Source organism: Mauremys mutica, chromosome 11 (genome assembly GCF_020497125.1).
Source record: "Mauremys mutica isolate MM-2020 ecotype Southern chromosome 11, ASM2049712v1, whole genome shotgun sequence".
Taxonomy (NCBI): Eukaryota; Metazoa; Chordata; order Testudines; family Geoemydidae; genus Mauremys; species Mauremys mutica.
Window position 1 is genome coordinate 57,039,436 of NC_059082.1, and position 72,089 is coordinate 57,111,524.

The 72,089-nt window shown below is 42.7% G+C and overlaps 1 protein-coding gene across 1 annotated transcript; it reads right to left on the bottom strand.

Annotated features, from left to right (window-relative positions):
• Nucleotides 1-679: 679 nt before the first annotated feature.
• Nucleotides 680-51,436, bottom strand: LOC123344726 (ectonucleotide pyrophosphatase/phosphodiesterase family member 7-like). Its single transcript, XM_044981193.1, has 5 exons — nucleotides 51,181-51,436; nucleotides 29,867-30,012; nucleotides 16,051-16,677; nucleotides 9,801-10,138; nucleotides 680-762 (listed from the first exon to the last, which is right to left on the bottom strand). Exons 1-5 carry the CDS (start codon nucleotides 51,434-51,436, stop codon nucleotides 702-704), a joined length of 1,428 nt encoding a protein of 475 aa, XP_044837128.1. The 3' UTR covers nucleotides 680-701.
• Nucleotides 51,437-72,089: the final 20,653 nt, after the last annotated feature.

The following is a 72,089-nucleotide window of genomic DNA, read 5'->3' on the forward strand; positions in this document are numbered from 1 at the left end:
TTCAAAGATCTGTAACTCTCTTGTGCTTTCAAGAGTAAAAGTGACTAGTTAAGGAGTTCCTTTGCTAAGCCTGTATTCCTTATTTGCGTGCCATGTTGTCCATGAAAGGACAGTAGCCGAGATTTCCCACAGCACAGTGAAGCACTGAGGGAGTATAAATAAGGGGGCTTGAGAGGACTAAGGCACGAATTCTGGAGTTTAAGGTGTCTGCGGAGCCCCACGTCCTAAGGAAGGGTGGCAGACATGAGATCAGCACCTCGGAGTGTGCCTTAGAAACCCAGAGCTAGGAACAGTGACCTGACTCTGCCCAGAACTGGTTAGTTTAGGAGCATATGGGATCCAGCGTTTGGGGCCACTCCCAATGGACTGTCCAGAGTGGGGGACAAGCCTTGTAACAAAAGTAGCAACACACACACACGCTTTCATTGTACAGCTTTTTGTTGCATATGCCGATGCTCTCTTGTTTGTGAAATGATACTATGTTACTATCCTCGCTGTTTTGAGACCAAGGGTTTTTTTTAGGACCTGTATTGTAATGTATCTAGCCAAAAGTTTTAAAAAAACAAAACATGTAAAATGATCATTTAATCTAGCTTTCTGCCAGTTTCTGGTAGCAGACATGCAGCAAATAGAACCAGAAAGAACAAGATGGAGACTTGTTTTTTCAAATACTTTGTGTCTTCTCTCAAAATGAAAATGGTTCACAACATTGTTGATGATGAAGGTGGGTTCTTCATCGCTTTGCGATGATCCTTCTTTAGCCTGTAGGTGGGGTGAGAAAATACTTGTTAAATGGATTGGAAGCTTTTTTTCATTAAGTTACAGTAAATACTGCAAAAAACATTTGGGGCAAAATTCTCCTCTCTAAGCTGTACCACGGGTCTGTGTTGCATATGATATACTCCTACTTACAGATCTCCCACTGCTGTCACCTGGAACTAATATGTACGGTAATAGAGCAGAGGTGGGCAAACTACGGCCCGCAGGCCACATCTGGCCTGTGGGACCGTTCTGCCTGGCACTTGAGCTCCCGGCTTGGGAGGTTAGCCCCTGGCCCCTCCCCTGCTTTCCCCCTTCCCCTGCAGCCTCAGCTCACCATGCTGCCAGCACTCTGGGCAGCAGGGCTGCGAGCTCCTCCCAGGCAGCGTGGCTGTGAGAGCCGCTGGCCTGCCCCGGTGCTCTAGACTGTGCGGCGGCATGTCTGGCTCCGGCCGGGCGGCGCTACTGCCAGTCCTGGTGCTCTGAGTGGCATGGTAAGTGGGCGGGGAGTGGGGGGGTTGGATAAGGGGCAGGGTATCCTGAGGGGCAGTCAGGGGACAGGGATGAGGGGGCAGTTGGATGGGGTGGAGGTTCGGGGGTGGGGACAGGGAACCAGGGCGGGGGAGTTCCGGGGGGCAGTTAGGGGAAGGGGGTCCCAGGAGGGCACAGTCAGGGGACAAGGAGTGTGGGGGGTTGGGTGGGTCAGGAGTTCTGAGAGGGGCAGTCAGGGGGTGGGAAGTGGAAGGGGGTGTAGGGGGGCGGGGGCCTCACTGTTTGGGGAGGCACAGCCTTCCCTGTCTGGCCCTCCATACAGTTTCGGAACCCTGATGTGGCCCTCAAGTGAAAAAGTTTGCCCACCCCTGTAATAGAGGTATACACAGTGGTGTTAAGTTTTCATAGGCCATAAAATGCATACCTCCAGACTGAGACTTTCAAAGCAAACTAAGGAGATTTAGACATCCAACAATTCTCATTAATTTCAGTGGAAACCATTTAGGCTTTGCGCATCTCAGCCTCTGTCTATAATGACCTATTTTTACTTCTGTTCTCTCTTCAGTCTAAGGGTAGGTTTACACTTACCTTCCGGGTCAACGCGGTGAGTTCGACTTCTCGGAGTTTGAACTATCGCGTCTGATCTAGACACGATAGTTCGAACTCCGGAAGCGCTGTGGTCGACTCCGGTACTCCACCACTGCAAATGGCGGTGGCGGAGTCGACGGGGGAGCCGCGGAGTTCGACCCCGCCGCGTCTGGACGGGTGAGTAGGTCGAACTAGGGTACTTCAAATTCAGCTACGCTATTCATGTAGCTGAATTTGCGTACCCTAGTTCGACCCCCCTTCTTAGTGTAGACCAGGCCTAAGTCTCCATAAGAGAGCGCTGTGTGTGTGTGCATCTCATCCATTACAGTCTGCAGCAACTCTGAGGACAATATGTCAGCTGAAATATCCACACAGGGATTGTTCTTAGAAAGGTAAAGGTGTGGCATGCAGAAAATGAGATGCATAATTACACATCATACAAACAAATCTCAATAAGTGGCCCTTTACTAATCTGGGCACTTTTCCACTTGCACCAAAAAAGGGTCATATCTTTCCTATCCTCAGCAAATATGAATAACAGATGTTGTGATGTCAACTATTACTAATACCTAGAACCAGCTTATGTGGCTGTTCTTCCTGTCATCCTGGGTCGCTTCCATGAATGTCAAAAACTTACCCTTTACTTCTAACCTAGTTAAAGCGCTGCTCTCACCATGACTACAGCTATCACAGGTGACTAAATTATGCTCATTTTGGAGGTTTAGAATCTCACAGTAGGTAAAATGTTTCTGAGGAGTCTGGTGGTTTCACATTTCACACTCGACAAAACCAGAGGAAAACATATGCTCAGACTAAAAAAGAAGCCTTGGCAACTGCATTTTGAGTGAGCGCATTTCACCAGTGTTCTTACAGATCATTGCTGCTTATAACAGATTGCTCAAGCCATTTCTAGAGTCTTGTACCCAGAAACAGATGATATAGCTAACAAAACATCTGGTACGTTACTGTTAATTAGAAACTGAAAATGCTTTCTGTGTGTGTAGGGGGAACCTATTTATTTCAAGTTATAGATGACATATATACAAAAGATATATATCTTGCATTACACGTAACTGAGAATGGGTTTCCTTCATCCAAACATTTTGAGCTCAATACCTTAAGCACAGAAAAAACGAATTGAGATGTTTCCTATACGTGCACAGTCCAACTTTCAAGTGCAGGAAAGTAGGAATAGGCCTATTGGCTCAAACAGACACCCTATCTAGCTCAGTGGTTTTCTTTGAGAATGGCCAGTAGAAGATGCTTCAGAGAAAGATGCAAGGCCCCCTTTAAGGAACAAGTATGGAATAATCTGTCCATAGGGAAATTTCTCCCTAACTCTAGGTGGTTATTCCCTGAAGATGTCTTATTAGACATTTGTGTGAATAATATTCTTTTGACTCCTGCAAAGTATGTAACTTTAATGGTATCTCACAGCAGTGAGTTCCACAGGTTATTTTATGCATAGGTAAAAATGGTATTTCTTTTAATCTGTTTTAAATCTGATGCTGTTCTAAATTTCATAAGCCATTCCCTTGTTCTAATATTATAGGAAAAGGTCAACAGGATCTCCCAATCTCTCTTTTCTATACTGCTCATTATTTTAGATTTCTCTATCTTGTTACTTTTTGTAGGCATCAGTGTTACTGCAATACACATTGCTATGTCAGGTTCAACTTTTACAACAGACTTATTCTGAGGTGAATTGTTACCTGAACTTGATGTTTAAAAAAAAATTCTGCATGTCACTGAACTGGTTAAGAGTAAACTTCAGTTTACATTTCACAAAAGCCTGGGTGTGTAGAGGACAGAAGGCAGTTCAGAAGCAGTGTTTCCTGCATATGTGCATTAACAGGAGTATATATTACGAGTTATATTCTCATATATTGCAAGCACTTTTTTTTGGTTGTGTTTTATCTTGAGCTGAGATCTTTCTAAACCAGTGGTCCCCAACGTGGTGCGCCTGCGTCCTGGACCCTGGGAGAGCACTCGCCGAAATGCCGCCGAATTTCAGCGGCATTTCGTTGGGGACGCCTCTCGATGATGCCGCTTGCCATCGACAAGTGGTGTCATCAAGAGGCGTCGCTCCCGAATTTCGGCGGGGACGCCTCTCGATGACGCTGCTTGCCGTCGATAAGCAACGTCATCGAGAGGCGTCACCGCCAAAATGCCGCCGAAATTCGGCGGCATTGAGGCGGGTGCTCCACCGCCGCAGTGGTCCTTCGTCTGGTGCCCGCCAGACGAAAAGGTTGGGGACCACTTTTCTAAACAATGGAGATGTTAAACCTTCCCTGCTCCCATCCTTCCCCCATGGGGGGAAGGGTGGAGGGAAGGAGGATTTTCACAGTGTAACTTTATTTAACATTTATTTAAAGTTCCAGCTCTAATTTTTCACATAACTTTATGGGTACACCGATGGCACTACTGTGGTGCTGTTGCTGATTGTTTAAGAGTAAAAGATGAGACAGGTTGCCCTTGTAGCCAAAATATTTGGCATGGTCCTTTTTGTTTGGATTGTGAGGACCAGGGACATGGCCCCCTGGGAGGCAATGGGACTCTTTCTGTTGACTGCAGTGGGTGCTGGATCAGGAACATAATGCTGACATGTAGTGCTGTCTAGTTTAGCATTCCATATGTGTGGAACTGATTAACATGGCTGAAGAGGATGCTGGAAATGTGGAGAAGGAGATGATTGCTGGTAGCATAGGAAAGGAACCAGATGTCGCTGTTCTCTTTCCTGTCTAAATCTATTTTATATGTGTTTCCTGCAATTTTTTTCCATGAAATTGTTATTGTGCTAAGTGCTATCTCATTCTGATGAAGGGGTTGGGTGTGATCCACAACTGCTAAGCTAATTGACCCACAACACCATCGGCATGGCTTTTGAAATGGGCTCCTCTCATTGAGGTGCTTGCTTTGACAATCTGTCTTCCTGGTGATAGTGCGCTGTCCAGAAAAAACACTTAAGTATATCAGTTGTCCAGATTTCATCTCTCTATCTTTGACTCCAGTAGGTTTGGATTTGTGCTGCTGCACAAGAATAATACTTATAAAACCAAGACAATAAGAACTGCTGTACAGGGTCAGACCACCTGGTCCATCTAGCCCAGCATCCTGTATTCCCACAGCAGTCAGCGCCAAATACTTCAGAGGGAGTGACTAGATCAGGCAATCCATCTATCCCCTTTCATCCACTCCCGGCTTCTGGCAAACAGAGGCTAGAGCAGGGGTAGGCAACCTATGGCACATGTGCCAAAGGTGGCATGCAAGCTGATTTTCAGTGGCACTCACACTGCCCGGGTCCTGACCACCGGTCCGGGGGGCTCTGCATTTTAATTTAATTTTAAATGAAGCTTCTTAAACATTTTAAAAACCTTATTTACTTTACATACAACAATAGTTTAGTTATATATTATAGACTTATAGAAAGAGACCTTCTAGAAACGTTAATGTATTACTGGCACGTGAAACCTTAAATTAGAGTGAATAAATGAAGATTCGGCACAGCACTGCTGAAAGGTTGCCGATCCCTGGGCTAGAGACACCCAGAGCATGGGGTTGCATCCCTTGGCTAGTAGCCATTGATGGACCTATCCTCTGTGAACGTATTTAAAACCCCTTTATAGTTTTGAGCTTCACAACACCCCTGGCAACAAGTTCCACAGGTTGCTGTGCATTGTGTGAAGAAGTACTTCCTTTTGTTTTAAACCCGCTGCCTATTAATTTCATTGGGTGACTCGTGGCTCTTGTGTTATGAGAAGGAGTAAATACCACTTCCTTATTCACTTTTTCTACACCTGTCATGGTTTTATAGACCTTTATCATATCCCCCCTTAGTCATCTCTTTTCCAAGCTGAAAAGTCCCAGGCTTTTTAATTTCTTCTCCTACGGAATCTGTTCCATACCCCTAATCATTTTTGTTGCCCTTCTCTGTAGCTTTTTCAATTCTAATATCTTTTTTTGAGATGGCATGACCAGAAAGGCACACAGTATTCAAGGTGTGGGCATACCATGGACTTAAGACAGAAAATATTATAATGCATCTGTGTATCTATCCCTTTTCTAATGGTTCCTAACATTCTGTTCGCTTTTTTGACTGCTGCTGCACACTGAGCAGATGTTTTCAGAGAACTATCCACAATGACTCTTAGATCTTTTTCTTGAGTGGTAACAGCTAATTTAGACCCCATCATTTTGTGTGTATAGTTGGGATTATGTTTTCAATATGCATCACTTTGCATTTATCAACATTGAATTCCATCTGGTATTCTGTTGCCCACTCACCCAGTTTTGTGAGATCCCTTTGTAACTCTTTGCAGTCTGCTTTAGACTTACCTATCTTGAGTAACTTTGTATGGACTGTGAACTTAGCTCCCTGTTCACCCCTTTTTCCAGATCACTTATGAATGTATGGAACAGTGTTGTATGACAATTGCATGTTACCATCAAGATGTTGTGTCATCACCTTGTGATGCAGTATTATGTATGATCCAACATCAGTATGAAGACACAGGGTCTGGGAGGACACTCACTGACATCAATGGATCAGACTCACAATGACAATGCTGCCATGCAGAGGCTGAAATAAATTCAAGACCATACGGATACGTCTACATTGCAAAGAAAAACTCATGGCATTAAGTCTCAGACCCTGGCTTCATTGATGTGGGCTCAGGCTGCAGGGCTAAAAATAACAGTGTAGATGTTCCCACTCAGGCTTGAGCCTGGGCTCTGAGACCCTCCCCTCTGTGCTGGGCTTCAGGACCTGAGCCCTAAGCTGAGGCCAGTCATCTCTGCTGCTATTTTTAGCCCCATGAGCCCCAGTCAGTTGACCTGAACTCTGAGACTCAGTGCTGTGGGTTTTTGTTTGCAGTGTAGACTTGCCCTCAAGGGCCTGGTTTCCAGAGGTTATGAGCCTTTCCATTTCCCACCGACTTCGATTGGTGGTGTAAGAATTCAGCACACTGAAAATCCAGCCTGAATTGTCTTGCAATCCAAAGCTGGATGTGGAAAACACCTGTGAAATTTGAGGTTGTTACACCATTTGGAAGTGTGGGCAACTCTACCTCAGTGGGCCTGAGTGGACCCAGGTATTGTGACTTTCCAGCAGGCTCCAACATCATAAAGTTAAATGGGTACTTTTTGCTATTTACTTTCCCCGTATCAGACCCCTCCGTACTATGGTTAATGCTATTGCAGTCCCCTTTTAAATAACTAAAGAAATATAAAACAAAATTAAAACTTCTTGACATCTATATTGTCACAAGAAAAATGGTCCTCATAATTGCTGGCTGAGAGAATCCTAAATAATGAAGCATTCCATAGATGCATGCTATTTACTAGAATGTTTCCATTGAATGTAATAATGCTCACATATATATTTCATCCAGAATAATCAATGTGAGTGTGAAATATGGCTAAATTATGACTGGAAAATGATTGAACCAATGTTTTATTGAGATTTCAAAGAGTGGAAATGCAATTTTTGGTGTCTTGTATATTTTAAAGGCGTGAATAAAACATGATTTGCAATGAACAACTTGGTGCCTCCTAAAATAAATCTCATATTTGCTGATTTTCTTTCTTCAAGTGCAACAACATTGCATTCCATTCCTTCGCACAGATAAATATTAATTAATCAGTAATGAAAGCTTAGGGATTTATGGCATAGTCTCTTATCAAACTAGAACAAGATAGACTATTATTGCTGTCATAAAGTAGCTTTGAGGAAAAAGGTTATAATATGGAAACTTAAGAGGGAAAGGATACAGAAGTTTCCTTTTTGCATTAGGTAACTTTTAAATGGAGGATTTTTTTTTTCTGGGCCTCACTTAGCAGTGTCAGACGATGTTCTATGGAAAGCTCATTATGACAATGCATTTTGCTGTCACTCCTCCAGAACATGTGCAAAATAATCATCGGAACAGAAGATGAATATCCAGTTAGAAAGTTGCCTTTAATTACAGTTGCATTTGCTGCTGTAGAACTCATACCCGTAAAGAGTCAAGTTCTGGTCTTATACCTCTAACTCTGGCCTCAGTGGAGTTACTCCTGATTGCTGGGAGTGAGAGAGCGGAGAATCAGGCCCAAAGAGGCCAGACTGCTTTGTTTCATGGGGAGACAAATAGGGGCTTGTTTACACAGTCACATAATGTGCTTTACAAGGGTGTAATTTCTATAACTTATTACATGTTAATTGGTCCCTGTAGACCCCGCTGGTGCACACTAAAGGTTCCCTAGTGTGCCTTAACAAAGTGCTGTTTCAAACAGCACTGCATTACAGAGCACCAGCAGGGGCTACACAGATGAATTAGTGCACAAAATATTAGTGTGCTTTAGTTATGAACCCTGAGGGTGGGAGGTGACTTACCCTAATGTGCAGACAAGCCCCAAGACAGTAGAGCCTGATTCTCGACTGTCTTGCACTTTGTGTAGCCATTTCACCTGTGTGAAGTTGGTATAAAATGCTACTGAATCAGAACAGTAGCATTACGTTCCAGCTTCACATAAGTGTAAATGGGTCTACAAGGTGCAAGACACGGAGAGTCAGGTCTATTGCATGGCACCAGGGGTGGCTCCAGGCCCCAGCATGCCAAGCGCGTGCTTGGGGCGGCATGCTGTGGAGGGCGCTCTGCCGGTCGCCGGGAGGGCGGCAGGCGGCTTCGGTGGACCTCCCGCAAGCGTGCCTGAGGAGGGTCTGCTGGTCCCGCGGCTTCAGTGGAGCCGCGGGACCAGTGGACCCTCCGGAGGCACGCCTGTGGGAGGTCCACCGAAGCCGCGGGACCAGCTGACCCTCCGGAGGCACGCCTGCGGGAGTCCACCGAAGCCATGGGACCGGCGACCGGCAGAGCGCCCCCACGCGGCATGCCGCCATGCTTGGGGCGGCGAAATGTCTAGAGCCGCCCCTGCATGGCACCTGGCTCTGAGACTCAATGCTAAATGTTAAGGCCTGAGCTTCAGGCACAAGAGTACCTGGCTAATCTAGGTGTGTGAAGCACTGGTGTTGATAATGCTGCTCTGCCCTGAAGTAGCATCTTTCACACAGGCATCTTAAGAGTCATTGACGCCTAATAAATAAAGGTTCATGACATCCTCTTTATTACTGGTGCTGATGTGGGGGGAAGGCAGGGAAATCTGACTGGACTTTCAGAGCTCAGGGTAGGCTTGTAGGGCTTTCCCTATTTTTTGAGGACAAAGGATTGCCCAGTGGTCAGGGTGCTGACCTGAGACTTGGAGACCTGGATTCAATTCTTTGCTTCACCACCCACATCTTTCCTGTGTGACCTTGGGCAAGTCAGCTGGTTGCTGTGAGCCTCAGTTTGCCATTTGCAAAATGGGGATAATACTTTCCTAACTTACAGGGGTGAATACCCTAGAGCAGGGTTTCTAAAACGTCATTGCACTGCAACCCCCCCACCCCTGTTTGACAACAAAAATTACTACACAACCCCCACAAGGAGGAACCAAAGCTTGAGCCCACCTAAGCCCCACCACCCTGGGTGAGGGGTCCAAAGTCAATGCCCCACCCAGGGCCGAAGTCCTCAGGCTTTGGATTCATCCACAGGCGGTGGGGCTCAGGCTTCAGCTTCAGCCCCGTGCCCCAGAAAGTCTGTCAGTCCTGGTGACCCCATTAAAATGGGGAGTGACCCATAGTTTGAGAACCGCTGCACTAGAGTCTAAAGGTGCTCAGATATATGATGCCCATTACTATACTGAGTACCTTGTATGGTAACTATTGGTAACCATTTTTACTGATGGGAATGCTGAGTGAAAAGTTAAATGGCCTATTCAGGGTCCCAGACTCAGTGTCAGCCCCAAGATTTATTTCTCCTTTTGTCTGTGTATGTACACGGGCCCAAGCACTGTAATATCTGAGCCCAAGACCTCCTAATTCCCATCTCCCTCCTTCCAGTGCTTTCCCCTGGTGTAACTATCCAAGCCCTAAAGAAAACTTTACTTACCCCTTCTTTCGTTGGATGGCAGTATAAGTCACCGATGAGAGGAATATTAGCACAAGCACTGCTGCTATGGCACTTAAAATTATTGCAGTAAGCAGGATGTTTGGCTCTGGCTGTGAAGTATCAATGAGCATTTTCTGTGTAAATTCTAGAGATCCATTATTGGGCTGTGGATTGATGCCCAGGAGTTTACACATCAGTGGATAAATGTGGATACTGTCAAAGGGCTCAGCTAAGTAATTCTCTTTGAAATCAGGACCAAAAGCTCTGAATATTGTCTTCATGTCCATATCCTCATTGTCAAATCCATGATCTCCTTTGTTAACGTATAATATAAACCTCTGGGGAAAAAACAACCAACAATCAGTTTTAGCTTTATCTAGGCCTTTCATCCCAAAGGCACTCTCAAATTTAACATTCCATACAGCTGTCACTTAGTCACGAGTCCTATCTGAAGATGCTTCTGCTTCTGGGGTGAAATCCAACTGCTATATAATAGCACACAGCAATACAAACAAACTTAAATGAGGCAGTGAAGGAAAATACAGTATCCAGCTGAAACTGCAAGGGACTTGAGGGAGGTAGAAGGAAATTTCAGTAAGAAATGTGTGAAGAAAAGCATTAGGTTCAAGAATGTGCTTTTGTGTTCGCTAATTGATGCATTAGGTTGGCGTAACACTGAGCGTTGACAATTCCAGCTCATGTGTCTCTTTAGATTTTCCAGATAACACCCCAAAAGTACATCCACTTTCTTTGTTTGTTTTATTAAAATATGGAGCCAAAATGTTGTTGTAACTCTGACAATGGTCAATGCACCTGATTCCCCTCTGGATGCTAAGGCCAGATCGTGCCTTGATTTATGCAGCAGGGCAAGGAAGCAAGGAGCACCTTATGCTTCCTTGCGCTGGTTATCCAGGTCATGGGAAGGACAGCTGTCTCAATGGTGCTGCTACATTGGCTTCCACCCAGCTGTGGGAGTGGGAAGAGCCTTTGCTCCTGCCCCCACAATGCACTGGCTTGCATAGCTATGCTGGCACAATGGGGGGAAAATATGCTGTAGCAGGTATAGGCCTTCTCCAGGGGAAGTATCTGCACAGCTGGGGACCTGGGAGGCAGATTGTGACTCTGAAAGTCACAATCTGCTTCCTGAAGTGCTCCTGGAGCAACACAACAATGCTCTGCCTTCTGCTGGAGGCTCATGGGAAAGCCACAGACGAGCTAACTTGTTTTAATATTAGGGGACTGTGATAATGCAGGACATGTAATTGCCAAAAATAACAGTGGTGTGAGTATCATTCCACCAAAGCTTTGCACTCTGTGACTGGATTTATGGCTTTAGCCTGATTCCGTTTATCTTGATATTCAGAAAGGGTGACTTTCTAGAAAAATCTTAGGAAAAGGTGGTTTGCATTCTTAAAATACTTGCAGTGATCCATTGTAGAAAATAGGTATTGCTCCAAAAATGTTATAGTGCAATTTAACAGAACCATAATACACAAAGATAACAACAAATGTTAAATAGTCTAATCCAAATCTCCCGTCTGATTTAAATTCTAACCATGAGCAGTCAACAAACCTTAGGAACTGCCTCACTGGCCACCGAACACCCCTGTTGCTTCATAAAGTAGCTGTAGGCTCATTATTTTGGCTCAGATTAAGCTGACCAAAACTTCTGAGGACAAAATTGGAAGTTATAGGGTAGACTATTGAGTGTTTGTCCACTTAGAGGACAAGCTCTATAGCTTTTTATCTCCCCCAAATCTGTCATGTAACTATCAGTCCAACAGAAGGGAAAAATACTCGTTATATCAATATGGGCAAATGGATACGCATAGAGGTATCCATGTGGGGAAGAGAATGATGATGTTTTTGCACAGCGACTGAAGGAATCTCTATTTTAGCAACAGAGAAGAGCTGATCCCTTAGTATGTCTTTTTAGAGTCAGGGAGGGGATAGTACTTTCTAGAATTCTGAGGATGATTTTTCAAAGTCCAATGGAAACAAACTACTCACAATTATACAAAGTGGTAATCTGAGGCTCAGAGCCATTAAGTGGGTCTCCCAAGGTCTTTCACACAGCAAGCCAGTGGGGAAAAAAGAGAACAGAACGCGAGTTACCTGACTTCCACTGCCTTTGCTCTCCTCACTAGACTGCCCCATCACACCTACTGTATAAACTGATCTAGTTTTCTAAATAAAAAACGCACCCCCCCAAACTAATTAACAAACAGGCGGTGGTTTGTCTGCTGTAATTGAAGTTAAGTTCCAATTTCCTTTTCAGTTGCCCATAACTTTCTCAAACACACTTCCATGTGTGTCCACAGTGAAAAGGAGAGCGAGTGAATCCCCAAACACATCATCATTAAAGTTCTACAGCGTCCCCTGCCTCTGAAAAGAGCAACTGCTGGGCTGAAGCTTAAAAAAAGTGGCTGAGCGTAAAAGGACAAGTGGGCTGGCAACCCCACAAGAATACACCAAGTCAGTAAGGCTTGAAGGGATAAGTGAACAGCAGCAGAAGATAGTTGGAAGGAGGAGCAGGGAGGAATAAATACACGAGGGGGAAAAGTCCATGGAAGAAAATGGCCTCACTTAAGGTACAGAGACCTAGTGCCAGCAGACAGATAGGTTACCACTTGCTGCCATCATCCATGGGTGGAGGTAAGCAAGAGGGAATAAAGGTTTGAGTCTCTGTCAGGCACTCAGAGGAGTGACTGGAAACTCCGTAGAAGTTACTCCGTAAGAGACGGAAATGGTTCTGAGGAGGCAGGGCTCTATGCCCAATTGACAAAGAAGTGGGTTGTAGCTTGAGCTTAGCCTGTTCTGTATGACACTGATGCCTCTGAGACCTCAAAAGTGAAACCTTGTGGGTGGGAATAAAAATTGCTGGTGCTAGCACAGAGGGCCCATTCCACAAGCATGCAGGTCCATTGCTAAGCAAACCATGAATGAAATTAACAGTGGTTTAAAATAGTTCGTAAGCCTTTTAAAAATGTCTGCCACAAGAACAATGAAGACAAAGTTTGGATAGCTGTCACGTGGTGATGGATAGTTTATAAAAGAGATAAGGAGCGGTGTAGGGATTACATGGGACATCTGAGCATAAAGAAATCCGGTGTGTTCCTACTTAATATCTTTCGAGCTACAAGAGCAGAGTATTACTGAAATGTTCAGATAGTACTAAAGCTGGGGGAGGCATGGTGAGAGGAGATAAATAATGCAAAAGGGATCTGAATAGACTAGACATGTGGGCAGAGTAAATAACAGTGAGATTCAAGTTAGAAAAATGCAAATAAATACACTGAGGGGAAAATAACCCCAAACACACATGCTGCGTGAGAAGGAGAAACTTGGAAATCAATACAGCCCTTGGCATGATCGTGGGCGGTAGGTGAGATAAGAGTTTGCTGTATAACATGGCAGTAAAATACAGCCATGGTTGTCACATTCAAGGGCTCCATATGGCATGCAGGGGGGGTGCTAGTTTCGCTCTCTGTACAGTTCTTGAGACAACATCTAAAATGCTACTTTTGGTTGTGGGCACCCTATGATCAGATGCTGAGAAGCTGGAGGGGGGCTCAGGGAAGGGCTCTGAAAGTGAGCATGGTGCTGGAGGGATTGATCACAATGAAAGGAATAAAAGAATTAAATGTTGGCTAAAGTAGGCTGGGTAAGCGACAGCTAGGATTCTTGGTGGGGACATAGTTGACTAAAAATACTTGGCACGTGACAATACAAGGAAGGAGAATTTGTTTAGGATGGACCATATAAGTCTCATTAGGAGTAATGGGATGAAATTGCCATTGAACTTCCAGACAGTGAGGTCTGTTAGGTTGTGGAATAGTCTCCCAAGGGAAGTGGTCCTGTCACTTGGACAATTTCAAACCAATCTGGATTAGATTGATAGGGTTTTTCTCTCATTAACTTCTAAAATTCCAAGTTTGATTTAAGGTCTGCTCAGGTCAGTGAAGCTCTTTCAGTTTGCATCACAGAGGCTGTGGCCCAGGAAGCTCAGCTTCATGGGCATATTCTCCCACTCCATTCAGCCCAGGAGCTTAGCTGTCAGCCTTGGGAAATGGATGAGTCTTAGCCAAGCTGTGCATATGTAGCATTTTCTCTTCTGAAGAATATTCACAATAAATTCATAGCTATCTTGAACTGAGCTATCTATAACTGAGCCTCCTTAACAACTGTCTAATTGAAATACATTAAAAAGTCAGAGATATCCTAATGCACGTGCACGTCCACATTAAAAAAATCATAACTTTCAATCTACTCAACTGATCTTCAAAACTGATTTATTTTTTAAGACTCAGAGAGAACTACAAAGCGATCAAGGGTGCAGGTTCTAGATCCAGCTGTTTTGGAGTTGCAAGCTCACAGAAATTTTATATGAATGTGTGGAAAAAATTTAACTTGTTCATATGTGCATAACTCAACTAGAGCTCATGCAGTTCCACTCAAACTTTTCCAACAAATACAAATTTGGACTATGACCAACACTGATAAATTTCTACATAAAATAGATTTATTTAAGAAAATAATAAGCAGGGGAGGTATTCATGTTGAAAGTCTCATTTTATTAAGTGATTTGCTCGTATAGTACTCTCAATCTGAGGCTTATGCAAAATTAGTCCTCTAGAATTCCACCTAGAATAGTAAAAAACAAAACAAACAAAAACAAAAAAAACCCACCCAACCCTTGTTTTTATAAAGAATATTTTTAAATAGGAACATCTAACTGACACGTTGCAGAACTCCAGCGATTCATCTGAACCCAGATGGCTATGCAATTGGAATTTTAGTTAATGGGAGTTTTATTCTAGTCCGCTGAGTGAGGACAGAAGTCTTTGGCTCATAACAAGTATAGTAGTGAAGAGATGATATCCATGGATGAAGATATTGTTTCTCTTAGAGAAAAGAATGATAGTTTTAAAAACAGGCTCCCTGAAAGTGCATGGTACTGTAGTAGGATGAGAGAAAAAACAAAAAGCTAGGGAATGTGTGTGATTTGAGTTTTGTAAAGGATTGTGGCTATATAGTTAATAGTGTAAACTTTCATAGGAAATGAATTTGATGTGAAAATCTATCAATCACTTTATGTTCTTAAACTTGCAAACTTATAGGTGAACACAGTGTCTCGCCAGAATCCTTACACTTGCCTGTGTTTTGAGATTCAGCTTTCTTACTCTTCTAAATGTACTATAGAAGACATGGCATTCAGATGCCGTAACTTATTAAAATGAAGATGGAAAGATGAATTGAAGATATCATTCTTATTGGCCTTCCTAGAATAAAATGCTGTCTGAATATAAACTTTACTGGAACTCATTTAGGGCCTGATCTGAAGCTCACTGAAATCAATGGTGGGATCTTGGGATTTTTTTTTAACTCTTCAGACTCCCTTTTCACCCTGTTTCTCTAAGTGAGCACCTCAAAATACCAGGCATTTTAAATCCCCCAAATGGCTTAATGTTTTGATTGTCCACAAGGTTCCATTGGTCAGAGGTTTTAAGGCAAGTGAATTGTTCCAAATTCCAAACCAGAGACCTCAAAGCCTGCTAAAACTCAAAGATTCATTAAGTAAAATGTGTGGGGCTCATGTGGCTTTATGGCAAAGCTCAGGTGGTGCACTCGATAAGTTTGTTTTTTAATATGGGCTCCATCATTTCATAGATTTCAAGGGACTATTTGATCATCTAGTCTGACCTCTGTATAACACAGACCAGGGTATGTTACTCCTGTATTGAGCCCAATTACTTGTGTTTGACCAAAACATGTCTTCCACAAAGGCACCCAGTCTTGGTTGGAAGACATCAAGAGACACAGAATCCATCTCATCCCTCAGTAGCAATGAAAATGTTCTGTTGGTGTAATTGTTATTTTCCTGTAAATAACAGGATAAAATAGTATGTACATATTTGTTTATATAGTAGTTGCTCTTAGGATCCCAGTCATGGACCAGCACCCAATTGCGCTAAGCACTGTGTAAACACCGTGTTAACAAAAAAGAAGTCCCTGCCCCAAGAAGCTACAATCAGTACCATAGGCTAATACATCCTTATTCAGGATGTGGTAAAAATACATGTTTTATCTATCAGCACTGGAAATTGCTTAATTTATTATGGAGCAAAACCAACACCAATTACAACTTGTGAACAATATTGTAAAATGACTTGTCTGTGGAATCTTCTAAAGGTTACTCTATGGCTGCCAAGAAACCTGATTGTGGTTTTAGATTCAGTAAGGAACTTACCCCATTAACACTATAGCCAGGGTCACCATAAACAAGGATTGGTAAAACTCGTTCATGTTTCGCATAGTGGAAGTGTTCAGGAAACTCTTCTTTTTTATACACCTTTAGATGAGGATGAGCATTCTTCAGTGCCTGATATAGTTCCTCTTCTTTTCCTACTTTGGGGGTTATCATCCCAAAGCCACCATAGTCCAGTATGTCAAACTTGACCAAGTTGCTGAATTTGATGTAGTTGGACAATAAGATCTCCTGTACTTCAGGTTTCTTCTTTACTGTGGTCATACCATGATCAGATGTAATGATGACATTCAGCTTATTCTTCAGGTTATGTTTCTCAATAGCTTCTACAAGGTAGCCAATGGTTCTATCAATCTGTTGAATGATAATCTTCCTGTCTTCTGTTTCAGGGCCCTTTCTGTGCCCCACTTGATCAGGTTCTCCATAGTAAAGTGTGACAAAATCAAAGTTCTCTTTGGTAAACCAGCTCATAACCATATCGATGTTTTCTCTCCACTCTGTCTCATTGCTGTCAGGATGATCAAACGACTCTACTAGAGTTCTGTCGACCGACTGCCCCTTGTAAGTGGCACCACCACCAGGATAATGGAATGAGGCTGTTTTTTTCCCCTGAAAAATTGAATAGATGGAAGGTGATATTTGTACTATTAATAACAGGGCAAAATCTATAACGTCAGTTACTTCTGACAGCTGTGTACCATACCTGTATATTAAACAGATTTCAAAACATGGGAGCTATGTGTTGTGTATGAAATATAAAATTATAAAATTTAAGAAAATGCAGATGAACATAGCTCTTAGGACAAATACAAAGCATATATCTTAAAAATAACATTTAACATAATTTGATGGCATATGTGAAATAAACTTGCAGTCTCATTTTAGTTCTTAAGGGATGAATGATGTGTAGATTGGATGTATCTATCCACTCTCAGCCCTACTTCCTCTCTACTTGTCCCCCAGATCCACCCCAAAATATCACTGCTACAGATACCATTGGAACATTGGTGGTAGACTCACTATGAAAAGGTAAAGTTACAGGAAAACCAACTATCTTCTCTCTCACTCCCTCTATCCAGAGTTACCACATCCAAAAAAGAATTGAAGCATGTTGGCAGTGCATTATGAAAGAAGCTCATGCTGCAATGAGGAAGATTTCAGGCTGTACACCTGGAGCCATATTGACTGAAAAATGTTATGGCATGAAATATATCTTTAGTGAATTATGCGCACATCTGGATGGTAGAATATTAGTGTATGCAATTCAAGGAAACTAAAAATATTGAAGAACAAAACAAGAAGGGAGAGTGAGAATTCGGATTGGGTTGTGCAGGAACATTGACACAGGCAGAGCGAGATTGGGAGTTGAGAATTATAATTAGGAAAAGGCCTAAACTGTTTACTTTGGATCTGAATCCATATCCATCTTGGAGTTTATGCCATGTTTAGAGAGATTTACATCTAGGATTACCTGTTTGCCCTTTTATAGTGATAAGCCTGCATCACACAACTGGATCCAGGAAGGTCAACCCCAAATATTCAACATTCATGAGTCAGGCCTCCCAAAATCATGGGACTAATAAAAATCATAAGTAATGTTGGGTTCTTTTCATTTGGTTCTGAAGCAATTGGTGTTCATGTTTTCCAGCTTTCCTCTGCCACCTTGAAGGCTAGAAATTGAATCTTTAATGAAAGCAGAGATTGTCATGAAATAACATGATACCAGAAGTTGGGGCTTTAAGAAAAGCACAGGATAACATGAAAGACACAACAGGTCACCAGCCAACGTTCATATTCACAGTGAATATGAATATTGGTTGGTGGCCTGTCTGCAACCATACTACATATTATATATTTTTTTCTTTCTCCTTCCGCAGCCTCAGGCATAGAGTGTTCATGTTTTCTCCTACTTATTTTGGGCTTGTGCTGGTCTGTTCAGGCTTGAGTGTCATGTTGATGGATTGGCTTCTCTCTCTATTTTGCATAATATTGCTCTAAGTTACCTACTTTTTCTCTTTCCAAGTGGTATCTGTATTATCACTTGCCATGGAAGTCATGTTGGTGGCATTTTTAAAGCCTGTCTTAAATATGGCCCCTGTAATCATCTTACCATATTTGGTGCTTTAGATTGGTTTGTTCTACATAGAATTTCTGTTGTTGCAAGAAACTCTTTCCAATGGACTCTGAACATCTTTCGTAGGCATTTACTTAGAAATTGATCAGATCAATTCATTCTGATTGTTCATTTCCATGACTCTGCTCCAGAAAGTAGGACAGAGATGATGCTGGTGTTAAAAATTTGAATTTTGATGACAATGCCAATTTTTCCAAATCTTTTCAAGTTTATTAAATGGCACTATGAATTATTTATATTGATGCGGTTGGTGGGCATTCTGCTTTACAGAATCTAAGAAACCATGTTTTCCCCCACTCGAGGAGCTTTCAGTATAAATGGTCAGAATATAGACAAAGGAAGGAGGAAGGGAAGTGCAAACAAGCAAAGGGATTGTGTGGTATATTTGGCCACAATCTGATTAGCTCAAGGTCATTGGATTTCTTTTTATGTTTAAATTATAGTGTGAGATAAATGTAAATGATGATAAGGTGAAGCGTGTGAGCAGGGATGGATTCTGAGAGGTGAAGGTGCTTTCTGTACATAATGTTTACTTATCTCCAATAAACATGGCCCCTCACCTGTGGGACATGCAATCTAATTTGAGCAGATGCATTATACACATGTAAAGGGTGAGCCCTGCTCTAAAGCTCCCCAACTTTAAACCCTCAACTCATTCCACTGAAATCAGTGGCAAGAGTCCCATTGACTTCAATGAGGTAAGATTAGGACCGGAGTCAACAGCGATCTGCAATGAAGGGCTAAGTGAAAGAAGTGGGTGTTAAGAAGGGATTGGATGGTGGAGAGGCAGGCGCGTGGCACATGGGAAGTGGTAGGGTGGGGGACGGGGAATCTTCAGGTCACCACCTGCCTGTTGCTGCAAGAGAAGTGGGGCCAACCTCTTGTGCTGGGATCAGCGCATTGTCAGCATTTCATTTATTATCCATTGGGCTATTGTCCAAATAAGCTGGAGGCCTCAGAGCTATTAGGGTCCAAGTCTCTGATGGGTTTTGTGTGCATTATAGTGAGTTTCAGCACTTTAAAAATGCTTTACAGAGCTTAACTAATTAATCACATGAGCAGTTGATCAATACATAGTATTATCTCAAATTTACACACCAGGCAGAGACGTTAAATGTCAAGATCATGACCAAGAACTAGGATTAAAATGCAAGTGAGTCTCTTGCCTTTCAATTAGTCTAAGTCCACTGGCCCATGCGGCCTCTCAAGCTAGTGAGCTGCTCCTCCTTGTAGCCTGTTTCATGGACTCTATGCTTGTAAAACTAAACTGGCTCTTTATTAACAGAACTGGTTAAAGAGCTGCTGCAACTGCAGCTAGCATTCTAGCCACGTGCACATAGACTGACTTCCTTGTACCTCTTCCAAACTCTTTTCTTCTGCAACCTGTGCTCCTTCCTTCCAGTTCCATGCAGGTTACCACATAGCCAGGGGTCACAATGGCTGCTCAGCAGGGAAGCCTGCTCAGCTGCAGGCAACTGGCTGGAGGAAGCTTACAGCATCCCTGGTTTCTTTTCTGAATTGGTTTGAGGCTCTCCCAGAACACTGAAAAGTCGGTCATGGACCGATGTTAGGGAAGAGGGTTGTGAGGAACCTATGGCTTCTGGAAAAGTCATAGAAAAAAATGTGCATCCCTTGCAATTAGTTTACCATCCCAAGGTACTCTCTCTTCTGTAACCAAAAGGGTCAGAAACATACTGCCCCCATATTCTCCATTTAGTTACTCCAGTTGTCACCTGTGTAACTTCTTGAATTCACTAGGGATATAGAGAAGTAAAATGGATCTACACACCAGAAAACCAGGCTCACTGGTTTAATATGAAAATTGAAATTAGCCATGATATTTCTAGGTCCCAAAAATCAGGGGATGAGAAGAGGCAGAAAATATGGGTCTAATTATGCAGAAAATATCAACTGAAGGAGGAACAAAAAGCAAGCGGCACATATTAAGTAAGAATTTTATCAATTGCACTGCCAAAGGGCTCAGTTTTCATTTTTACACATACACACACGGCACATGAAGTATATTTTCATTGTAATATAATGAAAGACCTTTTGATCCCTGCAATTTATCTGACACATTTCACTGTGCTTCAGATTTTCCTACTTGCTTGGAGGTCACCATTGGCATGGTAATACTGTAGTTGATTTTAAAGAACCCCTGACCCAAAATGTGAAATAGGCTTTTGTTTCTGCCACTCTCTGACTCACAGTCTTGTACAAACTCTCAGATTATACTGGAGAGAAGTCACACAAGACTCTGTACTTATTCCACTGAGCATGTCCATAATGCAATATTCTGATATGATGCATATCCTGGAAAGCTGCTGAAATCAAGGTTCTTTTAAAGAAAGAAACATGTCTATTTTAAAGTGTTTTTCTATTAAATGCAGTGTTAATAGCTTATTTTTGAAGTGTAGCCTATAGGTATAGGTACATAAGTCATAGGTATGGATTAAGGTAGTAATGCAAAGGCTTACATGTATTGAGCCTGTAAAGACAATATCTTAGCCAATTAACTAAGGCATAATCCCCAAAAAGCCTTAGCATAAGCAGCTAACCAGTGATACCTTAAGATCTAGGGTTACTCTGATTAGCTGCATATGCTAAGGCATTTGGTGTCTTATGCCTTAGTTAGAGCTTGTCTACACTTACCGTGCCGCTGTAGTGCACACTGAAGATGTTACCTATGCCAACAGGAGTGCTTCTCCCATTGGCATAGGTACTCTACCTCCTTGAGGGGCTCCAACTATGTCGACGGAAGAAGCCAGCCCATTGACATAGCGTTGTATACACCAGGAGTTAGGTTGGTATAACTGCGTTGCTCAGGCGTGTGGATTTTCACACCCATAAGCAGTGTAGCTATAGCAACATAAGTTTGTCATGGAGACCAAGGCTTGGTTTGGCTAAGCTATTGTCTTTACAACTTGAGACATGTAGGCCTTCACATTACTGCCTTAATCCATACCCATGGTTTACCTGTAGGCTATTTCAGATTAGACTAGCACATCATAAGCCACCTATGAAGTTAATTCTCACAGGAGGAACAGCATGTCTAAATTGTCGAGCTATGACAGAGCATTCTTTCTGCTATTGGAAACTGAGGAACAGTTCCCTGAATGTTTGCCAGTGGCCTGCCACTCATCTAGTAAGTAGGTTTGATCTTTAAGGGCCTGATCCAAAGTGCATTGAAGTCAGTGGAAAGGATCCCACTTATTTCAGTGAGCTTTAGATCACAGATTTTATGGCCAGAAAACCCTGATCATTTAGTGTGATCTCCTTCACCTATGCAGGCAATAAAATTTCACCCAATGATTCCTGGACTGAGTCCATCAATTTGTGGTTAAATTAGAGAAGATCTTTGAGAACGAGATCATACTGGAATACTTCAGATGATGGAGAATCCACTGTATCCCTTGGTAAACTGCTCCAATTACCTTCCTTGTGAAAAGTGTACATTTTAGTCTCATTTAGAAATGTGCTGACCTTAGCTTAGCAGCCTTTGGATCTTGTCTGCTGTTTTAAAGAGACCTCTGGCATCAGAGACCTGTATGAACTTGAAAATGTCTCTTATGTGTTGCCATTTGCCTCTTAAGCCCATGAGGAAATGTAAAATTTTGTGATGTACAGAACCTCACAGAACTGCTACAATAGAGTATTGGTTTTCTATGAGATCATTGCTTTATAACCTTATCCCCAGTTAGACTTTTTAGCAGTGGGGAGAAAGGCAGAGGGCTAATAGCAATCTGGAGACAGGACTGGTAGTGGAACAACTAAAAGAAAATGATCACAGATCAAGTTTTTCTCATTTACACTCCTGTGGAGTTTCTCCAGTTCTATGGATGTAACGGAGTTTGGACCTGTGACTAGGCCCAAAGGCCTCCTGCAGAAGGCCTCATGGTCCTGCCACACTCATCCCAGGAAAGGATCAGTGGAGATAAGTCCTCCAAGTGGCCTAGAGAGGCTGCAAAGGGCTAGCCAACCAGAGAGGCTACAGGGAGCCACCAATCAGGACCTAGGAGGGCTATATAAAAAGGAGATGTAGAGCCAGAGACAGGCAATTCCTTGCTGGAGCACATATGGTGCTCCTGGCTGGCCAAAAGGAACTGCAGCACCATGGACAGCTCACTGTCAGCAGGGACCAGGGCAGTGAGGAAGAGCTCCTGGCTGCCTGCTGGGCCTGAACATAGAAGAGCTTGGTGAAGTAGATTTAAGGCTAACAAAGACCTATCAGCATATTGTCTTATCTATGCTTTGCATTCCCCTAGGTAGGCATGACTTAGTCTGGGTGTCCCCTGTTCTCTCTGGGCACTGAGTTACAACTTGCTTGCTGCAGAGCCTGGCTCTCAAGTTAGCCTCTCCTGCATGCTGACTCTGTGTCCTTGTCAGCTTCCAGCTAAGATGACCACCTTCTACTTCTGCCAAGGGAACTCTTTTAACCTCTGTGTCTTTTGATCTCAGCCTGAGGCTGAGAAGAGAAAAACCTCCTATTTTGGATGGCTCTTCCCCCAATTGATGGCCCAGCCATTTTAAAACTCTTTTGAAGCAGGTACCTGAGCCTCTTTTGATTGAATTCCATGCATTTGACTGGGCAGCAATACAAATTTGAATAGGGGAAAAACAAAGTCAAACACAATATTCCTGAAAACATCATACAGACACTTTCCTGGTTAGTCACAGGCTTTGAGAACCAAATCTGTGCCTGTGTGGCAGTATCTGACAGTACACAGAACTAACACTAAGCTCCCACCAAACTAGCTTAGCTAGCCTCCAAAATCAGCCCCCTTGACACCAGTTTTATTGAACCACATCTGAGACCGAGAGAGTATGGACTGAGGAATAAAATGTTAATAAAAAGGGGCCACCTGGGATTCTCCACTATGAGGATGGAGATCCAGGTTTAGTTACTGTTCCCAGGCATAGAACACTGCTAAACAGTGTGATAAACTCAGGACAGACGGCTGCAAGGGTGGGTAGAAAACAGTCCCAGAAGATTAAAAGGCCCTCCTCCCTATCAACTGAGGACAGGTGATTACAGGTCAATCAGGTTCATCTGAGGAGGGGTTACCAGAGATCAATTAGGATCAGCTGAGAGGAGGTTACCTGAGGTCAATTAGGAGCAGCTGATTCCAACTAAGGGCTGCCTGAGACGTTTTTAACCCCTCCCCTGTTGGGAGGAGGAGGGGTGTGTGTGTGTTGGTGGGGAAGAGTAAGAGTCAAGCTGCCAGTAGGCTAAGAGCAGCGGGCCTCACCAGGGGGGGAGGCTGCATTCCCTCCCATAAAGGAGACAAACAAGCCCAAAAGACTGGCTGAGAGAAGGGACGGACTGCCCCTGTGCAGCCAAGAGGGACTGTTTTACCCAAGCCCGTCTCACCAAAGCTAAAACCAGCTGAGGCTGGTGAGACAGAGAAGGTGCCTTGCCACAGCAATTAGAGCAGGAGCTGGCAATCAGGACTCCCGGGCTCTGTCACTGTGACCTTGAACATGCCCAGTGAATGAGTTTTCTGTGGTCAAACAGATTTTGAGGGTAAGTGGTATGAAAGAGGCTGCAGTGAGGAATCAGTTATCTCTCAGGGCTGTTGTAGATTCTCTTTTCTTCTCCTACACAGAAGTTAGGGGGGGAAACCTACCCCCATAAATAATTTATAGTATTTTGATTTAATTAAATGACTTTCAAAGTAGCACTTAATTTTTTTCTCCATTGACTTTAATTATAGATTATTAGCCTGAGGCTCATAAATCTGAAAAAAAAAATGTTTCTGGTGACATTCTTTTCTACATCATTTAGGATTATCGAAAGGTCAAAAATAATTTCAAAGTTAATTTTACAAAGAGAAACACCACAGAAGGCAGAAGACACATCCTAGTTAGTACTATCATTAATGAAAGAATATTACCGAAATAATAGAAGAAAGTATGATCAATACAGTACCAGCTCCAGAGCCAAATTCCAGGAGGCTGTATGTACTGCTTAGGACCGAAAAACCAACTGAGGAAGCAATGGCTAAAACTCTTTTTCACTGAAAAATGCAGATTTGGGTTGGCCGTAATGTTTTGCAAATTTTGTGTCAAATTCAGTTAATTTTGTTTATTCTCCTTCCCACCCAAATTCTAAACCAATCAAAATGCTTTGTTTGACACTGATAGAATGAAATCTTCTTTTTTTTCAATTCAAAATGACATTTGTTTCAAAACTTACTTAAATTTTATTAAACAAAGAAAACAAAAATGAAACAAAACATTTCACTTGACCTTAAATTCCTCCTCTGCCCCACACTTCTTGATTTGCCCCAAAATTTGAAAAAATCCTTTTTTTAGGTCAGCCCAAAACAATTCCCCCTGCTACCCCAATTATTTTTCTTTTCAGCTCAGCCAGGAATCAAAAAATCAGTCATGCACACAGCTCTACTTCAGATGGCTTATACTGGCTTCAAGAATTTGGAAGTTGTTGTATTATGATCATGTTTAAAGGCCCTGAGATGGGTGCCTCCACTGTGCTGGACACCATACACATACAGCAAGAGACAGTTTCTGCCCAAAGAGCTTGCAATCGAAACAGACATGACAGGAGAAAAGGGTGGGAGGGGAAACAGAAGCACAGACAGTGGAAGTAACTTGCCCCAGGTCACAGCAGAGATGGGGCTAGAACCCATGTGTCTTGACTCCCAGTTCACTGCCCTGCCCTGCCCCTCTGTCTGTGTTTCTCAGCTTTCTCAGCTTGTCCATCCTTTTATTCAAAATCAAAAGATTTTCACAATTTTCCCCCCTTCACATTTACTATACAAGTACGAGTGAAAAATGCCGCAGTGCTCACTCTTGTGTGTGTTTTGTGTGTAGAAGCTGACCTAGAATAGTTGACTATGAAGGGTAGAAGGATGCAGGGAGTGGGGGAGTGAGATTTTCTTTGCTTTTTATGGTAATACAATTTCAACGCCTCATGACCCACCTGGTTGCTTTTTGCAGTACCTGTGGGGGTCTGGAACCACTGGTTGAGAACCACTGCCCTAGACCTCACTGTCTCCCAACTCGCCTTAGAGTGGGCGATAATCATGTGACTAACTAGCTTCATATACTTTTTTATGAATGTTTTGAATGCAATTCTCTGCAGCCTAAGAGGCTAAACTCATGCTGTGGCCAAATCCTTTTAGGGGAATTCCTCACATCCCTAATTCCAACAAACAGTTTAATAAAACACTACAAAAATATCATGCCCAAACAAGTGGGTATTTACTGTTCTTTCCCCCATTTTATTAACATAATCAACTTTATTAGCAGCAATCAATTTACAATATTGTTGGTTTTATTGGGACCATTATTTTCTGTTACTGCTGCATTCCTTTATTACAATGATCACAGCTATTATGGTTATGCTTATTATTCTTGAAAATGCTTGTGCGTACAGCATGATGACTTTTTGTAGTCTGTTTCCTCAGTATAAGGAGTTTGGGACTCTGCACTACTTTTGCACTCTGCTTTCCATACAAAACCCATTGGATTGAACCTAGAGCATCAGTTAGGGCTTTATTACTGTTCCACGTTAGAGTCAAATTAATATCAGCTCTCTTGCTATGTAAGGGTGAATTTCTTTGTTTAAAAAAAAAAGCTACATTTCCCATGGGAAACAGAATTACCAGAACAGAAATATCTGAGGTAATGTAATCCAAGCAAGGCCATATAAGGATATTCTAGAGTGTCATCCTCCTTCAATATTATGGTTTAATGCTCTAGCTCCTCATTCTACCATTCCATTGATTTTTTTTTTATTCCAGCCTTTTCAACATACTTCCAGTGAAATAAAGCTTTCCTCAAATTTCCCTTCAAGGTCCTTTAACAGTGGATCAATTTTATTAATTTTTAACTCTTGTTTATTACTCTAAAACCTAATATTGATGAGTTGACATTTGTCAACATTTAATTTAATTACCAACAATCCAGACATGCACAGATGGTTTAATATTTTAAAACGTCAGTGGCCTGTAATAGTTCTTTGTATTCATCTAGGCACTGAGTTAGGCTAAAATAGAGATGAGGGACTCTGATCTGGGAACCTCAAATTGTTCTGTGGACACTAATGAAATAAGATTCCAAAGATCCCTGTGAACAGATGAGTCTTAACCATATGCCATTTACAAATTGGGAAACTGAGGCACAGGATGTGTAAATGACCTCTCTGTCTGTTTGTTGCTCTCTTGTGCCTTATTGCATTCAGCTTGTGTACAGTCTCTGGGCAGGAACCATCTCTCATCATGCTATTGTATACCACCTAGCATCTTATTGGATGCTCAAACCCTCCTTGCCCACCCCCATTCCTCTCGATTTAAAAATTTGCCCAAGGTCAGCCAGTGTGTCAGTGGAGAGGAGAGAATGCAGCACAGAAATACTGACTGCCAATTCCTGATTCTAATCACTATGAAATTTTGTTCATTGCTGACATTGATTAGACCAGACTTCAGCAGGGAGCTAGGTGACTCAGGGGATCAGTAATGGCATATTAAATCTTTTGCCTCAAGGTTAAAAACCTAAAGTCAGCCAAGACTGGTAGTGGCCAAAGGTTGTTTGTGCTTCACCTCTGCTTTTGCATCCTCCCACCTCCAATGGTGATCCCAGATTGGGTTGGAGGGTGGGGGCTCTGTCACTTTGGAAGAACAAACTTACACGTATGCTGTAGACTTGTATTTATTTACATTTACACACACAGAGAACTGTGGTCCACACATTCTAGCTACTCTTGATAATTCCTTGCCATTGGAGGGGCCTGGAGCTCTGGTGGCCCCTTGGTCTTACTTGTTGCGTCCCTGATTAGTCTCCTTATTTCTGAAATGCTTTGGTCTAATTCAAGTCTTCCTGTAGGGGTATATGGGTGAAATTTAATGACCCGTGACATACAGGAGACCCGACTAGATGATCTGATGGTCTCTTTTGGCCCTTAAACTCTATGAAACTTTAAACTACCAATATCAAAACTCCATTGTCGCTATACCTCAGCCATCCTCTTCTCTGTAAACCCTAGCCACCAAGCCAGGCAAATTGAAACTTAAACCATCGTCTTCTTCCAATAGTTAATCACCCTTGCAATTCTCCCCACTTCTCAAATTCTTGGAGAAAATGGATGGACTTCATCTTAAATCCTAAAACCATCCAATCCAGCCTATTTCAGCCCAAGGCAGGAAGAGTGAATTCCAAAGCTGTATGGCCTCCACAGAGGACCAATAGGGCTTCAGGTAGATCTTCAAGCTAAACATTATGGTATGGGGGAGTGTCACAGGGTGACTGGCCTCTTTGGGGGGAGGGAGGGGGAGCCACATCTGTGCCATAATCAATTAGCTGCTTCCTAGCCCAAAGGGGCTGAGGACAGAACTTCAGGGGAATGAGCTTGGGTGCTCGGTGCTCTATCCTAAAGCCAGAAAGACTCTTGAAAGTGGCTAGGAACAGGGCCAAGAGTAGCTCCTGAAGGGCAGAAGAACCTTTTTGTTTGTTGGGACTTCTTAGTTGGACTCTTTCTGGAAGGGATTACGTTTTGTATGTGACTTGACCGGAGGGCTAAGCCAAATCTCCAGCACAGACCAGTGTGTAGAGAGCTGAGGAGACCCACCTTGGGGGTGGGGGGAACTGAGGCAGAGATCACTGACCATGCCACACCTGGCCTGAAGTGGCTGGTACAGGGCAGCCAGGTTCTCTGACAGGGAGGTTGACAGGCATTCTCTCAATAAGGAAGGTTCTAAGCCATTTCATTCTCTCCTGCTTTCAATCCAGCACTGTTCACAAATAGTGGAAGAACAGAGCTTGACATTAATTTGTTTAGAAATTTTTACTGGGTCCCCCTTTCTCAAGATACTCACTGAACCTGACACCAATAGAACAGTTTACAAAGAGCAGCCAAATCAATGCACTGTGTATTGAAACTCACTAGGAATGCTGGAAGGAGCAAGCTCCAAAGTGAAGTCCCTACAGTGACAACATCAAACTGCTGGTCATGGAAAGTTTCAGTTTTGTGACTGACTGAGTGACCCAGCATGATGCTTACTTCATGAATGGAAGTAGAGAGAGGCAATCTCTTGGCTCAATGGATGCCTAGTCAGTGGCATTCCTGCCAATCCCTCATACTGAATATCAATGCAACCTACTCACCTTAATTCTCAACCATTTCTATCAAAAATCCTTCTTGGGCTTTGATTCACCAAAGCACTTAAGCATGTGCTCATTGTAAGCACTCACATAGTCTCTCTGCAATGAGGAGAGAGAAGAGTGAACAGTGGTAGAGTTGAAAAGGACCTTGAAGGTGAGGACAAGAAGCTTGGACTTGAATGAACAATCCTGAACTTAACAGAAATCTGTTCAGCCACATTAAATCCCGGTATATTTATTAAAAAGATGAATCCCTTTTCTGAATACATTTCTTGGTTCAACCAAACCTCTTGTTTTTGGCTAGGCTATGCTGAAGGATCTTGTGGCATTTGTGAATTGGTGCCCCAGTGTAGGCGCACTTAATAATGCGACTCTTTCACAAAAGGCGGTTGGGTGATTCAACCATTGCTCTGATATCCTTCACCGAAAGCATACCAATTATCCTGCATTGTGATAGAATGTTGGCAACATCATTTTGATAGGAAGAAAACATTTTCGCTTTACTAAAAGTTAATTCATCAATCTCCACAAACTTGCCATAATGGATCAAGGAGTGTAATGGATTTTTTTATGGTGAATTCTGTCCAAGACCATGTCCCAGGCAGCCCATGCAAGTAACATTTTGATGAATAGAGTTCTCATGCTGAGTTAGTTGGCCTGCAGCAATCAGGTTGTTGTAATTGTAAACAAGAGTTCTTTGGTTTGTGGAAGAATGCTTGCAATCTGCTATAGAGTAACTATGGAGTTACTAAGAACTGGATGCAGCAATTTAACATTTACCTGCCAGATGAGTGATGAGTCACCAATTCAGATGTCTGGTGTGTTCTTCACTAAAAGCGCTTGCTGAACAATCACTTACAAACTCAGAGGAAAGGGAGGGGACAAAAAACGCTCAGGTGATGGGGGTGGAGAGGAACAAATATGCAAGTGTAACTGGCAATCAGACAAATGCAAGGAATCAAACACAAATTGCAAACACCAGAGGAAATACAGCACAAAATCCTATAAAATGCAACCCCAGTGTAAGCTAAAGATCTTTAGGGCCATATTATTAAAGCCTAGCACAAAACAAGTGCCTGTCAAAATGCATGTGGTGCACTATGCTGTACAAATCCACTGTTGCAAACACAAGTACCTATTAGCTGGTAATTACATACACCAATAGATAAGCAGGCAGTTATCCTGTTTGCATATGCAAATATGGCTTTCTGCAAGGGCAAAGGCTACATGTACATTGTCATGTTCCTTTGTCCTTTTGGTTTTGTATCCTATAAGGATATTGAGCCTGATTCAAACCCCACTGAAGTGAATGGAAGAACTCCCATTGACTTCAGTGGGCTTATAGATTTCTTTGGCTGTGCCACCAGCACTTAGCTGTGATGTGTGAAATAAGTCACTGATATAACCGCTGCTTAGCTAACATAGCTTCAGTGTTGCTTGATGTAGTACTGTACATGTTCCATTCAAGCAAAGGGATTAAGTTACTAGAATGAAAACCAAAGTGCAGGTATCATTATATAGTGTCAAGACTTTCTATGGTACCTGGTTCTGAGCTGTGATCCATAATGGCAATACCCCATTGTCCCACCACTCTGTCTTGTTTTGGGTTGCCTTATGAGAAAACTTCCTCAGGGTCTCTGGGTTAAACATCAGATTGTGAATCACTCCATGATCTTCAATCCAGCGACCTGGAATGCAAAAGAGGATGAGACAAAAGATAAACATGGGGAATGTCTCTGAAAGGAAATAAATAAGGATGTCACATAGGTGTGGTGTGGCAGATCCTGGAAACACAATGCAGTCATTGAACGAGCTCTTTCCAGATCAATGGATTCAACTGTTCCAGGTAACTGAGAAGAAGTATAAGGAAAAGATAGGGAAGGGGTAGCGCTTCCTGGAACAGGCTGGCTTACCACTATTGCTGCCACAAAAATCACTAAAGATGAAGCTAGCAATGAATGGCTTGAATTTCCAAAGGGTCAAATCCTGATCATATTGAATTTCATGGAAGAACTCCCCATTGATGCAAATAAAGCAGGATGTGGCCTAAAGAGTTATAGCTAGTTAAGGCAAGACTGTCACACTGTATTTTAATAATTCTATTGTTTTACTAATTTCATTTTTACTGTAGTTTTGTTTTTTGTTAAAAGCCCATCAGCAGCCCTTTTCATTCTCACCGAAAGGGGTTGGTGAATGGGAGGTCAGAGGACGATCTGTATGTTTGGTGTATCTGTATTATCCTGCCTAGATCTGATGGGCTGGGTAAGGAAGAAAGAGTGAGTAATATCTGGTCCTTTTTTCACATATTAATTCTTCATCAAATAAACCATTTCATGAAAAACTGTTTTACATTATTTGATCAGCTCAGTAGCTAGCAAAATTTTGTTCCTCAAGTAATAGTCCTGGATTCATCGTGCTTTTTCATTACACTGCTACCTCAATATAATGCCACCCGATATAATGTGGTAAAGCAGTGCTCCGGGGGGGTGGGAGTGGGGCTGGGGAGGGGGGCTGTGCACTCCGGTGGATCAAAGCAAGTTCAATATAACACGGTTTCACCTATAACGCGGTAAGATTTTTTGGCTCCCAAGGACAGCATTATATCGAGGTAGAGGTGTATTTTGGCGACCCTACTATGAAGCTCCATGTGTCCTCAAGAAATAATAATGATGCATATTAACAAACAGAAATCATCATCACAGGTTCTGATGGGAATGTTAGAAATCAAACCTTTGGTGACTGTCCAGATTGAATTGTTTTCTTCCTTTTATAAACTCCCATTGGGATACAAATCCCTTTTCTTTAGGGTTTGAATTGTGCTGGATCAGAGGAAGTGCTGAGCTCTCTGAATATGTGCTTTGGGCCTGGAGAGCACTCTTGGTTTCTTGTGAAGAGAGTGTGATTTGCACTATACATCCACACAGGGGAGTAAGAAGTGAACCCCTCAGTTACACTTTTCAGGGACTGCCCAGACACTGAGTCCAGATGGATAGGTGTGAGGGGATGGGCAGGGTGGGAGGGCTTACAGGCCACTTACTCCCTTTGTGGAACAGGCGGGTGGGTCGAGGAATGGGTAGAATCTTGGATCCATCCCTTGCTTGCTGGGCAGCATTGCTGAGTCAGTGTGGTAGGGGCTGGATGGGGAGTGTGAGTAATTCACTGCTGGTACAGGACAGCAGTACCTTGCTACACACCTTCCTCCCCCCCCCCCCCGCCACCTCTCTCTGAAGAGCAAGAGAGACCAGATCACTGGTATGCTCCTGGGCTGATGCAGCTACATGGCTCCCTTTACTGTGAGCTATTTCCTTGTGACAAACTCTAGCCTTCAATACATTTTATAGGATTTATCATGTTGATAAACAGAGTAAGAGAGCTGATCACCATATGACTTCCATTTAGACCTGGATACAGATGAATGAACATCAGTGGCTAGATTCATGAGCCTGTTTCATGTGACAAGCTCTGCTGGCAACACGGACTGTGAGGAAAACACAAGCAAGTGCATAATTCACTCGGTTCCAAACAGCCACTCTTCATGCTTCACCTTGCCACTCTGAGTGTATGGAGAAGTGCAGTTAGCCTGGCATTGCACAGGACTAGATGATTTTATGCAATTCACCAGGATTGCTGGTTACATATTATTAAAGTAGGAGTGAAACAGTTTTCCCGGCCTGTGAGGTTTTTAAGATTTGAAAATTTTCCCATCCCAAAATGGGATAAAATGTCAATCTTGAAAATTTTTGTGAAATGAGGATCTGTTTTTCCCTTCAGGTCAAGTCAATTGAAAGAATGTGTTTCAATAATATTTGATATGTTTATTTTGATTTTGACACTTTTAAATCTTTCTTTTTAGTATAAATTAACAAGCTTAGAAAAGTCATTCTGAATTGAAAAATGAAACTTCTAAAAGAAGTCAGAATGGGATGTTTTGACAGTTTTGAAATTTTATTCAAAAATGTTTCGAACAGGAATATTGATCAAATCAGGCTTCCTTTTGAAAAGCTGCAGTGAATTGACATTTCCAATGTAAAAGTTTTGTCGGCAAAATATTTTGTTTTGGGTCACTTTGACGTTGAATTCCATTCATAGAAAATGTCCATTTTGGCCAAACTTTTCTGGTTTCTTGACTAAACAAACTGCACAAAACAAACATACCCCAAAAAAGAAAAGTTATTCAGTCTTCAGTAAAAAAAAAGAAAATTAAACCATTATTTTTTACAGAAAACTGATATTGTTTATCAAAAATAGTTTTAGAAAATGGAATATTTTTAATAAAAAGGCAAATTATTTTTGGAAATTTCTTATAAAAATCATTTTTTGACCAGCTCTGTACACCTGTTTCAGTGCTCTGCTGGCAAAGGCTCCTGCTTCTGGAAGTGGTTATATGCCTGTGACCAATTCTTCTCTCTAATGTCAAGGAGTTCCATTGTCTAGGCCAGCTCCTGTGAAAGTCCCAAACCCTGCAGTCCCCTTTCAGTCAGTAGTTTCACAGTTCCAATGTAATGTAGCTGTTGTGGGAGGTCATGGTTGTGGACTGACAGGAGATTTTCTAGTTCACTAGGGCCAGTCTCATGGATGGCTTTGACTATCAGGACAAAGACTTGAACTGGACTCTGTATTCTATGGGGAGCGAGTGCAGAGAGCAGTGCACCATCAACCTGTGGAGACCATTGTAGCAAACCAGATGGGCTGCTGTGTTTTCTGCTAATTAGAGCTTTTCTCAGAGGCTTGTTTTCATTCCTATGGGTAACGAAATGCAAGCCTGGAGGAGGATGAATCACTGTGGCCAGGTCTGTGCCGGAGAGGATGCAGCAGAACCTTTGGACTCTTCATAGATGGAAGAGGACATCCACCAGCACTGAGGAGTTCCAAAGGACCCCGTGGCTGTGGATCAATGTTAAACTGGAGAGCAGATGCCTTTAATGGTGGGAGATGTTATGGAAGATGCACATTTTATTCCTCTCAACTTATTGTTGCAACAAAAGTTAATACTTTCTCAGTGCATAAGGGCTTATGTACATTCAGAGTTAGATTTGTGTCCAAACTTCTGATACATTCTGCCCTAAATCACACCACTTAACTTCAGTGGTTGTAAATCAGGGCAGAATTTGGCTCATAACCTTTCATTAACACCCAATTCTTTCAACGCTCCTTTCATGATAAAAAGCAACAAAGAGTCCTGTGGCACCTTATAGACTAACAGATGTATTGGAGCATAAGCTTTCATGGGTGAATACCCACTTTGTCAGACGCATGCTGCTTTTTACAGATCCAGACTAACACGGCTACCCCTCTGATCCTTTCTTGATGTGGCAAGTAAAGCAGATTGGTGAAGGTGGCCTCTCTGTCATGCTGTGGAGTATTTATAAAACATCAAGGTGATTCACAAGCTCAGGTGCCCAAGTTTGGCTGTCACCCTAATTGCCCGTCAAACAGAAATGTTAACGATAAATGCTAATGAGTATTTACAGTGAGGTGAGTTGTGACAAGGCTGTTTGCTCTAAACATATTTAGATAAATATTCATGTTTCCAAATTAAATGTATTCCAGCCCTTTAAAAAAATGTGAGGCCTTTGCAAAAGATTCAGAGTTTCTATGGCCAGTGACGCCCATTCAGATCATCTTGTCCAGCAGTTCTCAAACTTCGTTGCACTGAGACCCCCATTCAGACAACAAAGATTACTACATGTCTCCAAGGAGGAGGACTGAAGCCTGAGCCTGCCGGAGCCCCGCTGCCCTGGGCAGGGCGGTGGGGGAGAAGCCAAAGCCTGAGGACTTGCATCCTAGAAGGGGGGGAGGGGGGCTGTAACCTGAGCCCCACTGCCCAGGCCTGAAGCCTTCGGGCTTCAGCTTCAGTCCCAGACAGTGCGGCTCTAGCTTCAGCTTCAGCCTTGGGTGGCGGGGCTCAGGCTTTGGCTTCAGCCCTGGGCTTGAGCAAGTCGAATGCCAGCCCTGGTGACCCTATTAAAAAAGGTTGCAACCCACTTTGGGGTCCTGACCCAGTCTGAGAATTGCTGATCTAGTCTGGCCTTCTGCATAACACAGGGCAGAGAATTTAATCTATGAATTCTTGCCTTTAGCCCATAATTTCTAGCTGAGCTAGATCATGTATTTTAGAAGAAGACACAACATTGCTTTTGAGGCTACAAGTCACACAGTTGAGGTTATGAAACAGCTATCAACATTGTAATCTGGCAGCTGGGCCAGCACAACTCTCCCCTACTGGATGCTTTGAAATGAGGCCCCAGCTCTTCCAGGCTAGCCTGGTGTTAACATTCTAAGAAATATTGAGAAGGGAGTTGCTACTGCCTCTCAGCAGTGCCCATTCTGTATTAGTGAGGCCCATAGCAATGGCGAACTAAGCCTGAAGCCTTTATTCCACTATGTTTACCTAGAACCTGTTGAGACTCCCTGGAGTTGTTTGTAAGGCTCCTGCAGTGGCGGGTGAGGGAAGTGAGAGCGTACATAGGAGAAGCCTCATAACTCTTGCCAAATTCCAACTTGGGAGACTGGATTTTGTATGACTATAACTGTATCAGTTGTGTAGCTCCAGCATGGAGTTAGCTGCTCTATGATGAAGTCTGAAGTTGAGGAGCTTATGGTCTAAACAGGAAGAAAGGAACAAAGATGAGGCAGTGAAAATGCAGTGTGAATGAATAGCGTAGTGACCCTTGGTTGGGTTGTTGGCAAGGACTGAAGTTGGAACCTCTAGCATAGATCTTCACCCTCTAAGCAAAAGGACTTGACTTCATTAGCTGGAAGCAAGGACTGGGACCTGGCCTCTGTGGGTCAGCCACAGTGAGAAACAGACATAATTGGGCAGTGTGTTACAGGAGTAAAAGTGAGCATTTATCATTCACACTGCAGGATTTTTTTTGCTTATTATGTTTTTTCTTTGGGTGTTGCATTTATTCTATCTGAGTCCCCAATGCAGTGTCAGTGGGATATGGTTGTGACCGCTATGGCAGCTTTCTGTATGAAGTTTATGTATTACTGTCTGCCAGGGTGTATATGTAGTTCCATGGGGGAGGGTGACCACAGCCCTCCAGGAACTAAGAACAGTGAGGGAGTGACTAGGCTAATTTACTCAGATTGTAACTCTCCAGAGAGATACCCCCCCACCCCCGGGGAGACCTGCATATACTGGTTCCAACTGGATTCTTCAGAGAACAACATAGAAAGCACTTTTGGATAAACAGTTTAAACTGATTCAGGGCCTTTCTTCTGATCCACCAAATAGACAGGACCTTCTCTCCCATGGTAGCTGAATACCTGTGGAGGAGTTGGAAGGACTTGACCTACTGGGGCCCCATAAGACTGATGGGTGACCTCTGCTGAGATTTTAGCTTGCATATAGGCACTCTTATTGTTTTTTAAGTTTGTCTGTAATGCTTTCACTTTAAGAATAAGTGTGCTTGGTTAGAGCTGTGTGGTAATTCCTAACAGCTGGCAGTTATGTTGATATAGCCTCCAAGGAGAGCACAAAGCAGGTCTGCTGAGGCAGTCTGACTTGCTGGTGAATTCACAGTATAGCCAGGGAACTGTGCAGCTTGAAAATACCTTGGTCAGGGGGGAGAGAGAGGCATGTCTCTGCCCAAGAGAGGTGACTGCTGGGGAGCCAGAAACCTGACAGTGGGTGCCCTTGCTGGACCACAAGGGGTAAATACAGGTGCAGTTCCCTTGAACTGTGACAATGGTGTTTTTCTTCATTCTTTATTCTAACCTGTTTTGTAGTGTTGCTGTGTGCAGATAAACAGTTGCTGTGCTTCACCCCAGGGGTTGCATATTTCAGTGAGGGGCAAAGTGATTCCTATGCCCCCTACGTATTGCTCTCACATGATCAGTTAAATTCATAAAAGCTCATTGGTTTGCAAGGTGTAGTGTTAACAATGACCTTACATGTATATACAGTAAGCCTAAATTGCTTTTATTTTTGCATGAACAAGATCTGTCAACAGATCTGTGGAGCACTTGCATCCCATCCTGACTGACTGGGTGTAGATATTGGGATAAGAGAAAATAGGGCAAAGCATAAGCTGCAGCACTTAATGGGAAAGGTGGCTCAAGGAACAAGCTAGGTGAACTAGAAATCAGTGACAAGCCATTTAACGCTTCCAATTTCATCTGGGTATCCTGAGTTTAGGTAACAGGGAGTTTGCTGTTCCACTGTCTCAGAACTGTCAGGCTGTAATATTTTTGAGGTTTTTTTTTTTTTATAGATTTGTTTGCTGTCTTGAAAATATATGGTGGGCATCTATATCTGTGGTTAATTATATCAGACATCTGCCAAATCGTATTTGCTTATGTAATGCTGCACTTCAACAGAGATCAGGAGACAGGTCTGTTCCTGCCTAGCTATTCTGGTAAGAGGAAAAAAATGCTCTAATTTTCCATCTTGTATGTGGAAATTTGTCATCCTAGAGATGGGCCACTTTGGATGGAGGGCCTGATCCTGTGAGGTGTTGAGGACCTCCTGTGTTGCTGGGAGGGCTCCATTCCCATAGATCTCAGTGCCATCTTACTGGATGCACTCAGCAGCTTGCAGGATGGGGCTCTGAGTTTTTGAAATACTCATTACAAGGTGAAGATCTGACCTAGACTTTCCAAAAAAGAGTAAGATATGAAAGACAGGAGAAAACTCTTCTTTTCCCCCCCAAGGCTTCCATTGACATTGTCTTGTTTAGAAGACAGTCCTATTAAAAGGACAATAGGCAGTGCATTGTGCAGCAATTAACTCGGATGATGGATTTATTTAGGACCAGATTGAGTTGGACTATTCCTGGATTAAGGGATTACTCAGTGTGAGTAAGGGTGGTAGAATGTGGTTCTTATTGTGGCAATGTAAATGAGAATTAGTCCCTCCATCATTAAACTGATACTGTTGTGTTGCAGTGAGACATCAAGAGATGCAAGTCAGACCAGTAGAACCCACTAAACCCTAAATCTATGATAAATGAGGATATTCTGAACATCTGAGCCAGCATTCAATTCCAACATCCATTCAGTGACAAAGAAACAGTTTTATATCTTCTTTCAAGCATCTGTTTCCTTCATCCTTTCAACTTCCAGCAATACAATGAACTAGAAGGCTCAAAATATACAGATAGGCTAATTCTTTGGAGGGAGTGCAGTCCAAGTGGCATGGCAAAAGGATCTCACATCAAAGTACTGTAAACATGTACTTGAGAATCCAATCATTGAAAGTGCAGACAAATCATAAAATATTAACAGCTCAAGATAAAAGAGCACAACTGCCTCCCAAATAAATAATGTGCTATACAAAATCTATATACCTGGGCCCAAAATCTCTGACTCCAGACTCAATCCAAATGAAATGGGGAAAGCACAAAAGGAAAAGCTAGCCACAGCTACTGCTGTGGATCCAGGGGCTTCCAGGCTATGGTACATCAAACTCAAGTCTAAGCTGCTGTTCCATCTCTGTTGCTTCTCCTTTTATTGGGCCCAGAGTGACTGGGGAACTGTCTATCAGCTCATCCCTCCCAAAGAACAACATTGTATCCCTGTGGTCTAGTGGGTTCATGGACAAGGTAGATGTCAAGAAGTTACTTTAGCACTTCTTTAGGGTACATCTACATTTCAAACACTATAGCGGTGCAGCTGCAGTGTTTAATGTAGACACTACCTATGTTGATTGTCATAGGGAATCCACTTCCCTGAGAGGCGGGAGCTAGGTTGACAGGAGAATTCTTCCATAGATCTAGTGCTGGCTATACTGGGGGCTAGGTCCATATAGCTACATCCATTGGGGTGAGGATTCTTTATACCCCAGAGAGTTGTAGCTATACTGATGTAAGTAAAGTCCTAGTGTAGACCAGGCCTTACTGTGACGCAGCTACTTGGAATAAGTGAATAGCACATCAGCAAAATTCTCAGTCTATATTAAACTGAGAGGCATCATGAACAGCAATGAGAATGGAGGAGTAGTGTAATGATACACAATGGCCTTAGGAATGCTAGCAGGAAAGAATCAAGGGACATTCAGTTTGGGAAGAATACAGCCTAATGCAGCTGTAGAAAAATACTCCAAAACAAAGAGTCCAATGGGAGGAGGAAACGCAAGTCAGTAATGCTAAAGCAGATCGAGACAGAAGACTACGTATGAGTTTGCAATGTGATTAGGCCAAGCTGCCAGTCACCTTAGAGCCTGATTCTATGAGCGGCTCCTGCAAGATGCTGAGTGCTCTCTAATCCCAGTGAAGATAACGAGAGTTCAGGGCACCTGACAAGATGAAGCTCTCACTGGATGTCTTGTTAGAGGCTGTGTTCACACCAGCAAATGTAGTGTCTGCTCTTCAGTACCGATGTAAGACTAGACAGAGCTCGGGCATTTACAGCATCGTGTCCTGGCAGGACTATGTAACAGGACAGTAGAAACACCTGTGTCTGATCTACACTTATGCTGGCATTGTTGCTGGTCCCAGTGCAGCTGCATCAGTTCTGAAAGCAGGCACTAAGGTCTGAGTTCTGCAAGCTGCCTTCAGTGGGGCTCTGCACAGGCATAGAGGCTGATGTGTGCTAGTGTGAGGATGCACAGAATGAAGCCCTCACCTAGGAGCCCAAACAACAGATGAGAATGAAAATGTACATCTAGATAAAGAGCAAGGGAACAAGATACTGACTGAAGCCTTCTGGGCTCCCACCTCAAGTACTGTCCTAGAAGGACATGACTATCCCATAAGAGCAGCCCTCTTCTAAAGGAAGCAGAGAATCAATTTCTAAAATAGCCAAGTGCCAAAATGTCTCCTGCACATAGTTAATCCAGAGTTGGAGAAATGTAAAGATGCTTTGTTATCATAACAGCTGATAGTATCAAATGTCCTTGAAAGAAGTAACCAGGGCCAGCCCTAGGTGTCGTGTCACCCAAGGCAGAAAACATTTTCAGCTCCCCAACCCAAAAGTCATCAACAACAAAACAATCCCTCCCCCTTTCCAAAATGGGAACTTGGTGCTCCCAAACACGATGAGGTGTTGGTGCGCAGGGTGGCTGCCCTGATCATCCACCCCTAAGAAGGCCTCTCGTAACATTTGCTAAGGATGACTGATTCACAGACAAAGAAGCATGTTTCTCTCTGCCCACTCATCCATCTATCCATCCATCCATCCATCCACTAGATGACTTGGAAGAGTTATCCTTTCAAGTAGATGGGAATAGACTGTCACAACTGAATTCCATCTGGCCATTGGGTATGCTGTTTATATGGACATTTGACAGTCCTTTTGCATAGCCTGCTGTAAAGATTGAGTCACTTTGGTTTCTGGTTCCTATCACTGATATGTTAGCTCTTGTTTTCTGTCCATTCTCCTTTCTTCAATTTGGGTGGTGGTGGTGGGGTTGTGCTGATCAACCACTGTCAGTCATGCTTGGCATGCCTTTGTTCCTCCTTAGTGAATTGAGATGTAGCATAGTGATGATGGATCACCAGCAGCTTGAGGAGATGCATATCTGGTTGAGTGGTTCTTTGAAAATGTCCCGGTGTTGGGACTTGGTGACTGATTGCTTGTCATCGGCCATTTGCTTCCTCTTGGTTTGTGCTCTCCTACTGTAAAAAGTGTAAAGGCTGCCCTGCTTGCTTGCTTTTTGGTGGCTTGAGTCACACATTTCTAGGTTTCTAAAGAAGGGAGCAATGCATTATTTTCAGGGTTGAACCTGATACGGACCTTCACTCAGGGACCAGCATTTCTGCACATAGGCTCCTTTCAAACCCATTGCCAAATCCTGTATGCTTCTGTTTTGTTTTGCACACAGCTATGGTGGTGGTGTTGGTAGTACTTACCTGCTAGTTACTATCACTGGTGCTAGACAATGAATCTGTTTAGATATGCACTTAATAAGCCACCTCTTTCTACTTACAACCCTGCTCCTTCCAAATCTCATTCTCTGGCTGGGCACGCTCTAGGCTTTTAGCTATTATGCCAGCTGCATAGCCAGCAGTGACTGTGTGTGTGCCCTGATGTAAATGCTGCTGCTTGGCCTGTCCTGCTCTACAGAGTTTAACTTGTTCTGCCTAAAGATGTTTTCAGGGACCCATGAATGCATGTAATTGCTCATGTGGTTCTTAGATTTTCAGACTGGGCTCTATGGATCCCTTCTCTCTTCAGAATAAAGATTATTATTATTATTATTTTAAATCAGTTGTTGCTCTAGGACTTCATTGCTTCACTACTAGTTCCACTTGAATATGGGATATATTATGGAGAGGGAATGTCCAGTATTCCTTTGTTCTTCCTTGTGTCAGCGATAGCACATTTTTCATTACAGTCTTCACTTGGCATTTTTTTGATCTTCATTTAATTTCAGGGATTTTTCAGTTGCAATGAGCTGCTCCTGCAGGAGTGTGCTATTTGAGTGGTTTTTACAGTCCCGCCTAACTAGGATTCTAAAAACCATCTCCTGTGGCTTTAATTGGATTTGCCAGGAGTAGCGTAAAGTTCCCTTGGTGGTGGTGTCTGCTGCAGCTACTTGAGTTTTTGTCTTCACTTTGATTTTTTTTTTTATTTGAGGCCCCTCTGCCCTACACAGTGTTTGTGTGCTATCAGTTGGTCATTCTGGTACGAGGAAGCATTGTCTTCTCCTCTGTGCTAGCCTTCCTGCTGGTCTACACTGGCTGAGCTCAGAGCTAGTTGTCTGCTAGCTGATATTTGCTCCATGTTGGAAGAAGTCATTTTGGACAACTTCCAACCCATTTAAACACAGTGGGTTCAAAAATCGGCCAGGGAGTGGAACTTAAAGGTGTGAGCTGTGGTTAAATTGACCAAACTTAGTGAGGGAACACCAGTGAAATGGGAACTGGAGACTATCAGTTACATTCATGACCACATTTAAAGTGCTTAGGACCCAATCCAAAGTCCACTGCAGTCAGGGTGAGTCTTTCAATTAATTTCCAGGGGCTTTAGATCAGGCCTTTAGATAGCAAAAGTGACGGGGGCTTTGTAGTTTATCTATCTGTCTACTAATCTAGGGTGAGCAAGAAGAATCTGTCAGCCAAGCAGAAATGGGCCACAGCTGCCACAATTGGATTAAGGTGTGGATCAAAGTTTTTGGAAAGCCTGAGAGTTTTCAAATTTGGGTTTCTGGTTTGTGCCCAATTACGGGCCCAGCCATGCAGTCTTCATGGACCCAAATCTCTGATTAACTTCAGTGGGAGATGTGGATGCCCATAAACTACACTGGAACAAAAACAAAAAAAAAGGGTGGAGGTAAAGGTGCAGATTCCCAAGGATGATTCTTCAGTAGGGGGCAGATGACCCTACAGTTGCCTCCTGCAGGGTTCCTGCACCTTTCTTTGAGGCACCTGGTGCTGCCCACTGTCTGAGTCAGGATACTGAACTAGGTGGGCCATCGGTCTGAGGCTGACTGTCAATGCCTCTGTTCCCAAGTTTCTCATAATGTAATGGGAACTAAATGGGCCCAAATCTTTTCTGGTGTAATTATGCTTGATTCCTCTATTCTTTTATCCTCAGTTTTGTAGGATTTAAAAGTTTCTCTTTGAACATTCGAACTAACTCACTCAAGGAAAAAGTTCTTCAACCTTGGTACAACAATAGAAAGCATTTTTCCAGCACCAACTCTATTGATTGTTCTTATTTCTAAACCTTTTCTTGAAAAGAACTGTATGGAAATGTTCAAGGCTGTTAGATGGTGTTATGCTGTTTGCAGTGGCTAGCTCTCTACAGTACAAAGCTATTTAATGTTAATGTACCTTTCACCCAACTATCGCGCAATCCACGACTGTTATTACTATTAATAATCGGTACAATCATAGAATCTAGGAGCCCTAGGACTCCTACAGGACCCCATTGAACTAGGCATTGTACAAACACAGAAAAAAGACAGCCCAGGCCCAAATGAGCTTACAAGCTAAGTTTAAGAAAAGACACAACAGGTGGATACAGACAGATGGGGGAGTGAAAGAAACCACTGAGACAATATTGTTTAAATAACAGCACAGACACAGGATCGGGGGGAAAGGCTAGAACACACAAGCAGAGTGAACAGTGTGATGGTGGCAAATGTCATATGAGTTACATGGGCTTTTTTGTGCAGATGGTTTACTTAGGAGGAGATCAGCTAAAGGGGAAGGGAAGGCGGGTGATGGGGAGGAGTGAAATTGAGGTGAAAACTGGGAGAGAAATGAAGGGAGAGCAAACCACCAATCAGTGCAGGGCTGAGAAATTCGGAGAACATTGTAGTTTGCACTGGACTGTCCGGTCATGGTACAGCCATGGGGATGCTATGGTGCAAAGGTTTGCGGTAAATATGGTGTATCCTGACTTTAGTAAGGCTTATGGTACTGTCTCGCATGACCTTCTCATAAACAAACTATGGAAATAAAACCTAGATGGAGGTACTATAAGGTGGGTGCGTAACTGTTTGGAAAACTGTTCCCAGAGAGTAGTTATCAGTGGTTCACAGTGCAGCTGGACAGGCATAACGAGTGGAGTTCTGCAGGGATCGGTTCTGGGTCTGGGTCTGTTCAATATCTTCATCAATGATGTAGATAATGGCATAGAGAGTACATTTTGTTTGCAGATGATGCAACCCTCTCAGCTTGGTAAGTGCTTTGGAGGATAGGATTATAATTCAAAATGATCCGGACAAACTTGAGAAATGGTCTGAAGTAAATGGGATAAAATTCAACAAGGACAAATGCAAAGTATTCCACTTAGGAAGTAACAATCAATGGCACATACACAAAATGAGAAATGACTACCTAAGGAGTACTGCAGGAAGGGAGCTGGGGGTCATAGTGGATCACAAGCTAAATATGAGTCAATGGTGTAACACTGTTGCAAAAAAAGCAAACATCATTCTGGGATGTTGTGGTGGGGTGGCTGCCCCACACCAGCAGAAGAAGGGTTAAAGCAGCTTTGGAGAGGCTGCACAGAACCCTGCCAATCAGGAAAGGGCTCATTGGGAGAGCCAATCAAGGGAAGGCTTGCTTGAGCAGCCCCTATATAAAGGGCTGCTCAGCAGAGCAAAGGCAGTCTCTCCCTGGAGGGCAAGGGGAAGGACCGTCTGCTGAAGCGCACCGGAGGCACGGCACGGCACGGCACGGCACGGCACGGCACGGCATGGCACGGCACGGCTAGGGTAGTGGACAAATAGGGGAACTCTTGGCTGACCATGGCCAGACTGAGGACCTGAAGCAAGGGCAGGGAAGGTGCTAGGACTATGGGAAAAGTGGCCAAGGGAAAGTAGGCAGCAGGAATAGGAGGAGGGGCAGCAAGTGGCTGCCAGCTATAGGGTCCCTGGGCTGGAACCCAGAGTAGTGGGCAGGCCTGGGTTGTCCCCCCTCACCCCTACTTGCGAATGAAGAGAGTGGCCTAAATCCAGACTGCAGTAGACTAGAGACTGCAGTTGGCCACTGAGGCAAGTGCAAGGACTGAGGACCACCTGTCCCCCAAAGTCGGGAGACAGTGGGCTGAGGCACAGCCAGAGGGCCATGTCCTAAAGAGGACGCCATGGTCCAGGAGCGATGCAGGTACAGATGGTGGAGGAAGTGGAAGTAATGGTGAGTGAGACATTGCTAGTAAAAGGCATCCTGGTGGGCCAAGAGAGCTAATTCCTAGCACGACCAGCAGGAGGCACCACGGCAGTGAGTTGGCACCGCTACAGATGTATTAGCAAGAGTGTTGAAAGCAAGACACAAGAAGTAATTCTTCTGTTGTACTCCGTGCTGATTAGGCCTCAGCTGGAGTATTGTGTCCAGTTTATGGTGCCACATTTCAGGAAAGATGTGGACAAATTGGAGAAAGTCTAGAGAAGAGCAACAAAAGTGATTAAAGGTCTGGAAAACATGACCTATGAGGGAAGATTGAAAAAATTGGGTTTGTTTAGTCTGGAGAAGAGAAAACTGAGAGGGGACATAACAGTTTTCAAGTACATAAATGGTTGTTACAAGGAGGAGGGAGAAAAATTGTTCTTAAATTCTGAAGATAGGACAAGAAGCAATGGGCTTAAATTGCAGCAAGGGCAGTGTAAGTTGGATATTAGGAAAAACTTCATAACTGTCAGAGTGGTTAAGCACTGGAATAAATTGCCTAGAGAGGCTGTGGAATCTCCATCATTGGAGGTTTTTAAGAGCAGGTTAGAAAAACACCTGTCAGGAATGGTTTAGATAATACTTAGTCCTGTCATGAGTGCAGGGGACTGGACTAGATGACCTCTCAAGGTCCCTTCCATTCCTGAGATACATGGGGACAGCATGGAAGGCTGGGTGTGAACAGCTGTAATTTAGGTGATAGGAGAGGTCTGAGTTTAAGTCTACTGAAGTCAGATTATGAGACTTTTCTCTTCACTTGGCATCTAGAAATGGGTGAGCAGATCCAGTCAGTTGGCTGTAACATGGAACAAGAAAAAGATACCTGCCTTTCAGTAGCAGTCTTTGGCTATTCCCCTCCCTGCCACACACACCTTCCCTTCTAGATTACAATTTTCAGACACTCATTGCCACAGTGGCAGAGCTACCGGGAATGACACCCGAACCTAGCAGGTGAAGCAGCAGGGAGCGCAGGCAAAGGCAGGAAGTGGGCATTTTGCACCTGTCTACTTAAAAAAACAAACAAGCTCCCACCTGGAGATCCATGCATAATTTATGGAGACACACAGATATCGGAAAGCTTCAAGAATTTAATCTTGTGCTGCAGAGATGCAGGGCTTCATGTAAACAGGGCTGGCTCAGGCACCAGCCCAGCAAGCAGGTGCTTGAGGCGGCCAATAGAAAGGGATGGCAGGTCCAGCTCTTTGGCGGCAATTTGGTGGTGGGGTCCCTCACTCTCTCTCAGAGGGAAGGACCTTCCGTCAAATTGCCGCCGAAGAATAAAAAGCTGGTCGCAGCTTTCCCCCCCCCCCCCCCACCACTTGGGGCGGCAAAAATGCTGGAGCCGGCCCTGGATGTAAAAAAGGGGTGAGCAGAAGAGGGAGAGCAAGAGAACCTAATCCTGTAATAATAAGAGTGATGCTACCTCACTATTCCTGACTTGAAGCAGGAGGGGATTACTGAAGAGAGGAAGAGATGACTGTCCTGTTAATACAATGGGATCACACACAAACTCATGTCTGCCTCAGATATGTACATTCTCCTCCCACTCTCTGCCATTTTATACTTGTGCCCTTGAGAATAGGGGAGGGAGCATGAAACACATTCCACAGTGGGGAAAGTCATGCTTAGCTCTGAACCCTCTCTCTTTCCACCCCCCACAAGCACTTGGGATCAACAGCCTTGCATACTGTGCAAAGGCCTACAAGATAGAAATAATCCTACAATGAGACTCTGAAGGGAGTCTTGCAAGCAGCTGCAGATCCTGCCTGGGATGGCTTGCTAATCAGCCACTAGATGCAGCACTTGTTCTGCCTACGCCGCCCAGTGTGTGCATTCTGTGGAAACAGAAAATCTGAAATTGAGAGGCAGGGGTGGGGGAAGTGTTTCTTAGAGGGAACAAAAATCCCTTCACACTTATTTTTTGCTGTAGTCTGCCTTATATATAATAACGTTCCCCTCTTCACCTGTCTACTTTCTTGTCTATTCAGCTCAGTCTTGAAAGATATAATTGACAAAATTATAATATCAGGCATGATACTTTTGATAGCTTTTGTCCAAAACTCTGCTGTAATAGCTTCTTATTTCCAGTTGATTCATTGGGGGAGAAAATGTATGCTACTCCATTAGAACTTTCCATTCACACACCATTTACTTGACAGGATTTTCTTAGCATCACAGCATAACTTATCCTTACTGCTATTCAATCATTTTGTAATAAAAACTGAGATTGCAAAAAATGTTCATTGTCATTACTGGTGATGGACCAGTAACTACTTCTCCATGGGGGGGCGATGGGGCGAAGATCAAGGATATATTATACTTAAAATAAGGCTGACCTGCAGAGAATTGTTTTGCAGTCAGGAGAAGTCTGAATGGAATTCATATAGTAGAGGAGAGTGTCAGATAATACAGTGGTCTTGGATCTGTAATCTGTTCCTTTGAATTGGTTTCCTCTTCATTTAAGGAAATAAATACTTACCGTAATAATGTCCTAGGGAATATCCCTCCAGATTCCTGACTGGGTCTTTGGAACAACTGAAGAAGAGACTCCCTTCTTCAGGGCAGAAGCCAACCTCTAATGGATGGGGTTCAGTGAGGAAAAATTTCCTTAGGGATAGGTTATCCCATAAATGTAGTTTTCAGGGTTTCTTCCACCTTCCTCTTAAGCTGTTGGTCCAGCTCTACTTGAATCTGATGGGACTTGGCTACAAGTGTCTCCAACACTGCTCCCTTCACTGTTCCTTGCCCCACAGTCCTCCATTCCCTCCACATACCCTTTCCCGTCCCATCAGCACCATCCTGGCTCCCTAGCCCATCTGACTCCTTTGGGACTGGAGAGTATGGCCTCTGGTAGTGAGATACCCTGAGCAGGAATGACTCTGGTGGAGCAGTAGGATTCAAACTCCCAGCAGTGGGACTGGGGTTGATTTGAAGGGGAGTGGTAGCTGTAGTGGTGCTGCCACTGCGCAGGGAGGTGGGAGCACCCCGGGGCTGGTGGCAGGTTGAGCCAGCTGCGGGGCTGGGCTGGTGTGGGTATCCCATCTCCCTTTTGTGCCTCTGCATGGGATGGCAGTGATAGCCCCCCAGGCTGGCCCACACTGTTCTGACCCTTGGGCTCTGATGGCTGGGTACCAGATGCTCTGGGAGAGGTGGAGAAGCTGCTTGGCCTTATCCCAAAGAAGGGGTGTCTGAGTGAACCACTGCTGGCCTCCTGGTCCCTGAGGAAGAGTTGGCTTCCCCGGTGAGTGGTGCCCAGCTCATCAGCTCCTGTGGGTCCTGAGCTTCCATGTGGGCAAAAACATTAATTCTCTGGGCATGGATGCCCCCACCTGAGCCTGCAGCCAATGATCTCTGTGTGTCTACCCATAGCTTCCCAAGCAAAACTAACACTCAACAAGTGTCAGGTTTGGTTGGGGGATGAAAACTGTGCAATACTGGGTCTTGGATCAGGCTTGGATTGGCTGTGGTCTAGTTGATTCAGGTCGGGTTTTAAAATTAGGTCCGAGAAGACCTTTACTAGATACACCATTGCAGTGATAATTTCTATATTCCAATGACTGTCCCCAGTGAATCCATCCCAGATTTTACATTTAGGCTAGTGTTGGCTGGAAAAGGACTTTGGAAATTTAGTCAGTTCTACATGGATCAGATGTGATCTAGGAAACCCAGCTTTCATACCCCATACTGAATATCAGTTTCTTAGTTAAAGAAGATCCCCAGTAGTGTAGAGCATCACACTTATTACAGAAAATTAGAAATTGAACTTACTATTTTCTCCATTCTAGAATAAGAAGATTGCACTCATATAGCAAAGATTTCGAAGCACTGCACAAACATTGCATTCATCAAGTAACTTGCCACAAGCCAATAAGAGTTTTTGCCTAGATGAGGATTTCAGTATTGGGTACAGAGTGGATCAATGGCAGAGCAGGGAATAGGAGCCAGGAAGCCTAAATCTCTTCTGACCAATAGATTGTACTTTGCCACAGGATGAAAATAATTTGTATTAAATATAATTAATTGATCACAAAATAATACTAATTAAATCCATTCCTGGGTGATGTGTTCACTTTGAGGATGCTCTCTTTAATAAATATATTTCTATACTTCTGTAAAGTAATTAAAATCTACTAGGCGGTTTCCAAGCATATCTATTCATTTTAAATAATGCTCAGTAAATAATGAACACAAATAAACCGCATGTAATTTGTTACTGAACTTCAAGCCTGCAATTAAAACTACTTAGTCTTTTTTCTCTTTGAGCCTTTCTGAGCCTTACACCCCAATGAAAATATAACCAACAGCATTACTCATCGCAGTAACTGACACTTCCTTGGGGTGAGGTAACTGATAATCTGAGCCCTTGACCTGTGAAACTCTTTCATCACTTTCACAATCCGCAGCCTCTATAGAAAGTCCCAAATTTAGTCCAACTGAAGTTTGCTTCTAGTTGGACGTTTGCATGCCTGAATATAAGGGGCAGAATCAGCATGTTTGTATGACAGCTGCTGGCAGTGTAAACCCCAGCATGGAGAGGCTGTGGTACTACAAAGCAGCCATAACCTCACCTCCCCTGCAAGTGACATAGGATGAGAAGGGGACAAAGCCACGGTGGCCGAGGCTGCCTTTATTTACTGCATCTCCTTGCAGCATATATTGATAGAACTGGGTTTCCGCCCCACACCCCCGTGAACTATATCTGCTCCTCTTTGTGTGACAGTGTTGCCATCTCTGTGTAAAATCATCCCCCTGAGGAGCAGGGAGCCAGCTTGGTGCAGACAGCTAACACTTCCCTGAGCCATCTTCATTATACCCACTACTATTGGTCAGGCAGCTTGACTCCTGTCTGCAAAGGAATAATTGTTGCTACCCCTGACTGGCTTAAAACCTCGTGGAACATTATATTCTTCAGGGAATACAGAGAACAAGTGCTGCAGGAAACAGCCGTGGTGGCTTCTTACAGTAGGTGACACTTTTCCCTCAGAGCTGATACCAAACCAATGCCCCAGGGTGGTGCTAGGGGGTGTTATGGCTCCTGTAGCGGCCAACTTTCTGAGGAGGTGTTGAGCTGGAGACCTAACATCTTGTGGTCACTAATTTTCCCATGTCACTTTTGCAAGAGTTAAGAGTAGGAATTCTGATGTCTTGGCCAAATTCCAACATGGGTTAATTCTATTCTGGTGTCATAAAACTGCCTTGGCAGTTTAGTTGCATTTGGTATCATATTCATCATTCCCTGTCCTATGAGTTGTGCCTATTAACAGTTTTATTACATATTATTTGTTTAACATCAGTGATGTGCTCAGTGCTGCAAAATCCCTGCCACCGAGGCCTTGACAATCTGGAGCCCACAGTCGCCTCCATTTCACTGCAGAGGTGACAACAGTTCAGTGGTGGGTGAAGAGGTCTCTGCAGGTAACTAGTATATCAACATGCAGAGGACTTAGGGCCTTGAAAGTGAGACATATGTTAGTTGTGATTATTTGTGTCTCAGGAACAGGCTAATTTTGCCTTTTGTAGTAGAAAATAATGACATTATTATGAGCCTTATCCACAAAGGAATCACTGTGGATTTGCAATATCTCTCTTTATTATCTAACTCATCGGTGAGAACTATTGGTCATTAATAAAAAATAAAAAAACACAATCCTTCACTAGCATCTCTTCTGCACCAAGGCAGATCCCAGCTAAGGTCAATGCACAAGGGTCAGCACTAGCAGAACCTGGTGTAGGATTGGAGCCAAAATATAATCTCCCTTCAATCCCATATTTGTCCCCTCTTTTTATGAGTCTGAAGGTTCACTGTAAGCAAATCAGTTAATTAGTAATTGACCCCACAGAGCGAATTTTATGGTGGTTTACATCAGGAATATCCTCTGGGTAAGGGCACAGTCAATATTTTTATTTTATTATTTTCCAGTTACAGATATTCTTCATCACATTAGGGTCAGCCAGGTCATGTTACTGTTTGTTCGTAAAATACATAGCAGTGAATTCTGATAAGCTTTCAATCATCATTATCTTATTGCAGAAATACAAGTAACTTATTCATTTAAAAAAATTGGTAGCTGAGCAAAACAGCAAGGCTTTAGAAACTCTAATATAATAAAAAGGAAATGTAGATCAACAGGAGCACCAGGCTAGGTATTTGAGGTTTTGGGTGAATTCTTTTCTGTTAAATTTCAGGACAGTTAGCCGTCTACAACCCTAGACTGCTATGCAAATCTGCAGCCACAGTGAATGAAGATTATTATAAATAACAGTAATGGAGGGTATGTCTAAATCCTCTAAACTGATTAGAAAACCTCAGCCTGTGATATTTACGCTGCTTTCTAGAAGCTTCAGTTCTCAGTCTTTTCTTCTATTTCTTGGTGCTTGTTAATTTAAAAAAGGTACAATTCTGTCTTCCTTTGAGCCCATCCAGTGGTGGCTGAGTTTAATGAGGGTTACATGGCTGTATTACTAAGGGCAGAATTTAGATTTTAAGCAGTTTTGGGTCAGAGACTGCTCTTACTGTGTGCATGAACAATGCAGCCATGCTTAAATCCAGCCTGTAGGTGCAACTAAAATAGAGCTAATAAAAATCACAATTGGGCTTGATGTTTTGATCTTTCTTGCAGTGATATTCTGCCACTCAAAATTATCTTGATCAGTGAGGATAATGCAATGGTCTCTTTTCTACCTCAACAGTACATGAATGCACTTGGATGTTGGTGGAACAGTGGGGCCTTGTTTAAGAGAACTGCAGCATTTGGCTTACTGTGGACATCCTCGGTCAGAAAAGATTTGTGTCCCAGGGACTGAATTAGAAAGAGAGAATGAAAATGAGGGGGTTGGTTTGTTCTTACATGGAGATAAAAGTCCTACTTCCCTCAGCTGCCAAGTTTTTAAACCTTAGGAGTGCAAGTGAAATGAACACATAATTAAAATGATGTTTAACTTGTGCTAAAGAATGCTCCAAAAATAAAATTAAAATAAGAAAATCAGCTGATAGATGTTACTAAATTTAGCTGTAGCTTACTCCAGAAGTAAATGCAATTCCTGCACAGTGAAAAATAAGTGAAAATTCCTTAGATTCTGTAGGAATGCCTTCTCTAACAGGCTGTGGGCAGGAGTGGTGCTGGGAGGTGCATTTTTCTAACACAATTAAACATTAAACATATGATTAAAGCCTTGTTCAATTTTTTAAATGAAACCTTACAATGCCTTCAAGCTGTTTATATCTCACCTTCTCACTGCTATACATAACAGCAGAGAAAAGAACACAGATTGCACAGGCAGAACAGGACCTACCAGTGATAGTTGTGAAATGCGATGGGGAAGTCATGGTCACAAAAGGAGGGGTGATGTACTTGGCCTTCACTCCCTGCTTAACCAGGAGATCCATGTTTGGGGTGTCGACATCCTGGTCGTAATTCCAACGGAATCCATCAAAAGAAACCAGAAGGAGTTTGTTAGATCCCATTTCCTTCTCATTCCTGCCAGCTGGATGGCAGGTAAAAGGCTTCAGGAGGATGAGCAGAAGCAAAAGAGAACTAAGTCTCTTCATGCTGAGATAGCTCACAGCACAGAAATCACATGCCCAGTTTTTTGCTTCTGCTTTTCTTCCTTTCTTATCAGTGGTTAAGAGCAAAGTTCAAGCCCGATACACCTGTTCAAAACTGTGTCCTTGATAGCCTATGGATTTATTAAAGTAAAACCATCTGGGCGAAGGTTTTCTGAAGTGATTAGTGATTCTGGAGTGCCTCAGTTCACTGGGTAGCTGACTAATTTTCATAGGATGTGTGTTCAGCACTTCCTGAAAACCAGGCCCTATAGCAGGGTTGGCCACCTCCTAAGCACCCTTCATGGTCTGGGGTGGCCCTGTGGTGTCCTGTGTCAGTTTCCCCTCTGTGGGAACCCAAGGACTCTATGCCAGCCAGGTTCTCTTGCTTACATAACACCCTCCTGGGGCCAGTTTATTACAAAACATAGTGTGAGCACTCTGCAACAGAAGTCTCCAAACATAAGATACCTCTCGGCTTTTGCTCCCCCAAAGGAATACACTCACAAACAGCACAGGCATGTTTTTACAAGCCCTTTGAGAATTTGATCCCTTGTTTTTGCCATTAGATTTGGATTCTCAGATTAACCTTACCTTCCAACAGCTGACTAGCCACAGTAATACGTCGAGTGAGTCTTCTGGAGAGCCCAGCTAGGGAGGAAAACCATAGTTCTCAGAAGGTCAATAATTAAAGCTGTGGCTGTTCTAGGAAAGGAAAGAGAAAAAATTAAACTGCCAGCGATGAATAATGAGAAATCTTTGATGAAATTAGTGATGCAGAACAGATACTTAGTACTTCCTTCTTTCCTCCAGAGTCTAAAGTTTTAACTGAGAATGAGTTGGTGAGGAGCAAGTGTGTTGAGAATCTAAGCCCCACAGAACTAGTCACAAGAATCTGGTTAAGCCGAGAGAGAGTGAGTTAAAGGACTTCAGACATGACAATAAAGATAAAGCAAATGAACAGATCAGCGCTTTCTGGATATATGGACAAATTATACCCATGCCATCCCATTATCTACAAGTACCCTTCTTACCACCAGGCTATCTAGATAGTCAACGTGGCAATGAGACTATTTTATCATTGCTATTTACCTATATGTTCTCTTGGACAGCTAATGAGCCTGTATTCTTATTTTAAAAAGGATCCCGATGCGGTGAAGAGAAATGTATTTGAAAAAATATAAAATTTGGGAGACCATGTTTATCAGCTCCCTTTAATAAATTCACCTGTGTAGATTTTTGCACAGGTAGGGAGAGGGGTGGGGGAAGTGTCTGTATGGTAGGAGAAGGGGAATCCAGAAGACTTTGTAAAGAAAATAAGACTAGCAGACAAGAAGTAAACATGCTCTGGAATATTTAATGCAGGTGCAGCAGCCAAACTGCACCAGTAAAAACCTTCTGATGTTCAGAAAACTTAGATAAACATTCAGCTAAAGGACAATTCTTATAAATGATGTTCCCTTTTCTTCTTCATCTCTCAGTTAAAACAATTTCTCAGGACATTGGCATGGAAACAGAATGTTTATTTTTCAAAAGTTCATCTATTTGTGCTACTGCTACCACCCAAAACCCGTGATTCCACATCATCCTTTCATTTATACCATTGGAACTGCAGTGAGGTCAGACAAGGGAGAGTTTGACCAGTTATCTTCTTTTTGTAACAACATGGTCAGTGGAGGAGGAAATGATTCTGATATTACAAATGCAGGATTCTATCTATCTAGAGTCTTATTGCATCCAACATTATGGTCCCTGAGCACTTCTCCAAATTATGAAGTGTGCACATAAATAAAGATTTATTTTTCTCATCTCTCCAGGCTGCAAGGACTTGGTGGACTTGGCTTAATTTGAGTTGGAGAAGTGGGGTTTGCATTTTATTCTGAAGCTGCTGAGTTTTGTGGTAGTCACGATCTGTCCGGAGAGCTCCGGATTCAGCGGCCAATTGCTGTGAAAGCTCTCTCTTCCATGCACAAGCCTTGCTCTTGATGTTTGGCCATTCTGTTGTTTGAGTGGAACGTAGCAATCGAAGGAGGTCATGGTCTTGCAGAGGCAGTTTAATTTAGGCCAATCCCATGGAGGGATTTGAAGCTGAGGACCAAACCATTGGGTTTCACCCTTTGTTCCTGTAGACACAGTGAAGATGCCTATGTTAATGAGCAGACAGGTCAAGGGGTTAGGAAAGGAGAAAGGGAAAACTTAGGCTAAAAGTCAGCAAACCTTTCCTGGCTGAGAGATATTTTAGGATGAGGAATAGTTTCCCAAGGGAAATGGTTAGGACCCATCTTCTGAGAGGTTTAAAACCAGAATGGACGAAGCACTACAAGACATACAGTGAGGTATAGTTCTGAACGGTCAGGGTGATGGACTTGAAGCAATAGGCTTTTTCAGTCTAAAAATAAGAGCTCAAGCTCCATAGCTAAATGAGGCCCCATAGTCCTCTCTGGTTTGCAAAGCCTGGAGGGACAAACACACAATACATCTGGTGGAGAAGGTGCCATGGGAAAGTGGAGTGTATACAGGGAGGAAATGCAGCCAAATGGTATCCTTTCCCCATTGCACAGAGCTGAATACACATTCACAGAGGTGAATACTGGGATCAATTCCCTGTGAATATTGGTTTGATTTTTTAAACCAATTGGCTTCAGCTGTGAGGGTGTTCCTCTTCATGTTGCTTTCTTCTAATAGTCTAGCTAGCGAGCTGTATGGCAGGAATGCCTGTAGAAGCAGCTCCTTGTCATGAATATTCACAGAAAGCAAAGTCTGGGGTCATAAGCACACAGAGGAAACCTGAGTTTAAGAGTTCTGCTTGTCCAATTAGGGAACAGGAATGCACTTGTGTGTCCAGCAAAAAACAACAAGCCTGAATTTCAACTACCCTTGAACTGCTTGTATATAATTTTCAAAACAAGAATTATTCGTGGTGGTGATTCAGCAAATGAATTCAAGAAAATTGACATCTGCTTGTGGGCCAATTGCAAACAACAACAGCTGTAAAATAGTTGGATAAAGTATTCATTACGAATTATTCACCCAACCTTAGTCCCAGCATCTTCTCCACGTCAGCTGTGGAGGACTTCAATTTTACAGTGTCTCACAATGAAAGTGGGTGGGGGAATTTGGGAGCAGCTGCTCTAGGAAGCTTGCCTCTGGGAGAGACGGTCACAGTTAGTGCAGCAAATGTGTCTGCATTAAGTCTCCTTCTCTGTCAAACAGGGACATGTTGGCGGAGCATAGATGAAAAGAGTTGTGAGAGCTAATGCTGGCCTGGCATGTTGATCAGCCACAATGGCATTAATGGGGAAGGTGCTTGAATGGGATGCGAAAGAGTCCGCTGCAGGAATGGCTGGGGAACCATCGGTTTGTGACTAATTTTCCCATGTATTCCCAGCCTCTCCTATGCCCTTGCTCCCTACTGTAGTGGTACCAGCCACTCTGTGTGTGTGTGTGTGTATGTGTGTGTTTGGGAAGGATGATGCAGCCTTGGAACTGTACTTGAGCAAGGTGGAGATGGGAAACCTAGAGCCAAATGTGAGTAGAAAGACCATGGGTTCATAGCTGCTGTTGAAATGGTCTATTAACCGAAAAACGAGTAGGGTAAGTTGGAGTAAAAATTCATGCAGCCTCAATCTAATGAGCTTCAATTTCCAGTGAATGCATGACATTGGGTGAGAGAAGTTCCATGTCCACTGTATCCAAAAGAGGCCCAGTTCTGCATTCTGAAATCACTTTCAAGTATCTGTCAACATTAGCCCTCCGCCTCAGCTGAAATAGGGCTGTTGATACATCACTGTCAGGCAGAATGCAGAACACACCATGCTTTGTCGACAGAGGTGGCACAAAAGAGTAAAATAAAGCATCACCATGGGTTATGAATGATTCTCTCAATTAAGGGACGGACTCTGTTAGCTAAACCAGAGATGTGTTTGGAATAATATTGCTTGGAAGAAACCTAAGCAGGGTGACACAAACCCAGTTGCAATTTAGGAAGGGTTTCTCCCATGCCTTTTTTCAAGGCCCCTATTTCTAGCCATGATATTCAGCTCGTGGCTTTTTGGGGCCCTGCATTATGGCATCCATGGACCTGATTGGAGTTCATGGTGTTCTGGAGTGAGATTCCGTATTGTGCACACAATACTGGGGCAGCACAAAATTCTCAGCCCTGAGGAAGGAGAAGCTACAGTGGCTTTAAAATACTTTGGAGCCCTCCCGTTCCTAGGCTGCTCCAGCAGTGGGAGAGGCCCTGGTGTAACATAGCCCTGGCCACCTGTCTACATTACAACAGCCTTCTGTGGCTGCACTCTCAGCCACAGCATTGCCTGGAATCTTTTGGAGTATTTATGCTGCAGCTCTGCAGTCAATATGCTCCTCCTGGCCTCAGTCCTGCCACTGATGTGCCCTCTACACCAGGGCTCGTGAGGCGGTCCTTGGGGGTGGGGGCAGCCTTATGGCTGTTTTCCACAGTGCCTGCACTGGGAGAATTTAGGGCTCCTTTACACTGCTCTGGCCACCTTATCCAGTGTACAGGGGCCAGAGCAGAGGTGAGGATCTCACCCCAGGACCCAGAGGAAGTGCTGATCAAAGCTTCCAGAGGTGGGGAGGGACTAAGAGTATGTCCACCTTAGAGCTGGAAGTGTAACTTCCAACTCAGGGAGACATTCTTGTGCCAGCTCTGATCAAGCTAGTGCACTAAAAATAGAAGAGTAGCCATGACAGTGTGAGCAGCAGGAGACACTAGCCACTTGAGAACGGGCCTAGGTTTTCAGACGGGATCGTACGTGGGGTGTCTAGCCTGTCCCGCCACTCATGCTGCTGCCACAATTACACTTATTGTAATTATTTTGAGTTTTTTTAATGCATTAGCTCCATCAGAGCCAGTGTGGGTTTGTCTTCTTGAACTGAAAATTACACTTTCAGCACCAGTGTAGACATATCTAAATGATGAGTCCGTGGATGAATGTGATCCACGTTCATGTCCCATCTTTCCAAGCAACCAGGAAGTTGGGGTGCATAGGGGAAAGAAGCAGAAGAATGGTAAAGGGAGAAGGAAAGGACAGTATCAAATGGGGTAACAGATAATCCTAAAACAAAAACCTGGCCCAAAGCCTATTGATGTCCATTGACTTCAGTGGCCTTTGGATCAAGCCTTAAATGCAAATATTGCATTACCATTTTTGTCGTGGGTGCTGCATCGCAATAGGGAGATGTTGATGTAACATCACAATTCAAACATGGCAATGCAACATGAAGAGTCTTGCACCGGCATTATTTTGTGGTTCTCTGTAATTTCCTTTGATAGGTCTCCAGCTCTTCAGGGTTGCTTATAGTTTGCATGGAAAATGGAATCATCTTTTAAGTTAGCATTGCCATGTCAAAACACTGAGCATAGATATTATGTATCTCGGTAACCTTTGGTTTAAAAATCCAGTGGCATTTTTTTCTGGCAATTTTCTCCAATATGACAGCAATACTATCGTAAGTTTGGGATGATTGCTATAGAATGCTGTAGTGTTTCTAATACGAGTGCTAAACATTAATAAAAAGGTAAAGGGAATAATTTCTGTTTATCTTGAGAAGTTGTCTTGAGCTTCTGCAAATAAAACCTATGTATTTATATCTCAAGTGTTAATGAAGTGCTGAGTCTGAAAATGCAGTAAAAATCGGAGTCATTTTCCTTGACAGTCCAGTGTCTATTTACAACCCGTTAATTAAAATATCGATATGCAAATATAAATAATATGGCTATAGATAAAGAAGGGATAGTTATTTATTTAGATTTATAAAAGTGAAACAAGAACAGCCCAACTAGTTCTCTGAGTGCCCTTGACAATTTTTTAAAAAATATACTAAAATACCTGGACCCATCCATAGGTGCTGGAACTAGGGGTGCAGGGGGTGCTGCAGCACCCCCTGACTTGATGTGGTTCCCATTATATACAGGATTTACAATTTGGTTCAAAGGCTCACAGCACCCCCACTATACAAATTGTTCCAGCACCCCTGTTCCTCCAGATTAACTCAATACAGTAACTATTCTATGTTACATAGGTTCTTGTACTGTGCTCATCACTATAGTACCACCACCACCAACCCCTTAAATTGGGTTTCTTTTCCTGAACATGGGGCTGCCACCAGCGCTGCTGGGGATCAGGCCAGAGCCCTTCTGCTAAGGTGGATCCCCAGCTCCTTGTCTCTAGTTGATTAAAAAATGTTGGCCAAGGTTTTCTGATGCAGCTCGTCACCAGTGGGGGCTGTGAGGAGGGGAGTGGATGTCCTGGATTTGGTTACAGCCCCTTGATACTTAGGTTGGCTTTTTGGAGGCCTTAGTAAACTTTAGAGCAGCCAAAGGCTGCGCTGAGCTCCACCAGCTGTTAATGACCCCCCCCCCCCAGAGCCATCTGGGGACAGCCGAAGTGCAGTATATTTCATCAGCACTCACTCCTCTCTGCCCACTATATGCCCCCTACACAGGTTTATGAGCCAGTTATGGTGGCTCTCCACCATCAGGCAACTCCCTGCTCCAAAGAACATATAATGTTAGTTAATAAGACACAAGAGATGGGTGAAATAAATGGGTGAGGATATGGGAGGAGGACAAGGTGACAGTAACAGCTGCAAGCTGTTTTGGTGTCAACTAGCCATGTATATAATATAGCTCACCCCAGTTAGATGGAGATCACTATGCTTCAAGTAGATGCCTTAGCCCTGGTCTACACTAAGGTCGGGGGTCGAACTAGGGTACGCGAATTCAGCTACGTGAATAACGTAGCTGAATTCGAACTACCCTAGTTCGACTTACTTACCCGTCCAGACGCCGCGGAAGCGAACTCCGCGGCTCCAAGGTCGACTCCGGCAACTCCTCCTGCCGCGGTGGAGTACCGGAGTTCGAACTAGCGCTTCCGGGGTTCGAACTATCGCGTCTAGATCAGACGCGATAGTTCGAACTCCGAGCAGTCGAACTCGCCGCGTCGACCCAGCAGGTAAGTGTAAACGTGGCCTTAGAAAAATGCTGATAAAAATAAACTTTTAGCAGCAGGTTCACAAGAATCCATAATTTGTTCTCATTATATTTGTGCGTGAGAAAGAGTGAGTGTGTGGGCAATATATGCTTAGTTCCTGTTCTCAAGTTAGTGGGACTAGCCTTATAAATTTTAAAATATAGTTCTGTTGCCTGCTTCCATTCAAAGAGTCTGCTAATTTCCTTAATATTTGTTGATTGAAAGCAGTAAGACAATCTTAATTTAACTTTGAGCACTGCCTGGATTTAAGGGCCCAAATGTCACTTTTCACAGATCATTGATTTATTTCAAAATAGCTGTAGCCACATTAAATCATTAATGAAGAGATTGTAATTTTCCTCTGAAGACACGGAGATATAGCTGGTGGAAAAAAATCTCCCCACAGCCTCACCATCCACAACAACAAATTTGAACAGACTCTAAAGAATGGAATTGTCCAGTTATCTTGGGCTTGCATAACTGAGCTACTCCTTGTAGTCTGAAATGGAAAGGGCTGCATAAGGGGCTTCTTTAAATATCAGCTGAATTTAGAGCAGCAATGGGAGTTAATTTGAGAAGAATTTCCTAGTTGAGAGCAAAGATTGAACATGCAGGCAAGGTACTTAAGCACGTGCATAACTTTAAGCACATATTCAAATTACAATAGAAGATGAGATATGAACTATCCCAGTAAGCCACAGGTATTGTGTCTGCAAAATGTGTTTGAAATCTTGATGTATGCAGAAATTAAATTTGCCTCTGGGCAGCTTTGACTCAGCATCTATCCAGCAGATCGCTCTAGGTACCATTATCCTTGGCAATGTTACAAGAGTTATATTTTGGAATGAATGAATAATTGTTAAACAATTTCTTCAGTGTATTGGAAACATGCTTCATTTATTTTTCTCACCCATTTAGCACAAGTGATTAGAAATGCAACTTTTTTCATTGCTCTCAAAACCCTTATTTGTTGTGCTGCAAGAAAAAAATGAGGGTACATGACACCTTGCAGGATTGGGCCCCAGTTGAGTCCAGCTGTGGTGCTTCCTTCAGAGGAACTGTGGGAAGTTCCCGTGAAATGAAGATTTCATTGATCTGCTATCTGGCAACCAAATATTTTGCTTCAGGGAGAAACGAATGTACCGAAATGCTCAAGAGAGACATCACAAAACTTGAAAATCTTCAGACAAAGCAAAGCTGCTTTAAGAGGTTGACTTCTCAGCTTTGTAACTTACTGTGTTAACCATGGGATATGAGAGGCAGAAATGTGAGTATTCATGGAAACTGGTGGTAAATAACTCTTTGGAGAGCATTGGCCAACTCTCTGGAAATGGGCTGATAGCTTCAATTCAGTGAGACTCAAAGGAGACTGTTGCTATAAAATGATGTACCAAGGGTCAGACAAAGAGAAATCTCTAAGCTGGCAGAAGTGTGTGCTTGCAGGCTTATGAGGAAATAGAGGACTTAGACCATCCCAATCATTTTGGGACAAGTTATACAGGACTAATGGAACCCCCTTGCAGTTCCCTTTGGATTTGTGTTGTGACATCTAATCTGGGGAGCCCAGCACTTTAGAAACAAAAATCTCACTGAAGCAACTAGGTGAGTGATTTGCTGCATAGTAGAGAAGAAATTTAACTACCCCAGCAATCAGTATTAGTGGGAGAGAAGCTGCAATAACTGACTCAAGTAAGGAACCAAAAAGCAAGGAAAATATCTAGAAACATGAGGAAACATTTAGAAACTCCTCAGCTGGTGTAAATTGCCATAGGTCCATTGACATCAATGACCAGATACCTTAGTGATTTTCAGAGTAGAACCACACTTTGAATAAAGACACTAGAGCTGGTTGGAAAATGGTATGTTTTTGTGTGTGTGGAGGGGGGGTAGGGGGGAAGGAACGGGGGAACCTTTCTAAACAACTTTGGGTTTTTAGAAAATTTTCATGAACTTTTTTTTTAATCAAATTTTTGAAAATGTATTTTGGTAAAATGAAAATTCTTACTGAAAACCAAAGATTGTACCAAAAATGATTAGGTATTTGGTATTTTGGCCAAAGTGAAAATGTGTATTTTAGCTGAAAAAGCCATTTTTGTTAAAATACATTTTAAAAGGTAAAAATAAAAAAATGGTGGTTTTTTTTGGCCATCTCTACTACTGATTTACTCACATACTTCAATCACAATATAGCACAAGGAGTGAGGTCGTTTCTGAGATCACCTTCACAGCTGGCTGGCTGCTAAGATTCCCCCTACCTTCAGACCTCTTCCACACCCATCTGTGGCCAGCTCTTTCTTCATCAGGAGATGTTGAAGCAGATCAGCTATTTTCCCTGTCCCAGACAGCTCTTTGGCTCGTGACAGAAAAAATACATGTCAAATATGGCAATGAGGATGCTCTCTCGATGTGGGGTACTGCCTTTTTGGGTGGGAAATATTAGAAATAGTCTAATATTAAAAATAGTCTAGAAATAGTCAGTGGAGCTATGCCAGCTTCCACCATTTGAGGTTCTGGTCTCAGACTTACAGCCCTAGGAAGAAATAACACTTATTATTTTGAAAACTACATTCAAATCAAAGCATCAGAAACTCATAATTAAATCTTAAAACAAACAATGAAGTGTGTGTGCGGGGGGGGAGTGCTTTGTTTTTTAATATTTTGCACTTTTTCTCAAGATAATATATTTAAAGTAGACAATTGTAGTGTTTGGAAGACTGAATTGCATGAACACGTATCCTTTATTCTTGCATGAAATGGAATAATTGTAAATTAATGGCCAAAACACTATAGGTTTGATACACCACAGTGGTGAAACACCATTGCTTTCATTCATTGATTTCTACTGATTTTAGTGGTGTTACACTAATGTAAAACTGGAGTAGCAGAGGGAGAATAAGGCCCTTCCTACATATTGCAATGTGCTTCCTGCAACAACCTACAGCTTCTACTTCAGAGTGCAACAGACCCACGTTGGCCAGATGACAGAAGTAATGCGGGCTCACAGCTCCTCTTGATTTCAGGAGTTGGACACACTCACTTGCTTTTCAAATCAGGCCAACAGTATGTTCCGATGGAGCAATATCACAACCTCAGGTATATGTGCTGCAGGAATGCATTTGGGGAATGGTATGCATGTAGTATCTCTGGGCAATATTAGTGATTCATGAGTGCCACCTACTTAATATGACTGTGTAACCAAAGTTGTCATGCTGCTATATATTAGGTATTTTTTAAAATGCATCTTCTGGATGTGTCTGAGCTGAATGATAGGTTCTTAAAATGCAGTTCCTGTTGATAAATCATATTGCTAGGACTACCTTTCTGGTACTCTAGATTATGAAGTGGTGAATATAGTAGTAGGCCTTATGTATATTTGCACATGTGGGCATGTGGCTGTATTTAATTCTTGTAGGCACTTCATTGTGTGAAATGGAAGCAGGTCTGCAATTCTATAGAATTTATGACCCTCTTTACCACAGCACAGGGTAGACTTAGATGCAGTCAGATTCTGCAGCCCTTATGTTGAGCAGCATTTCCATTACTGTCAGTGAGCCAAAAGCCAAACACAGTTCTCATCCATCTGACGAAGTGGTTATTTACTCACGAAAGCTCATGCTCCAATACGTCTGTTAGTCTATAAGGTGCCACAGGACTCTTTGCTGCTTTTACAGTTCTCGTGGTCACTGGTTTGAATGAGAGAGACCAGAATTTGGTTCAGTGGAATTACTAGCATCAGGATGCAGAACTGAGCCCATCATGATACTTTGTTTGAATCTCCCTATTAAAATTAAACTGGTAAGGCAGACGAAAAAAGAATCAGCTCCAATCTGCTCCACTATAAATGATCACTGCTAAGCCACAGATTATATTGATCTACATACAAGATTTACTCCTTTTTGGCCATTCTATCTAAAGGTCTTGGATGGTGAGCATAACTTGGAGTAAAATACATTTAGCCCTTTAAGACAGCAGGTACTGTGAAATCACTGATCTTTCTCTATCAGAAAGCCCATTGTTCTATGGAGTCCTCGACAATTGGAAGACTTTTAAGGATGCTTCTCAATTGACTAGGAAAGAGAAAATTTTCTCTTCACATTTTAAGCCTACGGAAGTGCCCAGACTTAAAAAATAAATGATAAAAACACAAACCAAAATGCTTCCCTTTAATATCTCTGACTGTAATCCATTATCCAAGGCCTTCTTGCGTACTACATCATCAGAGCAATGTTCTTTGACTACTTGTATAAATTATTCATACATCTTTTTATATCACCGACTGTGGCACCAGCTGGGGACAAACAAATATTACAAACATGGCACCAATAAAAAAGAATGTATAATCAGTCTTTAAAAATTCTTTATGTTTTGCCAAGGCTCGCACATCACAGTAGAATGTTAACAACCACCAGAGCCCTCCAGTTCGAAGCATTCCTGACTACAAATGCTATTGTTGTTTTAATACTATTTTCTAAATTGCAGCCCATTTTCAGCTTTCATAAATGTGATGGAGTTCTTTGAATACAGTCAGATTTTTTTTTAAAATTCAAACATCAGACTTGTAAAGCTTATAACAGGCTTAACGCTTTTATTTGTTACAGATTAAAGATAAAAAGTGTTTGAAATACAGGTGGGAAGCTTCTGGAAGGACACATGGTTTTATGGTGCTACTAGCTTGAATTCAAGGCAGATACTCACACTGATGTTACTGCCTGTGGGGGCAGTATTTCCACTTGTGGTAGATGAATTCATTTAGGAGAAGGATAGAGTAGGTAGTGGATTTCTCCATGAAGTAGGGGCATGAGAACAGTATTCCAGAGAGTTTCAATATAGGCTCCATAACATTTTTTGGGGGAAGTGAAATGGGTCCAATCCAGGCTCCAGCTCTAGATTGTAAATTCTTTTAGGAAGGGGAACCTCTTCCCTGCAGTATCTGTGCTGCTTTGTTCTGCTGATGTTTCAGCAAGAACAGATTATGGTTACCTGCATCCACCAGATATATGGGGCCTCAAGTCTGCATGTGGATTGCTGGGGTGATGGCACAGTCACAAAATTTGGAGCTTGTTAAAAGTCCCATAGCATCCAACCTGTTTCATCTTGCCTTAGGCCGCTGATGTGTTCTAAATGTGCATGATGACATACAGGTACATCCAGCAGCAGCAGAGGTATTGTCCTGTGTACAGTGCTTGATTCATTAGGCAGCAATGAACACATGTTCAAAGCCAGTAAACTGATGTAGCTCTGTTTAAGTTGTTGACTTCCCCAGGCTGAGAATCCTGGTGCAGCATGTTTAAGTGCCATTCATAAATGACCACATAAATTCCACCGTCCTGCCAGCTCTTCACTTTTAGTTTGTACTTGAAGGCTGAGATTTTCAGAAGCACCCAAGGAAACCAGGGAACCCTGGTACTGCAGCCCTGCTGCTCCCCTATCAGTTCTCTGTGACATGTATGTTTGATTGTAGCAGTCACAGTTTGCATTGTACAGATTAGCTGAAAAGATAATATGGTATTTTTTTCTGTTCCCTGATAGGATGTTTCGTGTAACTATTGGCCACAGGGCAAAGTGTGGGTATTACAGCTGAGTATACAATTCAGAATTCATGCTGGGTTGCTTTATTGAGTAAGTTATACACACTAATTGATAAGTTACATAGGCTATTTGCATATGGCTAGAGGGGGGAATTGCAAATAGTGCAATTAATTGTAATCTTAGCAGTTTCAAGGAGCTGCAGACTAAGAATCGTCCAATGAAGAAATTCACAAATAATTTGAAGTTGAGAACTTTTGCAATCAGCTTGTGGATAACTTCCACATGGAATTTTTTTTAAAAGTGCAAAATTCACTGATAAAATTTTATTCAGAGTGAATTATTTATTCACTGTACTACTGAATGCCACAAGATTTGTAGCAATTCTATGCTTATCATTATTTACCGGTATGCCCTTTTCTTGGATCCAATTCTACCCCTTAAGACAATTCTGATTTGGTCTCCACATTTAAGGTCCAATCCACTTCCAAAAGGCACCCATTAACTTCAGTAGTTGTTGGGTTGTTTTTTTTTTAACTTCCCTTCAGAATTCCTTTAACCCTTAAGGGAGTGCATGACCTAGACCACGGGTAGGCAACCTATGGCATACGTGCCAAAGGCAGCACATGAGCTGATTTTCAGTGGCACTCACTCTGCCTGAGTCCTGGCCACCGGTCCGGGGGGCTCTGCATTTTAATTTAATTTTAAATGAAGCTTCTTAAACATTTTCAAAATGTTCTTTATTTTACATACAACGACAGTTTAGTTATATATTATAGACTTACAGAAAGAGACCTTCTAAAAACATTAAAATGTATTACTGGCACGCGAAACCTTAAATTAGAGTGAATAAATGAAGACTCGGCACAACACATCTGAAAGGTTGCCGACCCCTGACCTAGACAATTTCAAACAAACTTCAAACCACACTGGGTCCTATTAACATTTATTAATAGTAAATACACACAGTGGCTATAAATAGCAGTTTTTTCTTCTACTTTCTATGCCACAATATTTTGTAGACTTTGGGTTGTTAATATAGTGTGACACACAATTTAACTCTAAAAGGCTAAGACTTTACACTCAGTATATATATATTTACAATATTTGTATTATCACACAAAGCATTGTATTGTTGTAGATCATTCATTTCTAATATTTCTTGGAGCCTGGAAACTCATGACTTGAAATGCCTCTCCCTGTCAAATACAGGTGTATTTCAAATATTCCTGAGATATTTTATAGTAAGCAACCGTACGGATAATATATGGATGAGCACATGCTAGTCGACAATAGATATTACCTTTTTGCTGCTAAAGCCAAGAAAGGACGGGAGAGGCATTTTAACTTGTCGTTCAACTGGTAAAAAGAAGGAACAAGATGGACATTTTCAAGGCTGATTGCAATGTTAGGTTGCTCTGTGAAGGTAAAGATATACCTTTGTTGTTGTGCTGACAGATGTGGGTACGTTATTAGAGAGACAAGGTGGGTGAGGTAATATCTTTTATTGGACCAACTTCTGTTGGTGGGAGAGAGAGAGAGAGAGAGAGAGAAGCTTTCCAGCATACACAGAGGTCTTCTTCAGGTCTGTGAAATGTATTCAAGTGTCACCACTAACTATAAGGTGGAACAGATTGTTTAGCTTAAGTAGTTAACCCATATTTCAAGGGCCCCGTTCAATGTGAAGTGGCCTGTTTACACTCCTCTGGTCATGGGGGTGGGAGGCAGAGGAAAGCAGGGGAAAAAAAAGACAACTTGGGATGGGGGGGTTGTTAGTGGGTTGTAGATTGTTGTAATAAGCCATAAATTCAGTGTGTCTATTCAGTCTATGATTTTTAGTGTCTAGCATGATTGTGAATTTAAATTCTGAGGCTCATCCTTTGAAAGTTTCTTTGAGAATGAGGACTGAGAGGTCAGATAAAGACTGATCATTTTGCGAAAAGTGTTCTCCCACAGGTGATACAGTGTTTTTGTTTTTTATCATTTTTTGTGGGAGTTCATTCGAGAACGTAGCAATTACCTAATTTCACCCACATAGTTGTTATTGAGGCATTTAGTGCACTGGATGAGGTACACCACATGTCGTGATAAACATGTGTAGAAATCCTATATCTTGAAAGGTGTGTTTGGGGGTGCTGCTCATGATAGCAGTGGAAATATGTTTACAGATTTTGCATCCGTTGTTTTGGCAGGGTCTGTTGCTATTTTGAGTTGGTGTATCCTGGTCTGGGGGAGCTTGCTTCTGATGATGAGCTTGGAGAGGCTGGGGGGTTGCTTGAAGGCCAGAAGAAAGGGTTCAGGAAAGATTTCTTTCAAGATGGGGTCCCCATCAAGAATGGGTTGTAATTGTTTAATGATAAACCATATGGGTTCAATTGTGGAGTCGTAGGTGACAACTAGGGATGTATGGTCAGAGTGGGATTTATTTCTGTCTTGAAGCAAGTTCTCTTGTGGTTTTTGGGTGCCCCATTCCATGATGTGATCTTCTCTGGTGGACTGTCCTTGTTTGAAGGCAGTTGTAAGTGTTTTAAGGTGTATATCGTGGTAGGCAAACTTTTTTGCCTCAGGGCCACATCTAGGTGGGGAAATTGAATGCAGGGCCATGAATGTAGGCCTGAGGCAGGGAGTGTGGGGTGTGAGAGGGAGTGTGGGGTGTGCAGGAAGGGGCTCAGGGCAAGGGGTTGGAGTGCATGAGAGGTGCGGGGTGCAGGAGGGGGCTCAAGGCAGGGGGTTAGGGGGCTCAGGGCAGAGGGTTGGAGTGTAGGGTGCAGGAGGGCTTTGGGGTGTGGGTTCTCGCCTGGCACCGCTTACCTCAAGTGGATCTGGCGTGGAAGTGGCATGCAGTGGGGCTAAGGCAGGTTCCCTGCCTGCCCTGGCCCTGTGCCACTCCCAGAAGTGGCTAGCATGTCTGGAAGTGGCTCCTGGGGGTGGGGTGGGACAGGCGGCTCTGCTGCGCGCTACCCTCGCCTGCAGGTACTACCGCCGAAGTTCCCATTGGCCACGTTCCCTGTTCCCAGCCAATGGAAGATGCAGGTGGCAGTGACAGCAGGTGAGGGCAGCGCATGGAGCCATCTTCCCTCTCCCCCACTTCCCTAGGTACTGCAGGGACATGGTGCCAGCTGCTTAGGGAGCCTGCCTTAGCCTCCACTGTGCCATGGGGCTGGCAGTCCTGCAGGCCAGATAGAAAGCCCTGACAGACCAGATGCGGCCCATGGGCTGTAGTTTGCCCTCCCCGGTGTATATCTTGGACTTTCTCCTCAGAGCAATTTTCATGGTACCTGAGTGCCTGGCTATAGCAAACAGATTTCTTGGTGTTTTGGGGAGGGTACTGGATCTGTGAAGATTGGTGTGATGAACTCTGGGTTTCTTGTATATAATTGTCTGTAGGGTTCCATTGTTGAAGTTGATCATGATGTGAGTTACCCATAGGCAGCATATTGCAATGGAATTTGTCTTAACATAAGTTTAACTAGGGCAATTTTGACTTAACGTTCGTCCCTTTCCTTCACCCCCGGTCTCTATGTAGCGTTAACAGCCTGTTTTAGTAGCTAATGGACACGCTGCACATAATTTTACATATGCATGCTTTCTCCATAGTAACCTTCAAAAGCCTTTCTTTTTTTTATAATTGTACCAAATACAATTTCATAAATGGGATTAACATGGGTGAAATTGACAGCAGATTTTGGCCCTCTCTATATGGAAATGGAATAAGCACTCATGCACGCGTGCACACACATGCGTACACGTGCACACACACTTAAAAAGGGGAATTTTTATTGGAAACATAAGTGCCTCTGATTTATTAGACTCATGAGAATTATACTAGACACAGAAGATTACACAGATAATAATTCAGTTAAGAGGATATACCTGTGACACGTTCAGTTACAGAGATCCCCTTGGGACTGTCATCTGATGTGCAGAAATTACCTCTGAACCCATTTCCCCTGCCAGCTTAGGACTCCAGAACCCTGCCTTGTTGAGCCAGACATGCTAGTCTGCTGCAACATAGACCCAGGGTCTTGGCCATGCCCCTAAACCTGCAAACTTTAACTAAGAACAGCTCAGCAGGTTACCTGTGTCCAGCACCCAGACACCCAGCTCCCAATGGGATCCAACCCCCAAATAAATCTGTTTTACTCTGCATAAAGCTTATACATGGTAAATTTTCAAATTGCTCACCCTCTATATCGCTGATAGAGAGAGATGCACAGCTGTTTGCTCCCCCAGGTATTAATCACTTACTCTGGGTTTATTAACAAACAAAAGTGATTTTATTAAGTATAAAAAGTAGGATTTAAGTGTTTTCAAGTAATAACAGCCAAAACAAAGTAAGTCACAAAGCAAAATAAAACAAAACACGCATGTCTAAGCCTAATACATTAAGAAACTGATTACAGGTAATATCTCACCCTCAGAGATGTTTCAATAAGCTTCTTTCACAGATTAGACTCCTTCCTAGTCTGGGCCCAATCCTTTCCCCTGGTACAGTCCTTGTTAGTTCCAGCAGACATCTCAGGTGGTAAGCAGGGGTTTTCTCATGTCTGGCAGCCACTTTTGTCCTCCTCCACCCCCTTTTATAGCTTTGGCACAAGGTGGGAATCTTTTGTCTGTACTTGTCCCCACTCCCGCCTCATCAATGGAAAAGTACAAGGATTAAGATGGATTCTAGAATCATGTGACATGGTCACATGTCACTGTAAAACCCCCTAGTCTCCATTCTTCCTGGGTTGGCCCACACATACACAGGAAGGTTTGCAGGTAAATAAACCATTTACAACCAATTGTCTGAGTCAATGGGAGCCATCAAGATTCTAAACCACCATTAATGGCCCACACTTTGCATAATTACAATAGGACCTATGAGTTATACTTCATATTTCTAGTTTCAGATACAAGAATGATACATGCATACAAATAGGAGGAATATATTCTGTAGGTTATAACCTTTATTATACCTTACAAGAGACCTTTTGCATAAAGCATATTCCAGTTACATCATATTCACACTCATAAGCATATTTCCATAAAACATAAATATATGGAGATATACCTAACTCAGAATTGGAAGAGACCCTGAAAGGTCACTGAGTCCAGCCCCCTGCCTTCACTAGCAGGACCAAGTACTGATTTTGCCTCAGATCCCTAAGTGGCCCCCTTAAAGGCTGAACTCACAACCCTAGGTTTAGAAGACCAATGTGCAGACTACTGAGCTATTTCTCCCCTCCGACATATGGAGTGCAATGTCACAATACCAATGAAACATTATATTTAACTCTTTCCCCCAAAAACTGAATTGAAGTTTACCATATTGACACCGTGGGAGACAGAAATCTTCTGCACAGCTACAGACAAGCTGTAACACACGCAGCAGTGGTCATTCCCCTCCTCTTGTTTCAGCCCTGCCCTGAAGGGATGTGATTTAGTCAGTCTCCAAAGTCAGTACATTTGTTGAGAGCTGACATCATCACCAATTATGAGCATGCTCCAGCAGCCATTGTGCACACAGCTGTCGTAGTCCATAAGACAAGGAAGAAGAGCTCTGTGTAAGCGCAAAAGCTTGTTTCTCTCACCCACAGAAGTTGGTCCAATAAAAGATATTACCACCTTGCCTCTCTAATACCTTGGGACCAGCATGGCTACAACAACCCTGTGTCACTACAGTGGGGTTTTAATTAGTGCCGTAAAGATGAAAAAGATCCATATCCCATTGTAAATTCCCAGCGCTACCTAGTCCTCCTGACTCAGCATGTGTATGGGCAGAAACAGATTAAAGAGACAGAAGTACCACCCATAAAGAGAGAAAAGGAAAATTTAGGAGGACTATTCACAAGATATCACAATTAGGATTGTCCTTTCCCTCTATAAGAAAAAGGATGTTCAAATAGATCTACTGGGTGAAACTGCTATCAAAGGCAGCAGATAGACAGTTCCATATCAGTCCCTGATATTAGCTGGATTTTCCCATGTCACCAATTTTAGTTTTAGTGATCAATTTTAGTTACTTTACCAGGATAGTCTAAAGTAAAGTCTACTCAGTCGAGTAAGTGCTTGCAGAATTAGGTGAACAGAGAGGAGCATTTGGAGATAACTACAATGTATTGTCTGTTGGAGGTTATTAAGACTGGGTATCTGATTGGGGGTCTGGCTAAGAGGAGTGTTTGGCTCAATATGTGGCAGGTAATTTTCATTTTGTTTTGTTTCCAATTGCCTTTTTGGTTTTGTTTCAGGTTTAAAAAACTGAAATATAACTAAAAGTCTGGAATTTTTTGATTCAAATGAAAATTAAGCAAACATTTTAATTCCAAAACTTCCACCAATATCAAAACATTTGGGGAAAAAAAGTTGAACAAAAATTTTTCATTTGAAGTTTTGTGTAGGGGGAAAAATGGCTCTTCGTCCAGCTCTAATACTGGATACATTTAATCTTAAAGAGATTATAAAGTTTAATATGTCTGCACTGCAGTCAGAGGTGTGATTGCAGCACGGGTTATCATACCCTGATAGCTTAAATCTAGATAGCATGGCTAAAAGTATCAGTGAAGGGACAGTGGCATTGAATGCAGCACAGGCTAGCAACGTGAGAACATACAAGCCCACCCAGAACCCTGTATAAAGCCTGTGCCACTGTGTCATCACTGCTATTTTGAGCTATACTAATCTAGATTAAAGCTAGCACAGGTATGACTACCTGACCTGCAATCACACCTCTGATTGTAGTGTGGACACACCTAGAGATGGGGTGCTGACTCAGCCAGTCTATTTTGAAATTATGGCATTGAGCTAGACCTCTTAAAGCAATAAATAAGCAAACCTTGAGCCCTTCTATCTCCTTAGTTATATAAACAAGATACACACAATTCCATAACCTTTTTAAAAAAAGCCAGAAATTCCCATCATTCTGATCAAACTTCACACATTTGATTTTTAAGATTTTTTTTGTTACTGTATTTAACATAGGCCTGTTTAGATAGATCAGTAAAACAATCATGTAATAATTACTAAAATATTAGATAACTCACACAGCTAATATATTTCACAGTTAATATATAAGATGTAATTTTCTGTGGCTATTCCCAGTTAAGTAGCACCAGTGTTTTTATAGTCAGCTATATCAGAACTATTAGTATAGTTCTTAAAATTAATAAAGATCAAGGCCAGGTCTTGTGAAAAAAAATTTCTAGCTGCATTCCTCCACATTGCTAGTTTTCTACATTTTCTGGATCATTTAGTCCTATAATACACAGGGAATAAATCTGATATGTGTTATTTTAAAATAAGTCTTTTGGCTTTAATATGCAGCCTTAGTAGAATTTTAGATGTGCATATCATTAGCACATATGACAGACAAAATGCTGGCTGCAATTGTACAATGCCTACCACAATGGTCTTGGTCTATAACTAAGGTCCCAGCTCCCTAGGAGATATGGTAACAAATAGTAAATAATCATAATAACCATTTCATGCTGCAAAGGAAGAGGATGGATATGAGGAACCTTTTCTCTTGGCCTCCCTGTACATTCTGCAGAAGCCAGGCACCATCCAGACTGAATGCTTCCTGCAGTAGTAGTCTTTTTGACATGCAATGCAATGTGTCTGCATCCCCAAACCTTTGTGTGTTCACTAGCCTCTGTCAGAAGTTGCATACTGTTCCTTTCTATACTAGGTGGGAGAAGCTGAGAAGCTTATTTTTTAATGATGTCTCAGTTTCCCTCTCACTGTTAGGGTGGTTTAATTGACCCATGCTACATCAAAGCTCCACCCCTGGACCAGTAGCTACAGATCTGCACTCCTTTAGTGCCTTGGCAAGGAGCAAAGTCACAAATCGGACTTTTCTGGATTTACACCATATTCCCAATTAGTCAACTTTTATTAGTTTGAAATCATTTAAAATGAAAATTGTTTTCTTAAGTGGTATTTTTGTTGATTCATTTCATCTTTTTAACCACATTTTCACATGTTCCCTGGAATTTCTGGTAAGAAACAATTTTCTAGCAAACGATGCACCCACAACAGCTAATGCCTAGAGCTAACCTACTCATTTCAGGCATCTGGTTTATTTTAAAAGGTATGTAATATGTATTTGATTAGCTATGTAATCTTTGTAACATAGGTAGAACTACCTGTATATATGA

Coding starts and splice junctions, on each gene's coding strand:
- LOC123344726 (XM_044981193.1), bottom strand. CDS start 51,436: ATGAAGAGACTTAGTTCTCTTTTGCTTCTGCTCATCCTCCTGAAGCCT. Junction 10,139..16,050: donor CTGGCTATAGTGTTAATGGG/GTAAGTTCCTTA, acceptor TTTTTTCCCCAG/AGGTTTATATTATACGTTAA. Junction 763..9,800: donor GCCATCCAACGAAAGAAGGG/GTAAGTAAAGTT, acceptor CCCCACCTACAG/GCTAAAGAAGGATCATCGCA.